At 33.1% G+C, this 55,473-nt stretch overlaps 7 protein-coding genes, 1 long non-coding RNA gene and 1 pseudogene across 11 annotated transcripts; 6 read left to right on the forward strand and 3 right to left on the reverse strand.

Annotated features, from left to right (window-relative positions):
- Positions 1–604: 604 nt before the first annotated feature.
- LOC11409103 (xyloglucan galactosyltransferase KATAMARI1 homolog) lies at positions 605–1,935 on the forward strand. Its single transcript, XM_003598102.2, has 2 exons — positions 605–992; positions 1,061–1,935. The coding sequence occupies exons 1-2, from the start codon at positions 605–607 to the stop codon at positions 1,933–1,935; spliced, it is 1,263 nt and encodes a 420-aa protein (XP_003598150.2).
- Positions 1,936–3,133: 1,198 nt separating this feature from the next.
- LOC11411771 (nicotinamide/nicotinic acid mononucleotide adenylyltransferase) lies at positions 3,134–9,396 on the reverse strand. Of its 4 annotated transcripts, XM_024778357.2 has the most exons (11): positions 9,215–9,396; positions 8,371–8,403; positions 7,867–7,946; positions 7,703–7,776; positions 6,604–6,689; positions 5,888–5,971; positions 5,618–5,702; positions 4,440–4,519; positions 3,982–4,083; positions 3,571–3,629; positions 3,134–3,459 (listed from the first exon to the last, which is right to left on the reverse strand). In XM_024778357.2, the coding sequence occupies exons 3-11, from the start codon at positions 7,941–7,943 to the stop codon at positions 3,357–3,359; spliced, it is 750 nt and encodes a 249-aa protein (XP_024634125.1). In that variant the 5' UTR covers positions 7,944–7,946; positions 8,371–8,403; positions 9,215–9,396; the 3' UTR covers positions 3,134–3,356. The 4 variants fall into 4 exon arrangements, with proteins under 4 accessions (XP_024634125.1, XP_024634124.1, XP_003598151.2 ...); XM_024778356.2 differs by lacking the exon at positions 8,371–8,403; XM_003598103.4 differs by lacking the exon at positions 8,371–8,403 and having other exon boundaries at positions 3,366–3,459; positions 3,571–3,616; positions 9,215–9,394.
- Positions 9,397–14,034: 4,638 nt separating this feature from the next.
- On the forward strand, positions 14,035–16,375 carry LOC11405381 (probable L-type lectin-domain containing receptor kinase S.7). Its single transcript, XM_003598105.4, has one exon. The coding sequence runs from the start codon at positions 14,130–14,132 to the stop codon at positions 16,134–16,136; it is 2,007 nt and encodes a 668-aa protein (XP_003598153.1). The 5' UTR covers positions 14,035–14,129; the 3' UTR covers positions 16,137–16,375.
- Positions 16,376–17,710: 1,335 nt separating this feature from the next.
- Positions 17,711–18,643, forward strand: LOC11406954 (uncharacterized). The gene is made up of 2 exons (XM_003598106.4): positions 17,711–17,818; positions 18,156–18,643. Exons 1-2 carry the CDS (start codon positions 17,774–17,776, stop codon positions 18,414–18,416), a joined length of 306 nt encoding a protein of 101 aa, XP_003598154.1. The 5' UTR covers positions 17,711–17,773; the 3' UTR covers positions 18,417–18,643.
- A 6,771-nt stretch (positions 18,644–25,414) lies between these two features.
- LOC120579744 (uncharacterized) lies at positions 25,415–26,033 on the reverse strand. Its single transcript, XR_005645487.1, has 3 exons — positions 25,819–26,033; positions 25,667–25,700; positions 25,415–25,459 (listed from the first exon to the last, which is right to left on the reverse strand). It is a non-coding gene; the product is annotated as an uncharacterized lncRNA (long non-coding RNA).
- A 3,018-nt stretch (positions 26,034–29,051) lies between these two features.
- LOC11406955 (sugar transport protein 1-like) lies at positions 29,052–31,601 on the reverse strand (annotated as a pseudogene).
- Positions 31,602–33,443: 1,842 nt separating this feature from the next.
- LOC11414156 (WEB family protein At5g55860) lies at positions 33,444–36,404 on the forward strand. The gene is made up of 2 exons (XM_003598109.3): positions 33,444–33,646; positions 34,394–36,404. The coding sequence occupies exons 1-2, from the start codon at positions 33,461–33,463 to the stop codon at positions 36,185–36,187; spliced, it is 1,980 nt and encodes a 659-aa protein (XP_003598157.1). The 5' UTR covers positions 33,444–33,460; the 3' UTR covers positions 36,188–36,404.
- Positions 36,405–37,562: 1,158 nt separating this feature from the next.
- Positions 37,563–42,291, forward strand: LOC11418379 (uncharacterized). The gene is made up of 6 exons (XM_003598110.4): positions 37,563–38,097; positions 39,430–39,515; positions 39,607–39,912; positions 40,050–40,133; positions 41,434–41,907; positions 42,005–42,291. Exons 1-5 carry the CDS (start codon positions 37,720–37,722, stop codon positions 41,870–41,872), a joined length of 1,293 nt encoding a protein of 430 aa, XP_003598158.1. The 5' UTR covers positions 37,563–37,719; the 3' UTR covers positions 41,873–41,907; positions 42,005–42,291.
- A 9,582-nt stretch (positions 42,292–51,873) lies between these two features.
- On the forward strand, positions 51,874–54,926 carry LOC11408506 (eugenol synthase 1). Its single transcript, XM_003598114.3, has 5 exons — positions 51,874–52,152; positions 52,231–52,362; positions 53,444–53,672; positions 54,282–54,485; positions 54,591–54,926. The coding sequence occupies exons 1-5, from the start codon at positions 51,964–51,966 to the stop codon at positions 54,788–54,790; spliced, it is 954 nt and encodes a 317-aa protein (XP_003598162.1). The 5' UTR covers positions 51,874–51,963; the 3' UTR covers positions 54,791–54,926.
- Positions 54,927–55,473: the final 547 nt, after the last annotated feature.

The following is a 55,473-nucleotide window of genomic DNA, read 5'->3' on the forward strand; positions in this document are numbered from 1 at the left end:
GGGAAAACGTGGTGTTACATTAACTGTTTCGCACTCTTCAATTTTCCTCTTTTTTGAAAGAATTTCTTTTAAGAATTTAGTATAGGTAGGCATTTGAGTTAAGACATCGGTAAAAGGTACATCAATGTAGATTTTATTCATCATTTCGATAAATTTCTTGAATTGTCCATCTAGCTTAGACTTAGCAAACCTTTGTGGGAAAGGGATTTTTGGTTTGAAAGGAGGTGGAGTAGTTTCCTCATTATGTGATTTTTCTCTTTCTACCCTAGTTTCCTCAATTGGTGGCTCGCTAATCTTTTTTATTGTAGGTTGACCGTATTAATTTCGAAATAGTCTGAAAAAATAAAAAAGTGATTGGCTCAATTTTTTTTTATATTCTTACCATAGATTTTTTTCTTATATAATAATCCCTCATTTTCTTCCTATTCCAAATCACCAAGAAGAAAAAAAACAATCTTATATAATAATCCCTCATTCTCTTCCTATGCCAATGTTGAGGAAGTACTTGGTTCAATTCTGGTTTATGTTTCTCATTGCATCCTCTATTTTTTGTGTCTCACTACTTTCTCTAGCTAATTATTATTTGGCTAGCAATAATAGTGGAATGGCATTCTTACTTCCTAACATGAACAATGCAAAGCAAGAAGATGAAGTATTTAAAAAGTTGCCACAAAAAATTGTGGATCCTTGTTTAAGCCAATATATCTATATTTATGATCTTCCTGCTAGATTCAATGTGGATTTGTTGAAAGGATGCCACTCTCTACAGAAGTGGGAAAATATGTGTGTTTTCTTATCAAACTTAGGCGTAGGACTTGAGATTATTGAGAAATCAAAGAAAGAAGTTCTATCAAAGAATAGTTGGTATGCAACAAATCAATATTCACTTGAAGTAATTTTCCACAATATAATGAAACATTACAAGTGTTTAACCAATGATTCATCTTTGGCTTCTGCTGCATATGTACCATTCTATGCTGGTCTTGATGCAGGTCAATATCTATGGGAATTTAATATTTCCATGAGAGATAAATCACCAAATGAATTGTGAAATGGTTAGCACAACAATCTCAGTGGAAAAGATTGCATGGTAAAGATCATTTCATGGTTGGTGGAAGAATTGGTTGTGATTTTTGGAGAGAAGGTGATTTAGATCATAATTGGGGAACAAAGCTAATGTTCTTGCCAGAAGTAAGTAACATGTCATTTTTGTTAATAGAATCATGTAAATGTTTATATGACAATGAATTTCCAATTCCATATCCAACTTATTTTCATGCTACAAATGATGATGAAATTTTTAAGTGGCAAAGGAAAATGAGAAATAAGAAAAGGGATTATTTGTTTACATTTGTCGGTGCTCCAAGGCCTGATTCACCATCTTCTATTAGAAATCAGTTAATCGAACATTGCGAATCTTCTAAGAGTTGTAAACGTGTTGGATGTTATCATGGTTCTAGTAAGAAAAAAAGTTGTCGCGATCCTGTTCAAGTTATGGATAATTTTCAGAATTCGGTTTTTTGTTTACAACCGCCGGGGGATTCTTTTACTAGAAGATCAATTTTTGATTCGATTTTGGCGGGTTGTATTCCTGTTTTCTTGCATCCACTATCAGCATACAAGCAATATTTGTGGCATTTTCCTAAAAACGGTTCTGGTTACTCTCTGTTCATACCTGAAATTGATGTCAAAGAGGGAAAAGTGATGATTAATGAGACATTTTTCAATGTTTCAAAAAGTGAAGTGTTGGCAATGAGAGAAGAGGTTATAAGACTCATTCCGAGGATTGTGTATCGTTATCCAGGATCTAGATTAGAGACAATTGAAGATGCTTTTGATATAGCTGTTAAGGGAGTTCTTGGAAGAATTGAAGCAATGAGAAGACAAATTACAAATGTAAACGATTCTTACCATGCAAAAGTTGTCGCCCTTTAACAATTTGCATTTTCTTCTGTGCAGGGGCAAATGCTTGTTTATACAAGGGGTACAATGGCTACCCAAAAATAAAATAAAATTATGGAATAAGTAGGTATATTTTTATATTTAGCTACCCTACCCTTAATAATATATAGTTGGCTATCCCAAGTTCGACTATAGTTGGAATAAATTTTTGTCTGACTTTGATTACTTTCCGGTTGAACTTTGGATTACTTGCTCCCGCCTTTTTAAGATTTTGCATATAGGTTCTTATTCAAACAAAAGATTTTGCATATAGGTGGAGTATATATCCAGATCTCCTGGTAGCCTTAGTTATTGGCCTACCGTTGTTTTTTTTCCGGTCGATGCTCCCCCGACCACATGATACTTTTACAACAAATATGTTAATTACCATTTGTATTTTGTTTTCTTGTTTTGGTAGCTACTATCTGCTGAGTGCTCCTTGCACCAAATTAGTTCTAGAGAAATGTTATTAAAATATATTTCTTTTCTTTACATCGAAAAATTTCTAACTTGTAAGCCAATGTAAGGGTAATGAGATGCTCATATAGGGGAATGAGGGATCAGGCAAAATAGGGACAATTGAATACAAATTTGTTAAAACTTTCTCAGGTTTAAAGCATCTCGCGAAGGTCTTATGGGTTGTCAAACATGGTCAAAGGAACATGAAACTAATAATTTGGTGTGAAAGACCCTTGTCTACGTTTTCAGCTCAAGATAACGAAAACACATACGATCCAATGAATGAGCGTAGTTTGGGAGAATGTTGTGTTGGCTAACTACCAAAAAACACCACAAAATAAGAACAATACCATGCTTAGGGCACCATATACAACCATCGAGCAACAACAATAAAAAAAAATATAATACATGCAATACTCAGGCGGTCAATGAGGGCTAAGACTTGAAGGGTGTGTTTTAGACACTATCAATCAAATTGTTATTTTGCTCGCAATATACCTTAGTTTATCTTTTGTTCACTTTACTTGTGTTTTTCGAAGAGTAGTGGTTCTCATAAACCCCAAAAATCCATATTTAACATTATTTGAAAGAGCCGAGGAATCCACAACGGAGGGCCATGGTTTCTTCCTTGGCGTTATCGCTTGAAAAAAAGTGAAACATTGTTGAAAGCTATTAGCGAAATCCTCAACCAACTTTCACATTCGACAATATTGAATTCAAATAATAAACAGAATTTAGCAGCCGCAAATTACTAGGTTAAATTAAACAACTGAAAACGTACAACTTCAACAATTCTGTTAAATTTTGCATTTAACTTGTGAATTGTGGAATATTTATTTACCTGCTAGTTTTACAACAGCAAATCAACTGCTTATTAAACACTAATCTAATACGCAGCTATGTAACTAATGACTCTTGCATAGCGAATACAGCATATGATATCCAATTTGTAGGAATTATTTATCATCTGATTTCAAGTATAATTTATGTTCTCTGGTATAATCAATCACTTCATCCGAGGTAAGGTATTTTATTGATAATCCTCTTGCAATGCATTCCCTAAAATTAGTAATAAAAACAGACAATAAAATTTAAAAATGTCTCCCTTCTAATAAATCACCATGATTTATGTCTTATAAAGTAAACAAAACAAGGTGATAGTATTTTTACCTTATTCTTGTTGAGCTGATTTGATTTGGTACAAGTTCATCTACAACTTCAATATTAGCCCAAAAAAAATGTAGTGTCAAATTTAAATTTGCATAAAAGCATGGAAAAATGCTATGAAATGTAGATTGTAGACAAAGTAAACCATATTTCATAACCAATCACGGCTGAGAAGAATTGATCAATTTCAAAGTTTTTTAACCATCAATTTTAATCCTTCAATTTGAAATTCCCATGCCTTTGCACATGTTGCCATGACAAAAAGATCTCATCAGCCTATAGTTTGACCTTAATGTGGTCAAAAACAAGAAATTAAAATTTGAAAACTTCCACATTTCACTTGTCAAAAAAAAAAGTCCAAGTTTCGTTTTAACGCATGTCAGAAGATATGGTAATTCTTGAAAGGTGATGTACCTGATTCTCATTCAGAATATTATCATCAGATATAGTCTTCTCAATATTTTGTCCTTCTCTGCGTATGCAGACTACTCCATAATCTCTGCATATACTCTTAACCTAGAGTAAAAACATAAAATGACAAAATTATGGTCCATTTTTTCCACAACCAATGACAAAATTATAGTCCATTTTTTTCACAACCAGGGGCAAATCACTTAACGTACAGAAAATAGATATATACTCAATCCATGCTCATATATGTAGGAAGAAGAAAAACATCCTAACAAATTAACGATGCCGATTCTAACACATCATGACAAAATCAGTTCAATTCGTCTGGTAGAGTTTTTGTTTAGAGAAACAGTAACCTCGGATCTAAATATAAACAATATTTTTGTTTTTTTAAATATAAAAGTTTTATTGCCTTTTTATTAATAAAAAAAATATTAGATTTCTGCATAATGCATAAGTACCTGGTCAGGAATCCAAAATCCAGGAATTCCAAAGGAATGGAGGAGATCAGAGCCACAAACAAGCATGACCTTCAGAGATTCTACACTAATGAATACAAAAGCAAGTTATTTTATTGCTTTTACATCATCATCAGAAACATGTGTAGAAAGAAATCAAAGCTTAGCGCAAAATTTAAATCTAATGAAAGAAACTATGTCTGCATCTTTCAAACTATCGTCGCATCTTCTGACACTGAACATACGGACCACTTCTGAAGGTTTTAGTACCATACAGAACCAAATACACCAGTCAAGTATGTGCCCCCATAAAACTAAGAAATTATACAGATAATACTAGGGTCAATAGACCATCTAAAATCAGAGGGAGGAAAATTACACCCTAAAATTAAAACATACATACTACCCCCTCCCTAAATATATTGAAAAATAATAATCAAGTTCAATATCCAACCAATTATATGCCCTGAAATTACATGTTGTAGAAAAAGATGCAACATAATTAAGAGTATGTTAGTAAAGAAATACTCCCTCCGTTCCAAATTATATGTAACTTTAGCAATTTCACATAGATTAAGAAATGCAACTAATGTTGTATAGAAAGGAGTAATTGTGAGTTATTTTACAAAAAATATCCTTTATTATTGGTATGGAAAACATAAATTAAAGAATTCGAAAAAGATAAAGTAATAAATAGTAAGGGGCATAATAGGAAAATAAACGTCAATGATTCCTTGTTATTGTAAAGTGACATATAATTTGAACAAATGAATTTTGGTAGAATGACATATAATTTGGAACGGATGGAGTAAATAATGCAGTTAAAAATTTGAAAGATGTCTTATAAAAAGGGACAAGGAAATATATCAGGGGGGGTCCTATATTTAAGGATGGATTCAGCGCTAGTCATTTCAGAAACAAAACATTTATTTAAGGATAGATTCAGTGCTAGTCATTTCAGAAACAAAACATTTATAAAGGAACAACTAATCACAAGAAAGTGATACACCCCATCTCCTTCAAATGTCATCAATGTGACGAGTATTTCAATATTAAAAAGTGATTAAGAAAGCCGGTGTTTCTTCTTTCCCTGGTTATTAAATTAGGATGGGGAGGAGGAGCATTCTGAAAAGGAAATTAGACAAATGTGATTTCGTTGAAGACTAGTCTGTTAGACATACCTCTAGATATCAACCCTGTCTCACAAATAGAAGCGTGGACTCTGAATAGGACAGTCAAAGTGCGTTGATATGTGTTTTGATTTGCCTGTAGTAGTTTATAACCATATAAAAATGAAAGGTAAGAAATCAGGCCTGACAGATATAGTTATCGTGATACATGTGATATCAAAAGTTCTAAAAAAAAATCAATTGTTTCAATATTGAAGTTTTTTACATGTGAAAAGAATGGAAAAAAAATGTGCAATCTAGCAGATAGAAAGAGTAATGTACCTCCCATGGATCAACCATTACAAATTCTGAACTTTTGCAGGCCAAATGACATAATTGTATTCGATGGTCAGCAGATATTAGATTCTGAATCAACATATAAGTGAAAGTCGATTAGAAAAAAACGGAAGTTGTGCAATTTATAGTATTGCTTGATATAGGCACTAGGCAAATAGACTAAAATTATCGTTACATGAATAGTGTTATTAGATATAAAACCAATTGTGTGCTACCACTTAATAACTTATTTTTTGGAATAGTTGGTTCATGGCGATGGTATCATAGTCTCTATTACCAAGTGGTCTAGAGTTCAATGGATAATGCCTCCATTCTAAATAAAAGTTTGATTACAGGACAAAATTGGGTGAGTCAATGCTTGTCCATGCTTCAAGTTCAAATGGCTTTTGTGTGAGAACATGTTTTAGATATAAACCATTCATGCACTTTCACCTAATAACCTAACTCTTCTGACAGTTGGTTCATAACATATGACATCTTAGAATTTGGTCTCCTTGTCTAAATGCCTAGCAGAAAAATATAATTTAAGGAATGTTTTAATCCTCACAATAGATTGCTCATTGACTCCTATATAACTTCAGTGTTCCACACATGTCAAACATGTATTTTCCCATAATTATTTGCTGTTCTTACAAGTTTTCCGGATACAAGTATGGATATGATAGAATAAGGATTACCCTCTTTGTTAGAAAGCTGCATACCTTTTTCTTGTATGCATCATTCACAGGTGACATGTACCCTCCAATTACACAGTAGCCTTTGGAATTCAATGCATCTCTTGCAAGCTCTATTGGAAAGAAAGAAAAAAACTGAAAATGAATGAAATTGAATATTGAAGTACTTGGAAGGCAAAAATCATGGCAATGACATGCCATCAAGTGGTACTTAAGGTAATTAGAAGGAATGTTCTACACGTATATAACTCTCTCCTCTTTACCTTCGTTTACACAGTACAAACTCAAAGATCATAACTTAATAAAGTTAGTAATAAATAAAGGAAGTCACCACAGATCCTATGCAAAAATAACTGTCCAATACACCAACTCTTTAGAACATCGTTGGCAAGCTTATTTTAATAATAATTACTGCATGTTTTTATATCTATATGGTATAATATTGAATTTGGTATATGAAGCCTGCATAGAGTATATTTTATTAAAGGTCAACATGTGTTTAAGTAACCACTTTCCAGCCGGGAAAAGACTTGGTTGTTGTAAAATGTGTTTAAGCAACAATTTGAGTATTGAAATTTTCACATACATCTACCTCGAAAACCACTCTAAATGGTAAATGATTATCATGTCATGCATCTATACTTATCCAAAAACAATTTCACTCTTAATATTTTTTCACATGATGAATCTGAACTTCTAATTTTCCCCCTTAACTCCAATACTTAAAGGCAGAAAAGTATAAATCTCAAATCATTCAACAATCAATATGAGGGGTAACCTTGGCGCAACTGGTAAAGTTGTAGTCATGTCACTGAAAGGTCACGGGTTCAAGTCCTGGAAACAGCCTCTTGTGTAAAACAGGGTAAGGCTGCGTACAATACACCAAATGGCGGGACCCCTTCCCGGACCCTGCATATGCGGGAGCTCTAGTGCACCGGGTTGCCCTTTTTATTCAGCAATCAATATATTGAAGAATGAACTTAAAAAATCAAAATGCAGTTTCTTTTTTTGTTACAAATGATTAAAATCATTTAGATTTGACTAGCAAAACAGTCATGGATTTACACAAAGCAAGCTTGAAGAAACGAAAACAAATGAATAAATCAAAGCTTGAAATGAAACTCACCGAACATACGTAAATGCATAAAAGTAGGTGGATTAAAGCTTCCAGTTGCCACCAGAATGACATATATCTTGCCACTGCAGAAAAACAGTGTTGCATAATTCAAAATAAGTTCAATAAAAAGAAACTTACACAATTACCCAAACTAAATAATAAAGGAAACATACTCGCTTGTGTTTCCAGGGGAGGGTTCATTATTAATAAGTTGTAAAGCTAATTTATCCAACGGCAACGGAACATCCATAACCTGAAATCATTAGAAACACAAGCAAACATTAAGATCTCAATCTCAACACAAAAAAAAAAAAAAAAAAAAAAAAAAAAAAAAGACAATGTATTATAAGTCAAACTATTTGGAAGAGCTTACGGAAACAGCTTATGACATGTCCATAAGTTGTTTTCATCTTACTTTCATAAGTTCTCAAGGATAGCTTATGAAAACAGCTTATAACTTACATGAAAACAATTTAACTTCATTTTCTTTTGTTATAAAATAAGCACTTATATGATAAGTGTTTACGCTATAAGCACCTAAGTACAGGACATAATATATTTTGTGACAATCACTGTGAAAGTGAATGAAAGTAGGAAAGATGATTATAATTGAATAATGATAGAGTAATATTTAGATGACTGTGAAAGTGTTAAGCAAGAAATTGATAGATACCCACCGCCGCTGCAAATCTAAGAGAGAAGGAAGGGTTCTGAAAAAAGAAGAAGAAAACGCGGTTAAGAAAATGCGAGGTGGAATCACCCGAATCGCGTTTCTGCTCAATGAATTCTGCTTTTGCCCAAAACCGTGCATGTCGCTGAAGCTAGAATTCGTGTATATTACTTTTAATTTTTAAATGAATTTGTGAACCAATAATAATATTTTACTAATTTTATACGATTATACTAAATTTAATTATTCAACATAAGTTTAACAGGATTCAAAAAAATGTTTTTTATTTTTGGTAGATAGACGAAAAGCCATTATAAACTAACACACACAAGTAGAGGTACCGAGGTTCGAACCCCGATCATGGCATCCGGCCTAACAATTTCGGCATTTTACCAGTTGAGCTAAGATAATCTTAAATGAGAATGAGATGTCTAATTTTAACTATAATTAAAAGGATAATTGTTCTTTACATATCCAAAATCAATTTTATTTCAAACTATGGAAACAACATTAACTCATAAGAAACAAGGCATTTATTTTCTTCATAGTTAGGTTCTTATCTCATTCACAATTATCCAGAAACCATACATTCCAAAAAATCACCAAATTTTTTTAGTAAACCAAAGGTACCCTCCAAATGCAACTACAGAGACTAATCCACTCGAGGTATTTGAGATCAAATTAAGGGGTTGATCTATCACAAATTTAACACATAAACAGTTTATATACTAATGGGCCCATGATCAAAACATGAGAAGATGCACTGTTTTTTCTAAAATGAAAATCCACACAGAACATTTTACAAACATCTTATATGCACAAAAAAGAGTGGGAAATGTTGGAACGCTCACCTTGAAGAAAGTAGGAAAAAAATGTGAAATGATTCAGTGTTGAGAGAGGGAATGATGGTGGGCGAGAGCTGTGAAGGAGAAGTGGAGATGATGGACTGAGAACAAAGCTGAAGGTGTCGTGGCGAAAGAGAAGAGCGAAGGTGGAATTTTTTACAAAGGTTTTTGGTAACTACCAAAAAAGGTTTAATTATGTTTTAGTCTCGCAAATATATATGTTTTTTTATTCTGTTTTTAGTTCTTCAAAATATATCATATTTTGTTTTTTTGTCCTTGATATTTTGTTTTAACTTTTGTAAAATTTATTCTTTTTGAAATTGGTTGAATGATATGTAATATGTTATGGATTAATGAGTTGCGATTTGTGTTCTTAGATTTGAGAGGTCTTAGGTCTAAGTTTCGTTAATGAATTTGAACGAGGTAAATATAAAATATATTTGTAAGCGTTCTTTTTTATTTTGGACTGAGACGTCATCTCCTCACCCTAAATTTATGTAATAAAAAAAAATTACATCAAAATACGCATGTACAAAACTTTCGTCTGTTCCAAATTATAAATAAAAAATATCAAATTTTACTGTATTTAATTATGTTGATTCAAAAAATCATTTATTACACGATTTTTTTTATTTATTCTCACAAAATTAAATAAAAAATACATTCAATTTGTTTTTCCTTTCATTTTCTCCGCAACCATTTTAGTTTTATTTATTCTCATGAAATTAAATTCAAAATACATTCATATTTATTTTACTTTTAAAACCAAATCAAACCAACTCATTACACCCTATCAAGTCTACCCTCTAAAGTCTATTTTACTTAGGAGTAAAGTTAAATTTTATATATCTCAAGTTAGAATAAATTCTACTTCAAAATATCCAAACACATCAATCAATTATGCACCACTAAAATTATTTTTATATCTACCAAAAGTTGAACATAGATTGAGTTGAGTAGGTGTTGTGTATAAATGTATTACGAGAATATGACATTGACCCTCATTCTGGTCTTACTCTTTGCTTATTCACAACATTCCATTGTTCCATGAGGTTATCTTGTGTTCAATCTAATATGCATTTAAGCAGCACGTTCTTTAATACAAATTTTCAGACAGATTACTTAGATAAACTCGTGTTGGTCCACACTTTTTTTTTTTTTTTTAGAAAAAATAAATTATGTAACTTTGACGCAAAAATCATTGATTGAATCTGTACTGCAAAGCTGATATGACAACCTGAAATGAACAAATACCCAAACGAAACAAAAAAGACAAACAAAGCCGCACAAAGACGACGAACAAAACAACATCGCACTAAGACGACAAAATCACTTATTTCAACAAAAGGGAAAGAGAAAAACGAGTTAGAGGGGTGATTTTGAATCAAAAATTGATCCTAAATCACCCCTCTTTGATAGGTGAAGGAGAAGAAATTAGAGTTTTGACGATGGTTCACAAGAAAGAAGGGAAGAGAGACTAGTATGGTTTATCATTCGATGAACTTCATTTATGATTTATTTTTGCTTTCATTACCTGTTTGGTGGGATCCATTCCACATGATTTTTTCCTCATAAGAGAGTGGTGAAAGAAAAAATGTTGTTGCTAACTTTTCTGTTCTTTGATTTTTCATATGTGTTGTACTTTGTAGCTATTCTTGCCACGAATGGCTAAAGCTTGTACTATTCAATAAGATAGGAATATGAATTATGGGTCAACAATAAGGGGTTGGTGGCACCTGTTAAAAATGATACTCATCAAAGGACCAACTTGAAAATCTTTGATTTCGTTGACACTGACCCAAGCAAATGCAATTAGTATTACGACTATTACAAACAAATTTGGCCATCACAAATAAAAGTGGTTTCAGCGTTTTCAAAAACTTATTGAGATACATTCAAAGGTGAAAATTTGTCACTTATATGGTGAAGCAAATACTTGTGTTCATGCTTTAGCTAATAGGGAATGTGATTCTCATAATGTTTGTGCAGTTTATGATGATACATGTTTGTTACAGCTTAAGCAAATGCTCGCTGGTGTTATTAGGGAGCTTTATTAACTCCTACGTAATTGTTTCTAGTTTAGGCTTAGGATCTTTTTTATTGCGAATCGAATAAACATAGGAGGTTACTAAGGACGTTCAGAAAAGCTACGACCAAGTGGTCATCGAATTTGGAGGCTCTACATACAATCATGTTATATCCCATATTAGCAACAATGGCTTTAATTTGCTAAACCTTTTTTTGTCTACATGGGGGATTTATGAGGATTCTGATAGGATTTGAGACTTAACAGCTCAATCCAATGATTAAGCAAATTATGCTGTTCATTGGGGGGTAATGGCCAATTTCCCAGTCTATTTGGCATTTTTCACCCATAATGATAAAGGTTGCATACCATCCTCTATAATGATCATTGTTGAGTTTGTATAAAAGAAAAGACGATCATTGTTGGGTAGTCATTAATAATATCGAATAGTAATAAAATGCCAAATAGACAAAAAAAAGGGAGCAAACTTTGCTCATAACAATAAACATTCATATATAGATACATGCAAAAAATAGTCTGTAATCTTTACTGTCCCCCACTGCTACTCACTTTTACATAACAAAAACTGAATCCAAGTATAACTCAGTATGCTCAACAGTGTATATCCTTGAGAAAACATTGGCAGCAAAAATCTTAATTAAACCAAGAACGTAGTTAGTAACTGAAACTTTGCTATTCACCAGACTTGTTAGCATCAAATTAAGGAAGGCTAAATTTGGGAACACTTTGTCATCACTTCTTTTGTAGTGGATCGTAAGGAGGTGGACAAAGTATCTTGGCAAGGAAGAAGCCATTAAATTGATGATATGGAACAACAGTGAACCGAGTTATAGCTTAAGGCTAGTAAATGCTTCTTCCATTTTCTTGTGCCTTCCCCCAAAGTAGCATTTTAACACAAACAACAAAGAACTTAAGCTATGTTTTTTTCGTCTAATTTCAGAGCAAATCGGGCAAAGGGTTTTTCAAGAGATGACCTTGTGACAGAGCTTAATGCATTGAAGGTGCTACCACTTCCATGACTACATGTTGCATTATCTTCTGCTTATAATAGTTTGTTTTTTCCCCCAATATATTAATTAAATAAAAATATTTGAAGCTGTGCCTTTATTTCCCTTAAAACGTAAGAGATTCTTATGTGAATAGGATTTTCTCTTGTAAAATGCATCCCACATTCTCCATTCCAGGTCTGATAGTTTCTATTGTGGATCCTCAACCTGGTGAAACTATTGTTGATTGTTGTGTCCTAAGAGTTTTTTGACGAAGAAATCATGGCAGAAGCAACTCGCTACATGGAAAGACCCTCTACATGGCCGCTCATTTAAGTGGACAAGGTATTAATTGGTCGGAATATATTTATTAAAATCATGTTGGTCCTTCTTTTGAATTGTCTTGTCAGACAGTATTTTTGCTCTGCAACGGTCTAACTCGCTGAAAGAGGCTGCGAGCGAGTTGCTTCTGCCATGATTTCTGTCTCTACAAATCCTAATTAAGCATTTGCCTTCGGTGTGATACCTCACTTCCAAGAGAAGGTTTATAGATATGATGAGATTGCAAACAAGTCCTCTTTCAACAGGGGCTTCCAGAGGATGATGAGTTAGTGATCCTCAAAGTAAATTCATATACACTTGTGTTTATGGGAAAAATTACCATTCTGCAGCTTCAACAAATTCCTTGAAGTGTATATTATTGGATGTCAATGATAGATATGTATAAGGGACATATTACTGGAGTAATAGAGTTTGTTAATGACAATTAATATGAGACACTAGGATCTTGTATTTCAAGGTCAGTCTGTTATCATTGTCAATACAAGAAACTGCTTAGCAAAATTTGATTCTTAATGTAAGTTAAAAATGACACTAGTTATAGGTTGTAACTAAATGACTGGTGTTGAATTTTAATTATTTTTAAATTAGTCAGTACACAATGTATTTTTAAAGGAAAATGTTAACGAGTGCCTCCATTTTTAAATTAGCCTATGTAAGTTTTTCATCTATAAAAAATTATCGAATTTTGCTTTAATATGCTTAATATAATCTCGTAAAAAATTCGTATTATTAGTGTTTTCTTCGTTCTGCTTTTCTGTTTTGGATTGGCAGCTTTGTTCCTGACTTCTATGGATGTTTTGTCTGTCTTAATATAACATCGTGATTTGTGACAAGGTTTTTTCTTTCGTGGCTGCTATCTTTGTGGTGTGTCTGTCTGACTGGTGTTGATATTTTTTTTAATTAGCTTATTTAGTTGTAATAAAATAAACTCTCCGATTCATTCCATAAATATTGTCTAATTGGTATTTCATGAATATTGATATATAGAGGTTGAAGTTGGAACTTCGGATCTCCATTTCTTCATACTTACGGTATGTGGACTAGCCACTAACCAACTTGACGAAGAAAAAAAAAATTAGTATAAAAATAATTTGAGTTGGACTCTTTTTCTCTTTCTAATTACTAGAATTAGAGATGCGCCGTAAAAAAATTATCATCTTTAATTGATTTTTGACGGTTGGTTCAAAAAAATATTTTATTGTATGTGTACGATGTTTTTATCATCGTTTAACAATGAATAATCTTCGTCAAAAAACTCTTAGGACATACAAGATAAGTCAGACAAAAATCAAAGATCTAACTATATGCTTAGGAGTTTTAGTCTTTTACCATTCAAATCAATTCATCATTGATAAAAAAAACAAAAAAAAAATTGTTTTTTTTTAATACCGGGTAGAACTAACAAGAACTCAATGTATAGAAAATTGTGTTCATAGGCCACTTTTATTGAAACAAACTTTAACTAACTATTCCCGCTTCAACACACTTCTTCTTCATTCTTCCATTCCCATTTCTTGTTTCTTCTTCTTGAAGCAACCGCCACATAATGCATCCCTTAACCCTCTTCACTCTCTTCTCCACCTTCATCCTCACCGCCTCCGGTGCCGGTAACATCCACCTCAACTTCCCTTACTTTACCACCGCAGACACCGCCACCAACCTCACCTTCCTCGGCGATTCATCTCTAACCACCAACGGCGTCGTTTCCTTAACTCAACCCACCACTTTCTCCACCGGTGCTATCATCTACAAACACCCCATTTCTCTCTTTGACATTTCAACAAACACCACGTCTTCATTCTCAACAACGTTCTCTTTCTCTATTACAAATTCAAATCCCACTTCCTTTGGTGATGGCATTGTTTTCTTCCTTTCCCCCAACAATCTCTCATCAACATCGTCACCAAGCCCATTTGGTCTTCCTACAAATTTTATTGCTGTTGAATTCGATACGCGATTCAACCCACATTTCAATGACCCAAATGAAAATCATATAGGTTTTGATATTGATACATTGAACTCTCTTAAAATTGTTGATCCAATTTTCAATGGGATTGATCTTAAGAGTGGTAACACTATCACTTCTTGGATTGATTACAAGACTGATCAGAATTTGCTTTCTGTTTTCTTGAGTTATTCTACTAAGAAGCCACATGATCCTATTCTTTCAGCTACCGTTGATCTTTCGGGGTATTTTCGCGATAATGAAGCTGTTTATGTTGGTTTTTCAGCTTCTGCTGAAAAAAGTACTGAGCTTCATCAAATTGAAAGATGGAGTTTTTACACTGTTGGGTTTGAGCCTGCAAGACCTAGGTTGCGTAGTCACAATGTTTCCGATAATTCTGTTGGTGTAAGTACCGGGAATGAGGTAAAAGTTCGTGGGTCGCGTTCTTCTTTTTCTTCGTCTTCGAAGAAAAAGTTTGGTTTTGGTTTTGCTGTTGCAGGTCCTGTTTTTTTCCGTGTTGTTTTTACTTTGTTGGGGTATTATTCTTTTATGAAATGGAAAGGTGTGAGAAAAGGGGTGTCGAAGAATTTTCAAACTGGGTTTGTTGCTTGTCCTAGGGAGTTTAGTTACAGAGAATTGAAATCGGCTACAAGAGAGTTTCATCCGAGTAGGATTGTTGGTCACGGTTCGTTTGGAACTTTGTATAAAGCGTTCTTTATATCGTCTGGAACCATTGCTGCAGTGAAAAGATCGAGGCATTCACATGAAGGAAAGACCGAGTTTCTCTCTGAATTGAACATCATTGCTGGTTTAAGGCACAAGAATTTGGCTCAGTTGTTGGGTTGGTGTGTTGAGAAAGGTGAGTTGCTTCTTGTTTATGATTTCATGCCTAATGGAAGCTTAGACAAGATGCTTTACAAAGAACCTGAGAGAGGGAAATTGTTGACTTGGTCTATTAGGTATAATATTGTTGTTGGTTTGGCTTCTGTATTGGTTTTTCATCAGGAATGTGAGCAAAGAGTGGTTCATAGAGATATTAAAACTGGGAATTTCAATGCTAGGTTAGGTGATTTTGGATTGGCTAAACTCATGGATCATGATAAGAGTCCTGTTTCAACTTTAACTGCTGGAACAATGGGATACCTTGCACCTGAATATCTTCAATATGGTAAAGCTACTGATAAGACTGATGTTTTCAGCTTTGGTGTGGTTGTGCTTGAAGTGGCTTGTGGGAAAAGGCCTATTGAAAGAGAGGGTCCAAAGATGATTAATTTGGTGGATTGGGTTTGGGGGTTGTATTATGAAGGGAAGATAATTGAGGCTGTTGATAAGAGGTTGAATGGTGAATTCGAGGAAGAGGAAATGAGGAAGCTTTTGTTGTTAGGGTTGAGCTGTGCTAATCCTGATAGTGCTGCAAGGCCTACAATGAGATGGGTTTTGCAGATTCTCAACAATGAAGCTATGCAATTTACTGTGCCAAAAGTAAAGCCAACCTTAACTTTCTCATCTGATTTACCATTGAGTATTCATGAGATTGTTTCTGATGATGATCTTGATTATGAAGAGTTCAATACTAGCCAGTCTATGTGTGAGATTAAAATTCACTGAAAAGTTTTTGAACTTGTTCATTTCATTCTTTTATTCCTTTTTGTTTCCCCTTGGGGGGTTGATTTTGTTACTTGTAAAGTTTCTGTTCTCTAGTCTGAGTAATCACTCAGAAAAGTAGTCATAGTTCATTGACAGTATATAGTTCACTGACAGTAGTAGTTTAGTGCAAATCTATTGCATTTCATGGTATATGGTCAGGCTAGGTTGTATTTCAGGTACAGATATTGTAGTTTTGGTATATACAGAAATTGACTATTTTTTGGTCATAATGATCTCTTTCTCAAGTTTCATTTCAGTAACAATCAGCTTACTGTTTTCCTCTTTTGGATGCTCTCTCAAACACTCATGGTGTTCAAACCTTCTAGGTGGTCCAAAAATGAGAAAATGGAAAATTGAAACAAGTAGTTGTAATTTTTAATTTCAAATTAGGCTGTTAATAATATAGGCCTTGACCCTTTTCATTAAAAATATTTGCAATTGGGTTTTTATTTTTAATTTGTTGGGTCTGCAAAGAATGTCGTCCAAACAATGTGTAACACACTTGCTTAGTGTGGTTAGACTTAAGATTGACCTTGTATACAATTTTATTGGAATGTGACAGTCCGAAAAGTGTTTCACACATGATTTTATTACTCCTCAAAACCAAAAGGAATGTATAGAGTATCTGAGTAAGTCATTTTTGCAAAGAACAAGAGGATGAAATCTTGATCTAATTGAACTCTATTGAATTGTTCAGATCAAAATAATAAGGTTACCTAACTATATATTATAGCATGTCACATGCGGCATGTGCATGTATGAAGTTCACAATCATCATTTCTGGCATTTAAAAAGAGACCATGAAAGCAGATACTAGACTTCAAAGAGATAATCCAAAGATATCATCATAGCATGTCACATATTAAGAATTTAACAGATTTTCACTACATTTATCCTAAAATGGTAGTAGAACTCAACATAGGTTCTTTGTTTTGAATGGGATGCACAATTAAATGCATCAATTTTCTTTTTCTTAGAAAGAAACTGGTTTCTTAATTCATAATATTTTTAATTAGAGAAAGGTGGTTCTTACACATAAAATGATAGAAACCATGTGATCTCCTCCAATGAAGTACGTAAAACATAAAAAATGCATATAAGAACCGCAACTGAAGATGTACACGGCTCCAAGGAATGGGTAGTACCTAGGTAATGGCATTAAAATAAAAATATAGAACACAATGTATGAAGTTAATTTCATATTAAAAGTACTCAACATATAATTTAAAATTGAGGTGTTTTGATTTTGATTACTATATTAAAAAGATGGACTCTGGAAGAATGAAATAGAATAAAATTTATTTTACTTTGTCGGTGTCATTTTGTTTTGTCCACATGCAGATGGTGGGCATAAATTTAAGAATAATCTCCAATTTACAAAAGATGACTTCACTTGGTACTATAATCCAATAAATGAGAACTCTATTTGAATTGGTTAAATTGATGGTGCACGTGTACCAACTTTGAGGGGAACTTTGACATAATGTATTAATCCACCTGACTATTATGTGTATATATAGACACACCATCTCTCTTTTGTCCTTCAAAAAAACTATAATCTAGATACTAAGGTTCAACACCACATCTTAGCAAAAGAAATGAAGTCCATTCAAGCCTTATTCCTTGTCTTCTCTCTTCTCCTGGTAAGTTCAATTCATTTTATGATTCAAGTAGTTAATTATTTGTTTGATTATGCGGTAAAAAAAATTGATTTTGAATTAGTTGATTTTGTAAAATTGGTTTCTATTAAAAATGACTTGAGTGTAAATTGACTTATGACTTAAATGTGAATTGAAGTAACAATAAATTTGATGCTAAAAATCAATTGTAGAAGCAAAAACTTTAAATTTTGTCTTCGAGTTATAATCGGTTTTTGAGGTAAATTCAATTATACGCGAACACATTTAAATATATCAAAATCAATTTTACATCAATTATACTATTATTTATTTTTAACTTTATCTCTGTTGAAATGAATAGGTTGCTAACATGAGCTATGCAAGAAAAGATCTAGGAGACCTTTGGAAGAATAAGATGAATAAGCAACCTATGCCTGAAGCAATTAAAAACTTTATTCAAGTTCCAAAAGCATTAGGTGAAGGAAAAGAAGATCATTCTTTTACTACCGACTTTGATGTAAATCCTAATATCATATTATATCACACCCATGTGCATCAAGATGAGAAGCCTTTTGAACATGCAGCAAGGAAAATGGAGTCATTGTTACCAAAAAGGGGTTGAAGTTAAACCTTCCAGAAATAACAATAACTATAGAAAATAGATTCATACATTAAAATTGTCTCCAAAGCATTATTATGAATATATGAACTATGCCATGATATGACATATAAAAAGTCATTTATGTAATTGGCATCTGGTCATGTAGTATTAGTATGCCAAGGAATAAAAAAATTATGTTCATTATGGAGTAATATTGTTAACTTGAGTGCTTGTCTTTTTTTTGGTTACACTTGAGTGCTTGTCTATCCCTTCTTTGTTTTACGTCTATTTTTGTGTTTGTGGATTATTTTTTACTACTACTAGTTTATTTTTCGGGTGTTGCTCTTGGATTATATGTATAATATTAATTAAAAATCATATATCTTTAAAACAACAAAAGAAAAATAGTAATTACTTATACTATAACTCTAGTTTGTTCCCTCAAAAAAAAAAACTCATAGTTTGTTAAATGAACCATTATTATCTACCTCGAATATAAAATAAATAAATCATTAATTCTAAGCGGAAATAATAATCAAGAATACGTGCTTATATTGAATAGAATGGCACATGTAAGACTTTGTTCCTTATATATAAAATTGTTTAAAATAAGATAATTATTTAACATTTTCTCTATCAATTTATTATTATTATTTAAAAAATGGTTACAAAAACTTTGGTATACCATCATTTTTTTTAATTTTACTATTTCACCCTTTAATTTTCTCAAAGTTTCGAAGGAAATGATGCTTTTAATTTTTAGTTCAAAGATCTTGAACACGATTTAATTTTTGGTTTGACATATAACGGCGATCCTAATAATAGTTTTAATTTATTGTCTAAGGAAGGAAGGAGGGGATGGAGGGCAGCAAGTGTTGTGAGTTGGAGGGAGAGAGTGACGGACGAGGGAGGCCTATTGGTGTTGGGTGTTGATTAGAGAGGTGGTTGAGGGGTGGGGATGGATTGCGGTAACAATGAAAGTGATATCTTATGATGTGAGGGGTTTAGGTGGTGTGGAAAAGAGGGTGGAGGTTCGTCGTTTGGTTCAAGAGAAGAATCCCTTTGTGTTGTGCATTTAGGAATCAAAGCTTACCTTTGTCGATGATAATTTGATAAAAGCAATATGGGGTGATGCCCCTTTTGGTTATTCTTTTCAGCCGTCGGTAGGTGCTTCATGAGGTATGATAACGGTCTGGAATAATTCTCTAATAGATGTGTGGTCCTCTACTAGTTTTGCTCATGTTCTTGTTATTACCGGAAGGATTATTCTTACTGGTGAAGATATTGTTATTATTAATGTGTACGCGCCTTGCGATATGTTGGCAAAAAGAAGCTTGTGGGAGCGGCTCACTTCCTTTGTCACTAGTAGAGTCGAGCTGTGTTTATGTCTTTGTGGGGATTTAAATTCTGTTTGTGGTATGGAGGAACGCAAAGGGAGGGGTTCGATGTTTCGACAGTCGGAAGCGGACATGCTTAATACATTTATTACAGACTCATTTTCGATAGATTTACCTATCTGTGGTCGTTTATTTACCTAGTACCGAGGTGACGATACTTCAATGAGCAGACTTGACCGTTTTTTTGTTGCCGGAAAAGTGGTGCGAGGCGTGGCCTAATTGTATCCAGGTAGCTTATCAACGTGGTCTCTCCGACCACGTGCCTTTGGTGTTAATTGTCGATGAGGCTAATTGGGGACCACGACCCTTGCGGATGCTTAAATGTTGGGCAGATTATTCTGGTTATAGTGACTTTGTGAATCAGCAATGGAGTTCTTTCGAAGTGCACAATTGGGGTGGGTATGTCTTGAAACAGAAGCTGAAAATGATGAAAACAAGTCTAAAGGATTGGCACCATCGACATTCTCAGAATATGGAGGGTAAGATCACGTCAGTTAAAAACCGCATTTTATTTTTTGATTCCAAAGCAGAGGCAAACACGCTATTAGAAGAGGAAGTGAAGGAACTTCAGGAGCTATCTATTAATTTGCATTTTTTATCTCGAATTCAGTGAAGTATCAGTTGGCAGAAATCTCGGTTGAAGTGGTTACAAGAAGGGGATGAGAATTCAAAATTCTTTCATAGGGTTATGTCAAACCGTCGTCGTCGAAATAATATTAAGGTGGTAAATGTAAATGGTGTCAATATCGAAGGGGTTCAAAATATTAGGGCGGAGGTTTTCAATCATTTTTCAAATCATTTCGAACATGCTAATGTTGTGCGGCCAGGTGTGGCTAATCTTCCTTTTCGAAAGTTGTCAGTTGCTGCATTCGGAAATTTAACAAAACCTTTTTCGGTAGAAGACGTAAAACAGGCAGTTTGGGATTGTGACAGCTTTAAAAGCACGGGGCCGGATGGTGTTAACTTTGGATTCATAAAACAATTTTGGGATTTGTTAAAGCAGATTTTATGAGATTTATAGTGGAATTTCATAGAAACGGTAAATTGACGAAAGGCGTAAATTCCACTTTTATTGCCTTAATTCCAAAGGTGAGCAGCCCTCAATATTTGAATGATTTTCGTCCAATATCTCTTGTTGAGTGTATGTATAAGGTGCTTGCGAAAGTTTTGGCGAATAGACTTCGATGTGTGCTTAGTGATGTGATCTCTGATTCTCAATCCGCTTTCGTTAAAGGGAAGCAAATATTAGATGGAATTCTTATTGCCAATGAAGCAGTTGATGATGCTAGGCGCCTTAATAAAGAGCTTCTTTTATTTAAAGTTGATTTTGAGAAGGCATATGACTCGGTTGACTTAAATTATCTCGATTCAGTAATGAGCAATATGAATTTCCCAACATTGTGGAGGAAATGGATATCAGAATGTATGGGCACGACGACAACATCGATTCTTGTTAATGGCAGCCCTATAGATGAGTTCAAAATGGAGAGGGGTCTTCGTCAGGGGGATCCGCTGTCTCCTTTTCTATTTTTGTTGGCCGCCGAAGGGTTTATTGTCTTGATGAAAGCAATGGTGGAAGCACAACTTTACAACGGTTATGGGGTCGGCCGAAATGGGGAGGAGAGGCTCACACACCTATGGTTCGCTGACGATACCCTCATTATAGGTGAAAAGAGTTGGTTAAACATGTGTTCCATGCGTGCGGTTTTGCTTTTGTTCGAGGAGATGTCTGGTTTAAAAGTCAATTTTCATAAAAGTATGCTTACTGGTGTCAATGTTAACAAGTCGTGGTTAGCGGAAGCGTTGATGGTTATGAATTGTAGAAGGGGATCCATTCCGTTTGTGTACTTGAGACTTCCGATTGGTGGGGATTATAGAAAATTAAGCTTTTGGAAACCTGTGATAGACCGTATAGTTGCTCGTTTATCTTCTTGGAATAATAAGTTCTTCTCTTTCGGAGGGCGTCTGATACTGTTGAAATCTGTCATGTCATCGCTTCCGGTTTACTTTCTTTCCCTTTTCAAGGCTCCAGCAGGTATAATTTCTCTTATCAAATCTATTTTTAAAAGATTTTTTTGGGGTAGGAGTGAGGATAATAAAAAAAAATGCTTGAATTTAATGGGATGACATTTGTGTCCCAAAGGAGGATGGGGGGTTGGGGGTTAGGAGGTTAAGAGAGTTTAATTTTTCTTTGTTGGGGAAATGGTGTTGGAGGATGTTGGTGGAAAAAGAGGGGTTGTGGTACCGTGTTTTAAAGGCACGTTACAGAGAGGAGGGTGGCCGATTGATGGAAGGGGGCAGACATAGTTCGGTGTGGTGGAGGATGTTATGTAATGTTCGTGGGGGGTGATGTAGTATTTTTCTATCAATCAAAAGTAAGTATTTTGTGTATATCGTCTCCACAGGGACTAGCGCGATATTCAAGTCATTCAACAATCAATATTGTTCTAAGTGTATGGATTTAAAATGTGTGTTTGTGTAAACTATATAAACTATTTGACATAAAATAAATAGAGAAGAGATATGACCATATCGCTTGGGGTTAGAGATATCAACCAAGCGTAACAGCTGCAATCTCTCGATCAATTAACAGATTCTAGCTTTTTAAACGATATTATCACAATCACTCGGCAATATCATTCGTGTCCAAAGGATATCGTTATTTCTAAGGGATCGTTTAAACATCGATTTCCCAAACATTTAAACGATCACAAAGTCGATTGAATAGTTTAATCGACGATTTCCCAACCGATTAAATTACCCAAAAGCATTAAGTCCTAGATTAAAAGTGATTATCAAATATTAACATCCATGTCTATAGTGATAACTTAAGATATATTGTTATTCTATTTCTAGATTCAAAAGTATGTGTCCATATCATTTTAAATCTCAATAAAACATTAAATGAAAGAATAACAACAATATTGAATAAATAGCTAGAACCATATATTAAATGATCAAGAAATTACATAATGGTTTGTTTGAATACCTCAAAACCCACAAGGGTAGATGTAGCTACATATGTCTATAATAGCTTTGCAAAGGATGAAGAAGAGATAAAGATTTCATGCCTAGATTCATGATGTCTCAACAAATCTTGATAAGAATCTACTCCTAACACCTTATTTTGCTTTGTGTTTCTCTCTAGAAATGTCATCTCTCTGTATGAAAACCAAATAAACAAAAGTGTGCTCCTGTTTTATTCCAAACGTGTTTACTTTCCTTCCTCCTTTTAGTTCCTGTGCGGCTCCTTTGTTTTATGCTCTAAGGCTCCTCCAATTATGTGTCAGCATATGATTTGTATTTTCTAAGTCCCCTGCCACGTGCTATACATGTGACCATATGATAATTAAGCCATGATAATACCATTTTATCTCCCCTGTTCAACACTTCAAAGTCTGCCACACATTCATTATCTCATCTAGCCATTGATCATAGTAATAAAAGACCCTAATACACTACTTGACTCAATAAATAAGAAAATGATAATTTATTTAAAATGACTCTAAATTAAGTACTAAACAAATAGAACTTGAATAAAAACTTAATTAAAATGACACTAAAAATACGATATGACGGACTGTCATTAGGGGGGTTGGTGAAGTAGTAGGGAATTGGTTTGATGGAAACATTCGAAGAGAGGTGGGAAACGGCCTAGGCACTTTATTTTGGCATGATCATTGGGTCGGGGAGTCGCCTTTGCGATGCAAATATCCTCGACTATTTGATTTGGCGGTTAATAAGGATTGTACAGTGGCTGATATGGAGAGAGAGAGAGAGAGAGAGAGAGAGAGAGAGAGAGGACTGGGAAGACGGAGGAGGGGCGTGGGTGTGCCGAAGACGTTTGTTGGCTTGGGAGGAGGAGAGTGTGAGGGAGTGTTCACTATTATTGCATAACTTTGTTTTACAGGTTAATACTATTGATAAATGGAGTTGGACTCTTGACACTGTACATGGTTATTCGGTGCGGGAGGCATATCGCTTCATTACTAGTCATGGGGATCATTTAGACAGGAGTTCCGTTGACAAGGTTTGGCACAGTTACATACCAGCAAAGGTGTCTCTGTTTGTGTGGCGCCTCCTTCGCAATCGACTTCCGACTCGAGGCAACTTGTTAAGAAGAAATATTCTCCACGCAAATAATGCTATGTGCGTGATTGGTTATTTTTACGGTGCGGTAATTCCTTAATTTTATGGTCATTGGTAGCAGCTTGGTTAGGCTTGTCTTTGGTTTATTCTAATGATTTACGACAGCAACACATTCAGTTTTGTTTTATGGCGGGTTTTCCTCGGTGTACACACTCCTATTATACAGCTATTTGGTATGCTTGTGTTTGGCTGATATGGAAAGACAGAAACAAACATATCTTCCAAAACGAGGCATCACATTCTGTCAATCTTTTGGACAAATTCAAATGCAATTCTTTTTTGTGGATGAAAGCAAAGACTACTTCATTTAATTACAGTTATTATGACTGGTGTACTCGTCCGCTCCTTTGTATGGAAGTGCACAATAATTTTTTGTTATTTTTGTTGACGGTGTCGGCCCTTTTGACACCAGGTTGTTTGTAAATACTTAGCAGTGTTGCACTCTTTGCACATCTTATGCAAGGTGTTTCATTCGTAATATTAATATATCTCATTTTAGCTTGTGAAAAAAGAAAATCCAAGAGTGAATATTTTAGTTTCCCTCGTGGATAAATCACTTTAAAATCAATGTTTTCCATCCATAATTAAAGGTTAATAATCCAAATAGTCTTAGGTCCAAGAATGTAAATGATCATATACATTGTTTCACTCGATGGTTCAAAAAAGGTTCAAAGTTTTGACCAAAACAAAGACCCAAACATAAGTCTTAACCATTAAGCAAACTCCTTGAGTTTTCTACAAAGTCCTTAACCCATTTTTTTACAATTAGTCCTTAACTCATTTAGTCATTTTTTAATATATATTCTTGTTCTTACCTCATTTACGAGGAAAAAAAATCCACTGAAATCTATATAAAATGTTCACCATGTTGTTACAATAGTATTATTTTTTGTCACTTAGCTTTCTATTTCCAATTTCGGTTTGCTTCGTATGCATGGTTCATATATGATACAACCATTTTGTCCGATATGCATCATCATATTGCTGCTATAGTTTAATACCCAAATGATGAATTTTGTTTTTTATTGAGTTCTCAGCTTTTTTTAACACGAGACTTGTGTTCTTTTCTTGCATGTAGGAGAAATATATTCGAACCCCGACATTACATATATTTTGTATTGTAATTATCAACTGAGCTAAGTTGCTAAGTTTACGGGGACTAGGAAAAATATAAATGTGACAATGGATACAGTATTAAACTTTAAAAAAAAGTCTCAAACATGTATAAAATAATTTTCTTTTATTTCTTGAGGAAGAACAAAAATGAAAAAACATAAGTAAACGACACAATGAATGTTGTGGTATAGTACATGATGAGAAATGAAAAAAACATAATTCAAGGACATTTTGGTCCTCCTTCTTTAGTCTTCCAGTCGTTATAGCACGGACAAACTTCCTTGTTTCCATAAGTTCCTGGAGGTACACACAAGCATTTTGCACAACAATACTTGCAATAGAACAAACATGGTTTTCTGTGATGTGTTTTTGAGCATCTATCTTCACATCGAGGAGCACATTCTACAATTTCAACCATGCAATATTAATTAGACATAATTTTAGTGAATAATCAATGAATGTTGTAACATCAAATTTTAACAATAAACAAAAAATAAAGATTTTTTTTTTTTTTTATGGATTTTATATCAACAATATAATTATTCTTAGTGTTACATCTTTTGTAAAATTTATTTATGAGTGAAGCTATATCCTTCATTAAATCAATACCTTCTGGTTTAAGACTTCCTTCAGTGGTGCCATCCTGAAACTCAATTAAACAAACAAAAATGAAATTAACATGAGAAAAAATGTCCTAAATAATTATCTTCAAGCAAAATTGTCCAATTAAAACAAAAAATACAAAATGTGATAAGCCTTACCGTTGGGTCAGGAGTCACTGGAGCTGGTGGAGTTGCAGGAGGCGTTGGAGTCACCGGAGCTGGTGGAGTTGTCGGAGTTGCTGGAGTTTCTGGAGTTGTTGGAGTTACCGGAGTTTCTGGAGTTGAATCTGAAGGTATTTGTGAAGCTGGAGCTGGTGCCGGAGCCGGAGCTGGAGTTGGAGCCTCAATGGTAGCTCCTATTATATGAGCCTGAAATAAAATCATTCATGTAACATTAAAAAGGATATAAAGAATTAATAGAAAATCATGTAAATAATTTGTTCAAATGCATGCAACATCAAGTTTAAGGTTTTAAAAAACGGGCGTTACCGTGAAAACGGCCGGTATAGGACAGTTTATGCCAGATTTATATGTGGGAAGGAAAATCACACGAAAACTCCAGATGCCGGATTTTGGTCATCGCCTCTTCTTTATCTACAGATCGTTACTCCTTCAATTACTCTCTTAATTTTTGTGTTGTTATGTAAGTGTGTAACATATATAAAATGAGATTTTAGAGAGAAAAAATAAATAATAGTCTTTGTGCGCAACACCCTTAACAGCCGAAATCGTAAAAACCTTAACGCGATAGCGACCATGATTTTTAAAACCTTCATCAAGTTAATAAATATTATACTTGTGATTCACATGTTTAAAGGAAAAAATTTATATACAAAAATAAAATTATAGACGAAGGTAAAAAATATGCATCTCTTCAGAAAGAAAAAAAAAAGATAAATATGCATAGCATAATAATGAGAGAAGTATGTCAATATACCTTGCTTTGTACAAGAAGAAACACAACTAAGAAGAGCATATTGATGTTATAATTTTTTGCCATTACTCAAAGCTTTACTAAAAGCAAAAAAGTTATGTGAATTGTGATTATGAAGAAGAATTGTTGAGTTACGTATTTATAGCAAATTCTACATGAACTGAATCTATGAAAGGTGGCTCTATTTTAGTGATGAAAGATCCACCTAGAGCCACCTTTAGCTGAATCTATGGTTGGACTTGGAGAATTTGATGTAACAATAGTTTGATTAATTCAACAATAGCATTCGAAAATTAAGGGAGGTTCCATCAAAAATTTAAAATTAAAGAAGGTCTATAATAGTGCTTACAATATTTTCGATTTCTTGATACAAGCTAGTTAAATTATTTTGGTCTATATAAGTGTAGGTTCCCATATATTTGTTTCTAAAAATTTGTATGATATATATCATTGTACGAATGAACAAAAAAAACTTTGTATCAATAAAGCCAAGAAGCATTCAAAAACCATGAAAAATGATATTTGAACAACTATTTTGAGACAATTTTCTATGTTATATGACATTGTATTCTTATTCTATCAAATGTTTTTGTTCCAAAAATTGTTGTCTAAATATCATTTCTCAAAAACTATTTACTACACAAGAAGTTTAGGAAAGAAGAGTCCACACTATCCTCTGTAAAATATAACCCGAAAACCATACAAAGAGAAGAAAAAAAAAGAAGCTAATACGCCTCACGATAATTAATGCACGCAATATTGATGGAAAAACAATATTGATCGGAGTATATAAATTTATAGAATGGTCTTTCAAAAATTTATTAATTTATCGAACTTGTTCAAACCTAGTGGTTTGAATGTGATGAAATTTTATGTAGAATCTTATGTTGGATTTTTTATCACCGCACTTTTTTCTCCCATGACCGTTTATTTGAGTATGTGGTGGTCACGAGACCAAGAGCAAAGTAAGCAAAAATATTATCAAAGAGTCGTGACCTTAGTTTATAGGAGGAGCGTGTAGACCAAAGAGCTGCTTAGGTCAAAGAAGTTATGGCACAGTCAACGGAAATGCTAACTAGCTTAGGGTAGACAAAATAGTATGTGATCTATCTTAATAGAGAGCTCATATTTCTATTAACATTCACAGAATATGAATGAAAACATATAATAGATTTACAAAAATCTCTTTATATATGCTTTTTAGTACAAAATATTGTGAAATAGTGGCGCGCTATAGCATTGTTGCTTAGCAGAATTTGAACAAGGCGCTATTTTTTGCGATCTGCAATTGACAGCGCTAGGATAAAGTAGGTTGAATTAGATTGGTCTGAAAAATATAAACAAGACTCTTGTTTTGGTAGGTACCATAATCTTAATTTTCTGCTAGGTTCGTTATATAAATGCATCGGAGTAGTATGACGTATAATCTTAACTTATCTGCTGGTTTCTTATGAGCTCGGTAAGCATGAAGAAAATTTCTAAGTTGAGTGACCTGCAAAGAAAACAATTTTTTTGCAAAACAAACATGAATTCTCAAAGCAACTCCCTGAAATTGTGATTTAAGCCTATAAAACTATTCCATATGATGGTGAGTTCTTGTTATCTTGTAACCCTCACATAATGCATAGAACTGACTTGCAAGCATTGTTTTTCTATTAGTGACACCAATTTCAGCATAATAAAGCAAAACTGGTTAAATATTATCAATAATCATATGAGAATTACATTTTTCTGGATCTACGAGTATTGCTGCCGAAATTTTTTAAGTAACATTCATTACTTAAGCCGTTAGGTAGTTAGACCAGCAGATTAAATATGAGAAGTAGACACTGATTCAGTTTCAGTCACACTGAACTTGGAACGCAGCAGCAGAAACTTGAATGTAGAAACTAGTTTAGTGAGCATACCAAAAGTCAATTGAAAAGTAGCAGCATAGAAGGTTGCATTGTCGAAAGGTTAGCTTAGCGTGAATGATATCAAATACATTGTGAAGCTATCAATTATGAGCTTTGGTCTTGAATACAATTTTCCATTGCGAATTTGAAGCATAATAACATCGCTGCCTTAATGGCATGTATTATCTCTTTAAATGTCATTGAAATTCAATAGGTTTGTATCAAACATAGAAAAGTAAGCAAACCTGATAAATTCAAAAATGAGTACTTTGAAATCAGAACACCATGCTCACCAGTAAACTATTGAGACACTGCCTCATTCGTCAAATTACAATCAGAGGTTGCATTATAAAAATTAAAAATTAGAAAAATACAAGAAGAGAAAACAGAAATGACATAACAATCCGATTATTAATTTTAATAAATATTTTTACTTTCAATAAGTCTATATGAGAAACTACGAAAAATATCAAAAGGTGCTCTAATTAAATAGAGCTGCTAAAGTAAGTGTAATTTGGATTTCTATTAAAAATGACTTAAAAAAACTAATAGTGAAGCTAAAACTAGGCCTGTCCACCGCCATGCTCTTCCGCTGGTTTCACAAACTTCCTCCAATAAGAATGATTTATCCACACCACAAACATTTCTTCAATAGGAACACCTTTGGTCTCCTGCAAAAACTTGTAAATAAACAAGCTCATCACCACCACCAAAAGTGCAAAGAAGATGAAGAGTCCAAACTTCATGTGGCACAACATGGTGGTGAAAACTTGAGCAATGGCAAATGTGAAAATCATGTTAACCGAAACATTGACACTTTGAGCCGCTGATCGAACCTCAAGTGGAAAAATTTCACTTGGCACCAACCATCCAAGAGGACCCCAAGACCATGCGAATCCCATCACATACACGCATATGCCTATCACAACAAGCAATGCATACCACTTTGGAAGCTCGCCTGGATTTCCATCAACTCCAAATTTAGATTGAACGGCCGCTGCTACAATAATCTGTGTCAAAACAAATTCGTATTAGCAAAGAAAGATGAGCAACATATTATTGTGGTAGGTGTTATTTTTTCTAACCACTAACTCTAGTGCAAATGATTATTGTACACTATGTGTTATGAATTTCAAAGTTCATATGATATTTTCCTTTTAAAAGTTAAAAGTTGACAACCAATAATTATTTTTTAAAAGTATATTGACTTTGATAGATGAATCATTTATGCATATATTTATAAGTGTGTCATCCAAATACGATTCAGTTCATAATTGCATAAACATATGATGTGTTGGGGCACAGATTCTAATCCGCGATTCTCCACTTATAGGTGTGTGATTCTCGTCACTCTCGGCTATTTGACAAAAAGTGTTCAAAGCTAGTGTGTGCTTCTCAATATGATAAACAAAAAAGTAGTATGTTTCTCAAGAGTGGAAATATCACAATAGTCAAATCTAATTTAATGTTGATTAAATATTTCAAAAATTAATTAAAGGGAGTTATTTAATCAATGTACCTGGCAGATAAACATTTGAGCTCCTCCTTGTAAGAACAGAGTACGTCTCCCAAACTTATCAACGGTGGCAATTGAAACAAGCGTAGCTAAGCATTAAAACCACCGGTTATCATGGCAGACATGAGGGAAGCATTAGCACCAAAACCTATAGTTTTAAACAAAACTGGAGCATAAAATGTGATGACATTCATGCCAGTGAGTTGCTGGAATAATGGAATAGCTATGGCCATGGTAAGTTGAGGCCTATACTGCCTCGTCAACAAACAAGCCCAAGGGTATTTGATGGCTTTAGAGGCTTGACTTGCTGCAAGTAAATCGTTAAACTCATCATCAACATCTGATGTCCCCCGAATCTTAATCAACTCCTTTTTAGCTTTGTCATCTTGACCTCTTTCAATCAATGAACTTGGCGAATCGGGAAGAAAGATTGCACCGATAATTATCATTATCGCGGGAACTACAGCAAATCCCAAACTGTACCGCCATCCTTCCCCGTTCTTCATGTTTGCAAAAAAATAATTGAGGATGTTGGCCACAAAAATGCCTATAGTTATTGACAATTGGAACATCATGTTAAGAGCTCCTCTATACTTGTAGGGAGCAACCTCGGACAGATAGATTGGCACAGACTGTTATAAAAAAAATGCAACATTAGTAAACTACTTAAATAATAAATAAGTTGAACTATAAATAACAGTATAAGTAATTAACATTTGTCACACACAAAAAGTACTTAACAATTTATGCACACAGCTTAATATCATGAGATATTTTATTTCAATCAGTAAAGTAGTACCCATTAAAACTATTAAAATCCTTCCATCTTGTCACTTTAATTTATTCCTAATTAAAAGCATAAACAAAAGCATAACTTGAGGACTAATTAATCATCCAACCAGGAAGCATTATGATATGCTTCCATTTTTCTTCATGTTTTTTTAATCTAAATGGAATAAAAACACACTCATGGTTGATGTACATTAATCTAAGAGTTTATTCATTAAGAATTGACCACATGTTTTTTTACCTGGTTAGCACATCCTATTCCAAAACCAAGCAACATGCGGCCAACATAAAGCATCCACACTTTTTCAGCGAATCCATTCATAGCAGCTCCAGCGAGAAAAAGAACACCACCAGAGAGCATGGTAAGATGTCTTCCAAAGATTCTAGTTGCGGTGGATGCTCCAAGAGAAGCCACAAGAGCGGCCAAATACAAAGAGGATGTAAACAACGTTAGTGTCTGACTGTCGAATTTGCAGTATTGATTATCGGTAGGCTTAATGTTTAGCTCCTTAGCCTAAACATCTGGAAAGAACTTCAGCAAGAATGGATGGATCCATTGCCGTAACTCCACCTATACATTAATTGTTTATCATGTAATTAATCAGAAAATTATTGTCATATGAACAATTCTTGAGACATATTTGGCAAACACTTAATTGGAAAATGAGAATATTGTACCTGAAAGGCCAAGATCATAGCCGAAGATTAAGCCTTCAAATGCTGCAATCATGCAAGCGATGAACACCCTAAAGGTGAGTTTTCCCGGATATTCTTTTTCAGAGCCATGTGCTATGTAACCTCCAGCCATTGTGTTCTTTCAAATGACAAAGAAAGTTAAGAGTTTAGAAAACCTAAAATACATGAAGAAAAAAAAAGAAGAAGAAAAAAAAAAACTTAAAAGAGTTTAGAAGTTTGACAAATAAATAACCTGAGCTAATTTAGTATGTATTCCTAAAACTTCACTCCATAATTAATATAGATGATCTTTCAAAAAAATAAAAAAACTTAATATAGATGCTCATCCATATTTCGATCAAAAGTTTAAAATAATAATAGTATATATTCTTAGAGTAGACATAAAAAAAAAATCTTGCGGGTTTGCATTAATTAAGAAAATTTTAAGAATGCAAACATAGGAAGTCTCTTGCATACTATTCTCTTGCATTTGTGTTTGAGTAATAGAAGTCTCTTGATTGTGTTCAGGAGCATAGGAAGTCTCTTGCAGTTGTGTTTGAGTAATTTGAAGTCTCTTACTAAGTTTAGTCGTGAGCATTTGTAATCAGATATTAAATAGTGAACTCTCTTTGGAAGTGCAAGGGGACATGACTGACTTCCGATTTGTGGAACCTGTATAAATTGCTTGTGTCTTTCTCTCTCTCTGTTTTATCCGCTGCAACTAGTTCTGAACATCACTTCAGAAGTAGAAATCTATCTGCTTCTGATCAGTGTTTTCAGCTTAGGAGAAAAAGAAGAAAAAACCAACACAATTCAACCCCACTTCTTGTGTTTTTCTCACCTTCACGATTCCCTCTGGTGCCAATTTTGGTGGGCTAAGTCCATACAGAGCTTTGCTCTGGCTTTAAACGGGGTCCCGCAAGTGGGCGGTGGAATTGGTCCCCTTGGATGGGATTAGTCGATTCTTGATCGGATACCAAGTTTTAAAAAATAAATAAATAATAATAATAATAATAATGGAATAAAATCTAGAAGTCCTAGCTCAACTGGCAAAATGCCGAAATTATTAGGCCGGATGCCATGATCGGGGTTCGAACCCCGGTACCTCCACTTGTGTGTGTGAGTTTATAATGGCTTTGCCATTTCGTCTATCTACCAAAAAAAAAATAATAATAATAATAATGGAATAAAATCATAGAATAGGGTTGACTGTCGTGCATGATTACAGCCTTTTTAGTTTACACTCCGAAACTGAGTCACTTTACTTGCTGATGCAATATTTGTCTTCCAAACCAAACAATCTTTTCAGATTTTCATCTTCTCTTTCCTTCTCTTCAAGTAATATCGTGATTCTTCGCCGTGATTTTATTCCACAATTTAATGCCATTAATTCTCTAATCTCCTCAAAATTTTCATCATTCATCTTTACCACTTCCAAGCCCTTAAAGGTCCTTTATTTTTTTGGTATTTTTTTCATTGTTTTTATTGCCAATTCATTCAAATGTTGAAACTTTCTTGTATTTTGTTGTGATAAGACTTTTAGGTTTTGAAATATTTGAATTTTCGAAGATCACGGTAATTACCAATGGTTTTTATATTTCAAAGCCACTAATGATAGTGATAAAATACTGTTTAGATTTTAAAACCTAGGATTTGTTATTATCCTTTTAGGGTTTATGATTATGGTTTTGTTCATTGTTAATAATGTATAATTAAGCTTCATTATGATTGTTTTTTTCTTGATATCAAATTTTAAATGAGATATATGAAATATGTGAAAGTTTTGAATTTGATATTATACTGTGCTTTATTTGATGATGATGATGTTTTTTTTTTGTTATGTTTTTATTTTATTTTTAATTTGAAATTTGAGATGAGATATCTGAAATGTGGGATCCATAACTTAGGGTTTGATATTTTAATGTGTTTGATGATGATAATGTAACATCTTGTAAATTGTAATTTAGCAGGTTTTCAAAGTTCAAAGGCATAATGGTAGCTAGAATCAAGCAGAGTGTTACCAAGTCTTGTAAATCAACAAATTCAGTGGTTGGAGAGATTGACACTAATTCACCTATTCAATCTGTTAAAGATGCTGTTTCTCTATTTGGTGAAGCTGCTTTGTCTGCTGGGAATGTTACCATTAAGAAAGCAAAATCAAAACCTTATTCTGTTGAGGTAATTCTGGTTTAGTATTTATTTGTATGTGTATGTCAATAATTATGATCATATGATAAGTGGAGTAGTGTAGTGACCTTAGTGTAACATTCTATCTTAGAATTGCTCTAGAAGTAATGAATGGAGTTTCGTAAAATTTGAAGTAAATTTAACGACATAGGTTGTTATTAGTTCAAAGTTTTCTATATACGAATTAGTTCATTGAATTTTGACAATTCGATTAACAATATCCGGTCTTTGTATTTTGATTGGTAGTTAATGGAAAGTACTCGTTCACATTTATAAGTTGGATCAATTACTTCCCCTCATGTACCTCACTAGGTAACATTTGTTTATATTTTTTAGATTGAAATTTAAGCCGATTTTTATGGGCTTCCACATGTTTTCAAAACATATAGTTCTATGTAATTAAAACTATCACATTTTCAAATTGTATAATTAATTTTTGGAGAAATTTGTTGAGGGTGTTCTAATTAGACAAGCGGTCATCACTTAACTAAGTTATTTGGTTATAATTTTTGTGTTTCTCCTTTTCAATGTAAGCTGTAGTGAGTGTTGTCAATCGTAGAAAATAGTGGTTCCTCATTCAAATTCCTCTATATCGCCGTTATTTGGCAACATTTTATACTAGATAGCGTATTGTGTCACTATAAATAACTGCTATTTAACAGCATTGACTGTAATGTAAATTTACTTTGCGTGTTTAATACTGAATCTTATGACTTACAAGCTTTATTATTTTATTAGCGCGTTTGGGCAAAGGAGGCACAACTTCACTTAGCACAGGAAGAGCTGAACAAATTAAAGGCGAGGCTGAAAAATGCCGAGGCTACCAAGGCGCAAGTCCTAATGGAGCTTGAAAAGACCAAAACAACTGTTATTGATCTGAAAAAAAAGCTTAAAGTTCTCAATGAATCAAGAGAATTCACAATTCATGCAACAAAAGCTTCAAAGAGTCAGGCTGTGAAACAGCTTAAAGAAGAACAGTGTGGCAATCTTAATGTAATCAATGGTGCTTCGAAAGAAGAGCTCGAAACTGCTGTTCAGAGGTATAAATCTATCATTGCAGAACTTGATGTTGCAAAGCAAGAACTGAGGAAAATTCGTCAGGAGTGTAAGGAATCTTTGGAAGCAAGAGTTTCAGCTTTCAACCAAGCGGCAGAAGCTAAAGATGCAATGAACATAAATGCAGAACGAGCGTGTGAGCTTTCGAAAGAAATTTTAGCCGTACAAGAATTAATTCAGCAAATGAAGGTTGCATCTGTTGAAGCTGATCAACAGAAACAGGAGATACTAGTTGAGAAAAATGTTCTGAGGCAATCATATAAATCTTCCCTCGAAGAATCAGAAAAGAAATTGCTCGCTTTAATGAAACATTTTAATTCAGAACTCATTGAAAATCTTGAAGCGAAGCTTACCGAGACAATGAGTGAAATATCAGCTATTCAGAAGAAAATTGAAAATAAAAAGATGTCGGACCTTGAACAAGTGAAAAGTGTCACTTTGGAGCTTGATGGTGCTAAGGAAACACTGCAGAAAGTATCAGAAGAAGAAAGCTCTCTTAGAAGCTTGGTGGAAGCTCTTCGGATGGATTTGGAGTATGTAAAAAGAGACCACTCAGAATTGAAGGAAACAGAATGCGAAACTGAATCCATTGTTAAGAATATGCATGCCGAGCTTCAGAGATGTGAGTCAGAGCTTGATGTCTACTTGGCAGAAGAATCTAAAGTTAGGGGTGCATCTGAGCAAATGATCTTGACATTGAACCAGTTGTCCGATGAAACTGAAAATGCAGAGCGAGAAGCAGAAGATATGAAGATCAATGCAATCGAATTGAAGGTGGAAGCTGAAGTCACCAAACATGCATTAAAAGATGCAGAAATGAAGCTCAAACTAGCATTAGAAGAAGCAGAAGCGGCAAAAGCAGCAGAGGACCGTATTCATGATCAGATCAGAGACTTATCCGAAAGGAATAATACTGCTCACGCTTCAACGACTGAATCCGGTGCTAGAATTACTATCTCGAGGGAGGAATATGAGTCCTTAAACTGCAGAGCTGAGGAGTGTGATAAACTAGCGAGTGCAAAAGTGGCGGCTGCGACAGCACATATTGAAGCTGCAAAGCTCAGTGAAAATGAGGCTCTCATAAAGTTAGAGGCAACTCAGATGGAAATTGAGGATATAAAGAAAGCAACGCATGAGGCCTTGAAAAAGGCCGAGATGGCTGAAAAAGCAAGGAAAATGGTGGACAGTGAGCTTAGAAGGTGGCGCGAGAGAGATCATAAGAAAGCAGCAGAAACTGTGGCTCGAGTATTGGCTGAAACACCAATGCCGTCATCTTTATCGTCTTCATCACGTTTATCTCCTCGGCTTTACAAGATTCAAAAGCAGCATTCACTTCCACAAAACATGGAGGCGAGGAAGTTGGATAAAGGGAAGAAAATTCTAATGCCTAGTATTAGTAGCCTTTTTCCTAGGAAAAAAAGCTTGCAGGTTGAGAGAGGACTTCCTTCTTACCTTCCAGGTGAGACTCCTTTGTGAAATTTGTTCTAATTTTGTGAGAGTAGCATGTTGATTTATGTGAGAGTAGAGTTCTATGCTATCAGATTTTTGTCTTCATCATAGAGTATGAGGGAAATGAATTTTGAAATATCAGTAGTTTGGTAACAAATTCAGGTTGAATGTTGCAGTAGATTATTGTTGCTGAATTTTGAGGTTTCATGTTTTGTAGTTTGATAAACTTTTTGCAACAAGCATTATGATGATAATAAGCATTTGGAAAAATTGTATTCTTTTTTGTCTTATTCTATATAATCTATCATTCATATAATTTCTTGATGCTTTACTCCTAAATTCCTGATAAAGATAAGGAGAGACATTGCTTGAAGCAATTTCTACTGGCAGAACAAGAAATTATCAAATTAAAAATATATTTCACATTAAGAAAATCAAGAGAAAGATAATTTGATAATTTAATGTAAAGATACTATTCTTCAAGTGAGGTTATTAAACATGATTCAGGTTTATGATAATTTTAATTTTATGTAAAGATAGTTTGCGTTATGTAAACAAGATTCTCAATAATTTATGATTTTGATCTCTCAATGATTTCATTAATGATTTTAGTCTTTTTTTTTTTTTTGTTACAATGATGATGATGATGATTTTAGTGTCTGAAATTTAAAAGTTGAAAAATGTTAACTTGTGTCCGCCCTTAAGACACAAGTTAATGAATCAAATGTAAAAATATTTTATTGGAATCCGTTTACATTGAATTTTTAACTTTTTATTGAATTAAATGCATAAAATTTTATAGAATGGTAAAAAAACAATATATTTAACAAATTCTTCGGGTGGGTTTACTTTATACTTATGAGATGAGATGGTAAAAAAACAAGGCTCTTCCTAACGAATACTTCAAAAATACTCTTTAAACATTTTAAATTAGGTCAAACAAATTCATATAAAAAAAATTGAAGTCAAACATTTTAATTTCTAATGCATTGAATAAACAACATTTTATAAATACTTAGGTGTGTTTGCGTTTGAAGCTATATTTGTTGATTCTCGGGAATAAAATGATAGAAATACATATGCTTATGTTTGTTACAAGTTTACTAAATTTTATTCCCAAGAATAAAATGTTCCTGGTAATAGAAAAAATTTCCGAAGGAAAAAGGTGGGAATAGTTCACATGGAGATCGGAATAAATTCTTATATAGTTATCTATTATAATCCATATTTTTATAGTACCAAGGAGTATTATAGAGTTAACCAAACATATTTTTCTCGAATACTTTAGAATAAAATTCTCATCTATTTATTCTAAAAAATGTTATTCCTAAAAGTAAATTTGAACAAACACAACTTTTTCTATTTCAAATCTTAAGAGTGTTCAGAAACATTCAAATAGCTTTTCGTGATATATTCTCCCCAAAGCAGTCATACCACAGGAACACAGTCTCTCTTCTTCCAACAACATCATCAAACCCCTCGAAACAGTAACAGAAAAAAGCACACACTCAACACACTCATTTTCATTCTTCTTCGCCATTTTCACTCTCAAACAAACAATGATGGGTAACAACAACAGAGAAAGAGAAGAACCCTTAACATTCACAATCCCATCATCTTCCTCTCATTCCTCACCAATCACCGTCTCTGACACACTCGATAGTTACCTCACTGACCCAAGAAGCGCTTCTGGAAGTTTCCAGAACGATGGTGTTCTTTCATCTGGTGATGTTGCTGATGTTGAGTTTGGATTCTCAAGACCTGATTTTCGGCAAAGTTCTCTTGTTGGTACTGTTGAGTTGTACGAACGACACGTGTTTCTATGTTATAAGAATCCCAGATTTTGGCCTCCTAGGATTGAAGCTGCTGAGTTTGATCGGTTGCCTAGGTTGCTTTATGCTGCTGTTAAAGCTAGGAAGAATCATATGAAGAAGGAGGTAGTAAAAGTTCTTTGATTTTTGAAACATTTATTTGTGCTTTTGATTTCTTGTTAATCTGTGTTGATTTTGTGGGTTTTTGGTGGTTGATTGGTTTTTAAGTTGTAAAAATTTAAGCTTTTGGGTTGTTGGTTATGTGGGGTGATGAATCATGAATGAATGAATGGAAGAATGATAGGTTTGAAGTTGGTGAGGTTTTAACTTATTAATTTTAAGGTGATTGTATGATCTGTTTATTGTTTAATTGAATGTATTGTGAAAATGTGCTAATTGTTTTGTGATTTTTTGGGTGTTTATGGTGATTGATTGGTTTTTAAGTTGTAAAAATTTAAGCTTTTGGGTTGTTGTTTGTTTGTTTTGTGGGGGTGATGAATTGTAAATGAATGATATTTGTGAGGTTTTAACAAGTTAACTGTATGATGTGAAATTAATGCTAGTTGGATGTGTTGTGAAAATGTGCTAATTGATATTGTGATTTTCCTTTGTGAATTTATGGTGATTGATTGGTTATAAACTTGTAAAAAAACTTTGCTTTTGGGTTGTTTTTTTTTGGGTGATGAATAATCCACTTGAAATTATTGAGGTTTTAACTTTTGAGTTAAGAACTATATGATTTGTTAAGTGCTTAATTGAATGTGTTGTGAAAATGTGTTAATTGATTTTGTGAGTTTATCGTGATTGATTCGTTCTCTAAGTTGTAAAAATTTAAGCTTTTGGGTTGTTTGTTTTGCAGGGTCATGAATTATGAATGAATGATACTCTTGGAATTATTGAAGTTTTGACTTTTTAAGTTAAATGTATGATCTGTTTAGTGCTTAATTGAATGTATTGTGAAAATGTGCTAATTCATTTTGTGATTTTTAGATGATTTATTGGTTATAAACTTGTAAAAATTTAAGCTTTTGGGTTGTTTGTTTTGTAGGGTAATGAATTATGATTTATGAATGAATAATCCACTTGAAATTTGTGAGGTTTGAACTTTAAAGTTTCTCTTAAAATAAAAAAACTTTAAATATAAGTACTATATGATCTGTAAAGTGCTTTTAATTGAATGTGTTGTGAAAATGTGCTAATTGATTTTTTACAAGGTTATGTGGTTATGGTGATTTGTCAGTTATGAACTTGTAAAAATTTAAGCTTTTGGGTTAAATATTGTAGGGTGATGAATCATGAATGATCCACTTAAATTGTTGGTGTCATGGTTTTTTTGATAGCGAGGTTATACCTTTTTAAGTTAGCTGTATGATCTGTTTAGTGCTAGTTGATTGCATTGTGAAAATGTGCCAATTGATTTTGGTTATGAAATTTGTGACCTGTTTGTTTCTTTGCTAGACCCGGTTAACGATATGTGAGGGTCATGATGGGACTGAAACATCTAATGGGGATGTGTTAATCTTTCCTGACATGATCAGATACAGGTTAGTGTGAGCGTTGTTTTGCTGCATTTGATTCCCTTGTGAAGGTTTTTCTTTTGTTTGTTGACTACAAAATATTGTGTTAATATTGCAGGAGATTGACACATTTTGATGTTGAAACTTTTGTTGAAGAAGTTCTTGTGAAGAATGGAGAGTGGCTACCTGGAACACCTGAAACTCTGAAAGGTTCATATGTTTTTGTGTGTTCACATGGATCACGTGATCGTAGATGTGGGGTTTGTGGACCTGTTTTGGTTAATAGATTCAGGGAAGAAATAGAGTATCATGGTCTACAAGGTAAAGTATTTGTTAGCCCATGCTCGCACATTGGGGGACATAAGTATGCAGGAAATGTCATTATATTTGGATCAAGCATGAATGGAGAAGTCACTGGACATTGGTAAGGAGAAGACCTGCTCGGTTATCAAAATTCTTTATCTCAAGAACTTTCTGTTTAATAGTTTAAATGTGGAAATACCGTTGTTTACCATATTGATTATTCATCTGACCTATATTATATTCAACTGATATAACCAGGTATGGATATGTTGCCCCAGAGGATGTACCTTTATTGCTTCAACAACATGTCATGAAAGGGGAGATTATAGACTCATTATGGAGGTGATTATTTTTCACAATTATTTATGTTATCAGGCTTTTCATCCTCTAAATGACACTACCTGGCCGCTCTCTGCCGCTGGACTTTTTGCTTATTTGCGGGATCAGAAGTTAATTTTACATAAGTTTGTAAGAGTAGGCCAAGAGGGTGAAATTGTAGTTATATTAATATGGTTGATTGTCTTTTTCAAGTAAAAAAATTAGAAGTCCAGAAGGAAATGAAAGGTTAATAACGCAGAAGAGTTAACTAGCAACATTCAAAGTTTTGTCAGAACTTGATTTTAAGTTTAACACAATCAAAATTCTCTCAATCCTCGAGGGCTCATAATTCATTTAATAAGGCAGGGCTTTGTATTTCAAAAATGTTCTCTTGTTGGCTTATATGCCTATATGCCGTTTTACTGTTACTTCTTTGATATGTGTTTTTTAATCTGAGTTGGAATATAACATCCTAAAGTCAACTTTGGTTTCCATACTTTGAAATTGAAACTGTGTTCAGACAGCAACTGTCATGTCCATACTCTTTATCTTTAGCTGATGGTATGGTTTGATATGACAGGTTTGCTCCATATGCATTTAAGTGGCAACTTAGACCTGGAAGCTCTTTGGTTAACTGTTTATATTTTCTATTACATGGTATCCTCTCCAAGGGATTAATTTAAGCTGCTACTGAAACAAAGTTCTTATGATGGGTAATTCGACTACCATGGTATTGCCCTTGGTCATCAAATCAAGACTCAAATGGTGATTCGGAATACCTATTTTCCAAATCGTGAATTAAATCTTATTATGAAACACCAGGCACAATTCGAATAAAAATATTACACTTTTAAGTAAAAACAAGTAACATAGCACAATCATAAGCTGATATATCATCTACTAGCCTAAAAATAATTCAGGATTCAAGTTGTAAATCAAATGTCAATTGAAAAGTGGCTGACTATGCAAAGTTGTCAAAAAAAGTGGTTGGCTACACTAAGTTTAGGTAGTGATTTTATTAGAGTGTATCAGGGTTCATAATAGTGAATTGAGATACATCATAATGAATTGGAATTGAGATTCCATCATGACGAATCAGATTTAAGATGAAAAGCATATTCATATTAGATATACACTAGAATTTCGTATCGATTGAGTCAGTTTTATATCGAATCGAGATACAACTCGCAGGAATGTGAGATACTGATAACCAATATATTGCTTAATATGAATCTGGCTGATGAGTTAAGATACTGTCGACAAATGTCCCTGGAGCATATTCTCACTTGTATTCATTGTTTACTTATTTGATTATTTCCATCAGGGGTCAGATGGGATTATCAGAAGATGAACAAATACAAAAGCAAGAACAAAGGCTTCTGCTGAGTTGCATAGGAGATTTAGAAGAAAACCCTGTACTGAATGGATCTCTAGACAATTTCACGAGCTGCTGCCAACCAAATGGAGTCAGCTGCTGCCAAGAAAACGGAAACTATTCCTTTTGTCAGAGTCAGGTGTCAGTGGATGAGAGAATGAGCTCCGATGTCATCGAGACTGAAGCAAAGCTTTCAGCTGATAATAATAAGAGCAGCAAGGCGTCGGTTTCTCGAATCAACAGCGGGAAAGGAGCTTCATGCAGGTCTCGTTCTATGACATCATGGCTTGACGGCTGGGAACAAGAAGATACTTATGCTGCTCTTGCTGTTGTCTGTGCTGCTGTATCGGTCACTATCGCCTATAACTGCTGCAAACAATTGACATAGGAGGAATCAACTTTGTCAGTGTTATTATTATTTAGGTCAGTTTGCTTAAGCTTTAACATATTTACATTTATATCAGCTTCATGTTTTTGATGCTTCTGCTGTTATTTAGATCAATCCTTATTGGACATGCAGGGAACGAGTGGGAGCTCAATCGTTAATGTGAATTTGTGTGCTTTACTGATTGTGGAATATTATTGGCTGTGGCATTTATAGTCTGCCTATTAGCTTAATCTGTACATATAAGAAACCTTAGCCTCAGCAGAATATGGAGTATTTATAAGTTTGTTTAGGCAGAATTTGATTTGTAACCTTTTTCAATTTATTGTAAAGCTTTTGTGTTCCTCAAACTTGCTAATTAATCCAAGATTTGAGGTGCACACAACATATTCAAAAAGTCCCTTGCAGTGTTTCTAAAAGAATCTCTAGTGTCATATTGCCAACCACCACCATTCCTATGTGCTCCAGCGGCAGCTTCAAACTCCACACTCTCGCTGGCTGCCTGTGTGCTGCCGGCAACTGCTTTACCAGCAGTTCAGCTCCTGCCACACTGACACCGTGTGCATCGCGGTAACTGCAAGTCTGCAACTTCTCCTCTTACAGCGTAAGCCTAGTGGACGATTTCAACAGATGATCGTCGTAATAATTCTCCCCCATATCGTCACCCAGAAAACTTTCACCATCATATTCCCACATGCAATCATTGTCCAAGTCATTTTTTTTACCATTGTTATCATCAAACATCCCTTTAAAACATGTCAAAATAAGTTTATCAAGCAATTTTTAAAAAGATGTTTTTCAATTAATATTGGCATATAGTTTTTTAATTTACTTCAAGATTTGTCTTGTAAAAGATAGGTTGAACATTCTTACAGTATATTATTTCAAAACAGAAAATGCAACACAGTCAAACAAGCACTTTGATACCAAGTACCATCATATGGTTGTTCCAGGTGGTAAAAGACTGCAGCAACTTAACTGGTCACAACAATCAATAAATGGAAGCATTTGATTCTCAATTATCACCCATAGAACATAGAAGGAAGAACCTTTATTCATAAAATAATACACTTCTGCTTAAAAAATCCTAATGTATCATGCTCAAAAAAAAGATTTCCTTTTATAGTTATATATATGGAGTATTAATATTTACACTTCTGCTTATTTAAAAGTCATACTAATGTTCTTTTTATTAAAAAATTGTTAATACTAGTATATATGCACACATACACTTGCACTATCACCACACAAATAAAAAAGCATCAAACCAAATATTAGCAAAAAGAAGAAGAAATATGAAAAACATATTCACCCCATTTTTTATCCTATTCCTCTGCCTAAGTATCAACTTGATCCATTGTGAATACTTTCATTCTGAGAATATAGTTCCACATGAGCTACCAAATAAGGGAACTCACCTTCATTTCTACTACTTTGATATTCACACAGGCAATGATAAACCAGAAGCAGTTTCAGATTCTAGGGTTTATGTGAATTTGTGATTTGTGAATTATAGAGAGAATTGAGAGAAGAGAGAAGTTATGATGAAATTGTTATTGATAAACAATGTAACGATGGTAGTTGCGATATGACGGTGATGGATACGACAAGCAGGGATGGTGAGGGCTTGTAGTAGTTTTCATGAACAACAAAGACACAGTGGTGGTGGATGACGGCGGAGTGATTTTCATTCACGATGGCGCTTAAGCTGCACAAGGGAAGCAGAAAACGTGGGAGAAAACCTTTCTATTTGACTACTTTTTTCCATATATTTTTGTTGCATCCAAATGAATTAGTTAGCAATCTCACGAGATATATTTATATTTTATTAGCTATACTAAATTATGAAGAGGATGTTGCAATGTACACAATTAAAGTGGCAAATGATCCAAGAACACACAATCGCATTGTTGTGTATCGACCTTCCAAGAATTTTATAACACAAAATGAGTTGATATAACTATGGGAGCTTAAAAATGGTCAACATAATGAGAATTTAGCGGGATGTTACACTCTATCCCACTAAAGAAAATTTCGTTCTCGAAATTTAGAAATTCACCTAAGGATAGAAACATATAATTCCTCTACACTTTCAGCCTTGGTTTCCAACACGCGTTCTCTACTATCCGACTCTCTCGATCCAACTGACTTATCGGGTTTCTATCATTAGACGAGGATCTGACAACATAACTATCATTACAAGTTGGCTTGAGATAACTAGTTGAGAGTGATTTCATAATTCGATAATAACTTCCTTACTTGATAGGCGTCGAATACGTTACATAATTCTTACACTGAAGGAGGTACGACTGATTGCACCAACACATCTCCAACACACTTCGCTAGGCTCATTATACGCATACGTCTTGCAAATCCAACTTAGGGTTATAACAAATATCCACACACTTCTTCGGAATTCTAGAAGTTTTTTTTCTGCATAATCCTTTCCAACAACATTAACCCACCCTTATTTAATATATACATAAATTTACAAATTGGATCCATTTAAAAATTCTATGATATGTAAAACTATAGTATTTCACCCTTAGGAACGATTGAAAGCAATTATTTATGTAAATAGTTATATGGTTCAGTTGTAAAAAATTGAACCCAATCAAATTTTTTCTTCATAAAACAGTAGAAATACTTTTTTTTCGATCTAAAGACAAACTACGGACTAAAATAATGCTAACTGTCTAAGTTGTAGTTTTAAATGCAATCTTGATCCCTTTATTTATAAAATTGTTAATTTTTGATACTGTTTTTTAAAACCAACTTTCTCATCACCCTACTTAGAAAGTCAACAAAAAAATTTGGTCTCCCTCCTCTTTGGATGATGTGGTAAACTCATTAATGACGTGGGTCCTATGTGACATTGTTTATGTGGTACATCTTTTGACACATAGTTTCCACTTCATTAAAAATTAAATAACAAATTAATATTAAAATTATAAAAAAAAAAAAGAACTGAAGAATAAAATTTAAAACCCTAAATTGTTCTTTTATTCCCAAATTAATGAGAAAAAAAAAATCTTAAATTGAAGAACACAGGAACAGATCCTTCAATTTCTTTCGAGATTCATCATCCAAAGAGGAATGGAGAATTGTTCTTTTATTATTATTTTAGTCCTTGAAATCGTAAGGTTTTGATAATTACGTATTGAACTCATATATATTGATAAGGAATGGAGAATGTTGGAGATTTTCATTGTGTTGTTATCAGGGTCTTTCCTATGAAATAAGAGGCTCGACTCTCATAGTAAAATAAGCCCTTAATAAAATAAAAAAGCAATTTTTTGTGTAGCTAAGTTTCATTAAAAAATCAGAATAATTTCTAAACATGAAACGAAATAAAAAGAAATTAAGCGAAAAAGAGGTGAAATCTACCTAACGGTGTTGTCTAGATTTGCACTCTGTTGCGGGAAAGGGGAAAACGAATGGTTTATGCGAAAAACAAATTATTGTTGATTCTTTCAATGAAATAACTTTCTAAATTGACCGATTAAGTCATTATACAAATTAAAGGTCGTTTGATAGCATCAGATTTATGTCCAAAAAGAAGAACTATAGTAAAAAAAAAAAAAAAAAACTCAAACATGTACCGAAGAAAGAAGAAGAAGTAACATATGTTGTTTTTTATTTGAGTGGAGGGTGAGTATTAAACTTAATTTATTTTTTTTCGGCCCGTAACTTTTGGAGGACAGGCTTGGTTGAGCTGCTTGCACTCCCCAAACTCGGGACTGGTTATTATTATTGAACTCGGTATATGTTGATATATAAGAAGTGTATTATGTTCCTTGTCTGTAGGTATGAATCTGAGATCACAGAGAAGATAGTTAAATACATATATACTAAAGTACTTCTTGCACCTGTGCAATTGAAACACGCGGTTGGACTTTGATACTCGTTTTGAAGAAGTAAAATCAATTTTAGATGTTGAGTCTAATGATACTGTTCGAATGTTGATAAATATAACATACTTCTGGTTGCTTCAATTCTTCCACCAACAAAATGCAAACTTCTCAAAGATTTATATGTATGATGGTCGAAGAAGACCATATAGTGTTTGTTCATTTTGGTATTATGTTTTAAAAATGTTATTCCTCACATTTCTTTCGAGAAACAACATTTTTGGGGGCCTCTGTAAATACCAAAATTAAAATATTATTTGTGGTTATTTATTTGAACCATTTATCCTTTTTTCGCAACAGTTGAAAAGTGTTGCCAGAACTATGAAAAGCGTAGCCTAAACAAATAGGGGCACGATTTTCAAGAGTCTTTGGGGACGTTTTTTCACGCTCTTGGGCACAGTTTTTTAAAACGTCGCTTATACCATAAGAATAGGGGACACTTTTTTATAGAATGTATAGCTACGATTTTTAACGTTGCCATTGGTGACTACAATTGCAAATGTTGTCATAAAGTAAAACAGGTGAAAAACCAAAAAAGTTGAAGCCATAGAAAAAGCTCAAAAATATAAAATTCGTAAATTTAATCCGTTATAACTCAAACAATATCGAATATAACTACATATCCACGAAAGTTGAATTATAGTCAAGTTGAGTTAAATACATTCATTTTTGGTGTACGAGTTCAAACATTAAATTAAAACATAGCAGTAAACAAAATGTCTAACATTATTGTACTAAGTACAAGCCTAAATAAAAAAAAGCATTCAACTTTGTCATGAAATTCACCATCATCTATGTCGTTCTCTTAAAATTCATCACCTACGACATCTTGAAATTTATCATCTATGTCTTCATGAAATTCATCATCTACATCGTCATTTTCATCATCTTCATTCATACCTTGTTACATAAGAAAGTAGAATAAAATACATTAATCATAGATAATGTTAGATCAATGGACAATAAGGAAGAAGTCATCAAGAGTTATACATCAAACAAATAAAAACCAGCACAACGAGTAAAACACTCACAAAATAGAACCGTAAACAAGAAAAACGGAAAAAATCAATTTACACTTTTCCCTCCCTAATTCCACCATTACAAGCCTATATCTAAATAAAAACTACAAGCCCCTGTTTCAGTTTCTACAACTTTTGTCAATTAGGAAAAGCCGAAACATAATCATAAAATGCAGTAACAAAAAAATAGAAACTAATGTCCTTGTATAGAAATTTTGTAACACCTCCTATAATTAACTTATGGCTTAACTTATTGCAAAATAGCTTATGTCTACAATAGACCTAATACTCAATCAATTTAGCAAAATATAATCCAATATCATAACAAGTATCAACAAGCAATTTCACATTAACAAAAATTAACTCAAGGAATTTCACATCAACAACAATTTTACACATAATATAATGCTATGTAAAATAATTCATACAAAAAATTTCATATAAACATATATGTTAATCAATCTATGTCAAATCTACAACAAATACAGTATCATCATCCACCTTATATTTACGTTGACTCCCTTGCTCCAATTCAAAACGCTTCCAAGCAATCCCAGAGCCAAAAATATCACGGCCTATAGAGGGAAAAAACTCAACACCAACAATGACAAAAAAAAAAAAAAAATCACATTAGAGACTAAAACAAATTTTAACAACTAAAAATGTGAATTTATTAAAAAAAAACACTAAGGTTCTCATATTTAAAGAAAAGAGGTGTTGCGATTTCAAATGATTCACCAAATGCTATAATTATCTCTTAACAATGTATATTATGTTCTCTCAAAAAAAAAATGTATATTATGTGTATAAATCTCTTAGCCTCAAAGCACTAAAAATCTTACCATCTAAACAACCTCCGAATTCATCTTATCAAAACTTAAGTTTACCCTAATCCAATTATTCACCAACAAGACATCTTTATCACAAACAATTTAAACGCAATCCTAACTAAGTTATTTTTCTACTAAACCAATATCATTTTAATAGTTAGAATTGAAACCACATAAAAAGTCCATAGCTAAATTCCCTTCAATTAATTCAAGCTTATATTTAACTTAGCGACTCTAGCAAGCATGATGACTTAAATCATTAATGTCATGACTATAGGTAAACCATAACTAATTTAACTTATATGGACATTTAAAGGAAAAATAAGATTTCGACAAGTCAAATGAGTTATTTCAACATGCTGCAAAGTGCAAACGGATTTCGAGCAAGAGCATATAAAATTCGACATGCCGCATTTTCAACCAAGTGTTTTAATATGTTTCAAGCATGCGGCTTTCAACCAAAGATAAGGAGAAATAATCTGAAGTTGCAATTGGGATGTTATAAGGTAAAGTGGACAACGTGGTAACAAACAAGACTAAAGTGCATTGAAGTTATTTTCTAGTGTCTTGTAAGTATAGCGCAAAAAACTCGAATTCTAACCTAAGATCTTGCACTGTGTATACGTTTTAGTTGTATTTATCACTTCACCTACAGACCTATATATATATATATATATATATATATATATATATATATATATACACACTCAGAGATCATAACATTATCTGTTTTTCTTAAAGAGAAAGAAAAAATCACACAACATAAAAAAAAAACGATTAAAGTGTTCTTAGAGCATTATTTTAGCATTTAAAAATGGAGTAACTTTTGCATAAAAAATTGTTATAATTTTTACATGTATTTGACTTGTATTTCAATAAAAAATTATTTATTGGATTTCTCAAACAGTGTTTTTATTGCACTTGTTAGCAAAACAAAAAAAGTACAACAAAGTTTATAAATTGTGCAAAAGGTGTACCAGGTTTAAATTACAAATTTTATAATTACAAATATTTAAATGATCATTTAAGATAAAATCAAAACACCGATAAACAATATGTCAACCATACAAGCCTACACCGGTCGTCTGTTCGGCTATGTATTCGTTTGATATATGTGGTGTATTATTCTTTAAGAACATTTAAACCTTAAATTATTATTATTTTTTTGAATTTTTGGTTTTGGTACACGTTAATCTAACTCATTTCCCTGTCACCCATTGATGATGCTAGATTGAGCCATTTGTGTCCTAACAATCATGCAATCTGAGCCATCAGAATTCTGACAATTAATTTTCACCATTATATAAGGAGGTGGCATTTCACATGGGAAGGTATAAAACCTTCCCACCATGGATCACACAAGATAAATGGTTAGATTATGCATTTCTATTAAAGCTTATCATGTTCTCCCACATCTGATCTCAATAGCTTCACTTTCCAAACTTTTCTCATCTTGCTCCCAGCTTTGTGGCCGTCTCCCTCTAGGCTCCATCTCCCACAACCAGCAACCACCTTCAAAGAAACACCACCAATAATTGAAACCTCTTTAAGTGTGTGAACCAAAGCATGACTTACCTTCATTTCTCTTCCACTGCAATTCAAAATCACACCTCTCACAAAAACATCCAACTTTTTTCTTCACCAAATCTACTCACAAGTAATAAAATTGCAGATTTACCCATCATATCAATCGAAAGTGCTAAGCACCGGAAGTGCTAAAAGAGCTAGTTGTTACAACCAAACAAAAGGTTCCTGCCAACCTTATAAAACAAGCAGTGGCAAGGAACAAGTAGAAAATAAGCACAGATATACATGGAAGGGCGGAAACAAGCCAAACTCCAAAAAAGTAAATTTACAAAATCCCTCCCATAGAACCGCACCAACAATAACGCTCCAGCTACAACAGCACAAAAAGGCAGATTCAAAAAGACAGCCGTGTTCATCTTCTGTTTAGACATTCTCGTGGATTCCACGTCCACTCATAGAAGAGGAAAGAAGCTATCTTCAACCTACTCAACATCCAAACCCAAGAAAGCGCTTTAATTTCATTCACTATTTTAGTTTGTTTACTCTAATTTTCAAACCATAGTTAAATCATATGAAAAATTAATTAAAAAACTATAATGTTGGAGAAGATACTCGGAGATTCATGAATGAGAGCTGTTTGAGAAGATCTGTGTCATTCAAGCTATTGCAAAGCTGGCGTGGTGGGAGGAGAATTGGTGGTGTGTTTTGATGTTGTTGGTGGTGGGGAGGAGAGAGAAGGGTGGTGGAAGGTGTAAAAGAAATAATCCAGTGTTACAAGTGTATGATAAGATGGTGTTTTCAAATTAATCTAATGGCTAAAACAAATTTTCTCATGGTGGGAAGGTTTTATACCTTCCCATGTGAACAACCACCATATAAGGAGTGCATGGCTCACATTTCAAGGTACACCAAAACTCAATCCACTTACTAATTTTGTTTCTTCTTCCTTTTCTTTACAACGCATTTTCGAGCCACTTCTCTCTCTTTCTTCTTGTCCCTTCAAAAATACTACTAGCTAGGAAAAGTTGTTTCAAATATTCTGAATGGTCATTGTGCCATATCTTAAAGGTGTATTTTTAGACGGATTTTAGAGTGCAGTAAAACTCCAGTACACTTCTAGCTTAGTTGTTTTATTATAAGGATGTTGTGATTGATAATTTGCATGCATAATTTCTAAACAATGTCATTAAATACCTTAAAAAGAGCGATATAATCCAAAAGTCTTCCAATAATTTCTTTGGAGATCGAAAAAATATCTTAAACGATTTAAATTACATTTGAATGGACAGTAACCAAACAATGAACACTAGATTGACATAGAATGAATGTAGTGTATGAGGCTATTATTCAATTAATTTTTAAAAAATAAAATAATTTTGAAAGGAGTATAAGAAACCCATGACGATAATATCCAAGAAAAAACAAAACACCTGCAACCACATAATGAAATGGTGACCACCAAAACCATAATTTTAAAAGAAGTTGTTAAAGAGTGTCTCTAAAATACTTTTTTAAAAATTTTAAATTTAAAAACATATTCTACAAAAAAAAAAATTAAATACTTTAATTTTCAATACATTAAATAAATAAATTTTTATAAATAAAAGAAAATTACTATTTAAAGTTCTTAAAAATGTCAATAGACACTCATCAGTATTTTTCATTTAAAAAATGTGCAGCACACCATAACCACATGGACTAACAGACGTAATTATACTCTGACAAAGTAGAAGGGATCAATTCAGACCCAGCAAAGCACTACGCAAACATACAAATAAAGTGGGTATACTCCAAGCTCCTGTGATTCCTCCTGTGATTGCTCATTAGATGGCTAGTTCTCTGATGAGCAAGTGAGATTAATTTTGCATCATTCACAAATTAGTTTCTATAATTGGATTAATAAATAAATCTTATAATTTGATTAAAAGATTTATTAATTCAGTAGTTAGAAATGCTTGATATGGTGAAGACTAACTCAAAAGCGTCTTGTGAGATGACGCGAGTCTCTTTTAAGTTAACCAAGGGCATGCAGTAACATTAGAGTTTGCTGTTCATTTGAACTCCAAAAGGCTCAAAAAAATTAATCTTCATAGCTGTGCATGCAAAAAAAAAATATCCGATTTACACAAAAAATAATATAGCAAAGACTATTTTACTTGCTGACATTCGACATCATTTTTTAAAGAGAAATGATATTTGAATAATTAATTTATAATAATTTTTGTGGCAACTTTCTCTTTTATACTCACATTATATTTTTAATTTCTCTTTCTATTACTTTGATTTTCATGCCAATACATATATATTTTTTTGTAAAAATATAATTGTACATTTGGTTGTCAAACAAATGGATATTCAAATAACACCGTTCTTTTTCAGATGAGTAGTGATATTTTGACAACCATGTTGATACAATTTTTTAGACAACTTTGTTGTTTTCTCTTCTCATTGGTTAAAAACAATAGATAGAGAAAAAGGAAGAGAGAGAATAAAAACATAATGTGAGTATGAAAGAGAAAGTTGTACAAAAATTGTATCAAAATAGTTGTACAAATATTTTTGCATTTACGGTGTATGGGTAATTGGTGTGCAGCTTTTGCATTGTCTTAGATTAAATGGTCCTCCTTTTTTTGAATTTACTCCGTACTTTTTATCATCACTAGAGAATACTCCAAATAGTACTAGGTTAGACGTTTGTGCTATTTAATGTTGAGTAATAAATGTAAATTGTTACGATACTACAAATGCTCAAAGCAATAAGGTAGGCATTTGCAAGAGCAAAGAGTATACCCCTCAAGAAAAAAAAAATGGAGGCTAATAAGAGTAGGATTCTTGTATTTGGTGGAACTGGTTACATAGGAAAGTATATGGTGAAGGCAAGCATATCTTTAGGTTATCCAACTTTGGTGTATACTCGACCTATTAATTCACAAACACCTACCTCCAAGATACAACTTTGCAAGGAATTCAGTTCCATAGGAGTAACACTTGTGGAGGTAAGTCTTGTCCAAATGCTTTGTGATGAAGTTAGAGAATAAATTTTCTTAATTAGTCTCAAAAATTAATAAATGCAGGGAGAACTTGAGCATAATCAAATTGTGGCAGTTATTAAACAAGCAGACATTGTGATATGTACTTTTGCTTATCCTCAAGTGATGGAGCAACTCAAAATTATTGAAGCTGTCAAAGTTGCTGGTAATATTAAGGTAATGAATATTTCCAAATTCATATATATTTATAAGGAAAGTGTTTCTCCTAAAAATAGATGAAATTACCCCCCTTCTCTTTTGATTTTCTTTTCAATCACTGATTGATAATTATTACTTCCTCTGGTACAATTGATAAGAGATAATTGGATCAACAAAAATCGATGTACATGGTTTAAAATTTAAATCAGATACATTAACTTTTGTTGACGTAAATGTCTCTTCTAAATAGGATTGGAGAGGGTATTTTTTTTTTATATATAAAAAATTGATGATATTTAATATGCAAATAATTGGTTATTTATAAGAGTAATTACACTCCCCTCCCCTCAAAGATGCTTGAATTACACTCCCCTCCCCTCTTATGTTAAAATATACACTCTCCTCTCTTGAAAAGTAAAATTTATACTCCTCTCCCCTATAAGATGCTTGCATTACAACCTCCTCCCTGAATAATTAATTATGGATTACACTTTAATATATTTTAACATAGATAAATATTTTTATAATATATATTAATATTGAATCACCATTTAAAAAATATAAATTTGTTTCTTTATAATCTAAATGTCAATGATATTAAATTTAAATATTTTGCTATTAATTTTATAATTTAGAGTAAAAAATTCACTTTTAAATAACCATACTTAACCGACTTTAGTAATTTTTCACATGTTTTAATTTTATTTTAGGTTTTTTCATATTTTATAATAGAGTTTAAAACTATATGTTAATGAGATTGTGAATAAAAAAAATAGAGAAAGATATGTATTTAAAATTTGATTATATTAAAATAAAATGAACCCGCACTACTATATAAATTATTTTTTTGCTATATTATTAGAAATTAAAAAAAAATTGTTGAGGGACTAAATAGTAGATTTTAACTTAAGAGGGGAGGGAAATGTAATTCAAGCTTCTTTCAAGGGAGATGAGTGAAATATTTTCTAATATGTTTTGAATAAGAGGGGAGGAAAGTGTATATTTTAACATAAGAGGGGAGGGGAGTGTAATTCAAGCATCTTTGAGGGGAGGGGAATGTAATTTACTCTATTTATAATTTATATTGTTTTCTTTGTAGAGATTTCTTCCATCGGATTTTGGTGTGGAAGAAGATAGAGTAAAACCTCTTCCTCCATTCCAAGGTTTCCTTGATAAGAAAAGAAAAATTAGAAGGGAAATTGAAGCATCTGGGATTCCTTATACTTTTGTCTCTGCAAATTGTTTTGGGGCATATTTTGTGAATTTCTTGCTTCATCCGTATGAGAACAAGAAGGATATTATGGTCTATGGCACCGGTGAAACTAAAGGTATGGGTTAACAAAATCTAAATCAAATGTTATTTTTGGCCTAGTATAGCATGATAAAAAAAAATTATTCGTCGATTAGGTCAGGACAACTCATTGATTAAACAATAATAAGTCTTACGGTACTTCCGCAATCGAAATCAATGATAGTTTATAGAAACCACGTCTTTATTTATCAACAAAAAAAAAAAGATCTTTAAGGTCTCTAGTTCGATTCTCTCTGGTGCTAATTGAAAGGGTTAGTTTAGCTTCTTCAAAAAACAAAAAACAACAACAAAAAAAATAAGACCAACAACCGTATATACCTAAAAAAAGTAGTACAACGGACTTGAGATTGAAACAAAAAATAACATTCTTACTAAATAATATTCATGCTAAACCTATATGTGACAGTAACTATTAGTTGATTTTTTTATTTTTTTTTACAAAACTAACCATTAGTTGTTGGTAATCAAAGAGTTTCATGGCTCCAAATCAAATTCATAAAAGATTGATACTCATAACGTTTTATGTTAAGAAAACAGATTCAATTGATTCTTTTAGCACATGACCTTTATTTGTCCAAACAAAATACCAATGTTAATAATGTTTTGGAACATTTGTTTTGTATAGCGGTACTAAATTATGAAGAGGATGTTGCTATGTACACAATAAAAGTGGCAAATGATCCAAGAGCACACAATCGCATTGTTGTGTATCGACCTTTGAAGAATTTTATAACACAAAATGAGTTGATATCACTATGGGAGCTTAAAAATGGTCAAATCCTTAACAAAGTTTTTGCTCCAGAAGAAGATATTGTCAAGCTATCACAAAGTAAGACTCTTTTATTCAACATAAGTCAATAAATTTTAGAGTCAACTACATTATTATGATCTTAAAACTTGACTAATGGTAAAAAAAAAAACATTTGTAATGCAGTTTTACCCCCTCCACACAATATACCAGTTTCCATTCTTCATAGTGTATTTGTTCAAGGGGACCTTGTGAACTTTGAGCTAGAGGAAGATGACCTTGAAGCTTCACAACTATATCCTAATTATAATTACATGTCCATTGATCAACTTCTTGATAAATTTTTGGTTGATCCTCCACCCCCTGCATCTGCTTCCTTTGAATGAATTTGTTTTACAATATTATTGTGCTGGATGATGGTAACATAAAGCATGAAGGTACTCTAGTATTAGTACTATTCAATAATAATTTGAGAACGTGTAAACTGTATTGCCTTTGATAAGAATAATTATTGTCTACATATGTCAAAGCGGGATTTATTTTTTTTCTGCCAGCATTATTGGGCCTGTTTGATTAACTTTTGCTTTTTATTTTTTTTTTTTAAAACTGTTTTATAAATCGATTTTCAAAAACAGGTTTTAAGAAGTGAATAAAAAAAAAACTTGTTTGATAGTTCTATTTTTAAAAACTGTTTTAGAGAAGAGAAAATAAAAAAAAATCTTTGATGAATTTGTTTTTACAAATCACCATTTTTGAAATAAGACTCTAATTGCAATAAATGTGATATACGATAGACTAAAAAGCTTGATTCTAAAAAAAAAAAAACTATTTTTATGTGTATAATAAACTAGAGGATAAAAAATGTAATTAAGTCTTACAATTAAACAAAATATTATGTGCACAAATTCTACCTCAACTGACAAAAATGTTAAAATTACTAGATCAGATGTTGTGTTCGACTATTTTACTTATTTGTATGAGTTCTAAATTTACGCGACTGATGTCATTTCGTCTATCTAAAAAAAAATTATTAACTAAAAGAACACTCGAAAAAAATTAAACTTGACTA

This window comes from Medicago truncatula, chromosome 3 (assembly GCF_003473485.1).
Source record: "Medicago truncatula cultivar Jemalong A17 chromosome 3, MtrunA17r5.0-ANR, whole genome shotgun sequence".
Taxonomy (NCBI): domain Eukaryota; kingdom Viridiplantae; phylum Streptophyta; class Magnoliopsida; order Fabales; family Fabaceae; genus Medicago; species Medicago truncatula.

Coding starts and splice junctions, on each gene's coding strand:
- LOC11411771 (XM_024778356.2), bottom strand. CDS start 7,943: ATGGATGTTCCGTTGCCGTTGGATAAATTAGCTTTACAACTTATTAAT. Junction 4,520..5,617: donor GACAGGGTTGATATCTAGAG/GTATGTCTAACA, acceptor TCATTAGTGTAG/AATCTCTGAAGGTCATGCTT. Junction 3,630..3,981: donor ATATTCTGAATGAGAATCAG/GTACATCACCTT, acceptor CATTTTTTTTGG/GCTAATATTGAAGTTGTAGA.
- LOC11409103 (XM_003598102.2), top strand. CDS start 605: ATGGCATTCTTACTTCCTAACATGAACAATGCAAAGCAAGAAGATGAA. Junction 993..1,060: donor CTATGCTGGTCTTGATGCAG/GTCAATATCTAT, acceptor TGAAATGGTTAG/CACAACAATCTCAGTGGAAA.
- LOC11406954 (XM_003598106.4), top strand. CDS start 17,774: ATGAAGTCCATTCAAGCCTTATTCCTTGTCTTCTCTCTTCTCCTG. Junction 17,819..18,155: donor TTGTCTTCTCTCTTCTCCTG/GTAAGTTCAATT, acceptor TGAAATGAATAG/GTTGCTAACATGAGCTATGC.
- LOC11405381 (XM_003598105.4), top strand. CDS start 14,130: ATGCATCCCTTAACCCTCTTCACTCTCTTCTCCACCTTCATCCTCACC.
- LOC11418379 (XM_003598110.4), top strand. CDS start 37,720: ATGATGGGTAACAACAACAGAGAAAGAGAAGAACCCTTAACATTCACA. Junction 38,098..39,429: donor AGAATCATATGAAGAAGGAG/GTAGTAAAAGTT, acceptor TTTCTTTGCTAG/ACCCGGTTAACGATATGTGA. Junction 40,134..41,433: donor ATTATAGACTCATTATGGAG/GTGATTATTTTT, acceptor TATTTCCATCAG/GGGTCAGATGGGATTATCAG.
- LOC11408506 (XM_003598114.3), top strand. CDS start 51,964: ATGGAGGCTAATAAGAGTAGGATTCTTGTATTTGGTGGAACTGGTTAC. Junction 52,153..52,230: donor TAGGAGTAACACTTGTGGAG/GTAAGTCTTGTC, acceptor TAATAAATGCAG/GGAGAACTTGAGCATAATCA. Junction 53,673..54,281: donor TGGCACCGGTGAAACTAAAG/GTATGGGTTAAC, acceptor TGTTTTGTATAG/CGGTACTAAATTATGAAGAG.
- LOC11414156 (XM_003598109.3), top strand. CDS start 33,461: ATGGTAGCTAGAATCAAGCAGAGTGTTACCAAGTCTTGTAAATCAACA. Junction 33,647..34,393: donor CAAAACCTTATTCTGTTGAG/GTAATTCTGGTT, acceptor TTATTTTATTAG/CGCGTTTGGGCAAAGGAGGC.